Raw genomic sequence first — 72,089 nt, 5'->3', positions numbered from 1 at the left:
GTCCTCAAAACTTTACACAATCCTATCACTTAAGGATTCATAAAACTCTCTTGCTGGCTAGTTAATTATCTGAGGGAATAAAACTCAAAGATACCCTTCAAGATATTATCAGAGGATGTGAAATTTGCCAGAGCAACAATCCCTGCAGCTCTGCCCTGCCTGTCCCTAGGACCCAGAGACGAGGCACATGTCTTGGGGAAGACTGGCAACTTGACTTCACTCACCTGCCAGGAGGCCCAACCTCCAGAATACTCCTGGTCTTGGTAGGTACATTTACTGGATGGGTAGAAGTATTTCCCTGTCTCTCTTCCTTCATATATAATGACCCTTCTTCCTCCTCTAGTTACAGCCATACTTCTTGATAACTCAACTCCAGCCCCTGTAGACCCACCACTGCCCCAATGTCCCTGCACCTCTGCCTATCCTCATGTACCACAAAGATGTTACAGAACAGAGTCCTTTCCTGTTATACAAACCAGAGAAAATATTCAATTGGAAATTTAGCAACTGAAAGCTATTAGGGTTATGCAGATCCAGTTTTCCTTACGGTGATAGGCCCTGTCTGCTGGGTGTCTAATCCAAACAACTGGCTTGAAAGCCTCCCTCAACCCAATAGGACTTAATGACTTAGATCCCCGGATATACAGACTACTTAATTCCATCCATCATCTCCTAAACTATACAAATCCCTCTTTAGGCAAGAACTGCTGGCTATGTCTCTTCCCAAGTCTCTCACAGGTATTGGCTACCCCCATGGACTTACTTGGGACTTTGCCAAGTGAAATATCATGACTTCCCCTAACAAGACCCAACATTGCCAAGGTAAAACTGATCCATCCAGCCCCCCAGTGCCTACATGGGTTGAGGCCACTGGGGAAAATTCCTAAAGAGCTTTGTGTTAAAATAATGCTGTCAACTGATCTAACATTTTGTCCTCAGTGTTTGCCCTTTCTTGGAACTTACTTTGTTTGTGAAACCACAGCCTATGCTTGCCTGCCTCCCGACTGGAGGGCAATTTGCACTCTAGCCCTTCTAACACCACAAATCAATATTATCCCTAACAACCCATCTCTCCCTATTCTTCTAGTGGCCTTGCGCTTGATCAAAGAGAGCCATTCAAGTCATTCCCTTACTAGTAGCCATGGGGATCACTGCTGGAATAGCTGCTGGCACTGGGGACATTGCTTCATCAGTCCATACTTATCAAAAATTATCAAAAGAATTTTCTGTTGACATAGAAAAAGTTACACAGTCCTCAGAGGTTTTACAAGACTAATAGATTCACTTGCATCAGTAGTGCTCCAAAATAGCTGTGCACTCAACCTATTAACTGCTGAAAAGGGTAGAACATGACTCTTCTTAAACGAACAGTGTTGCTTTTATATTAACAAATCTGGGGTGGTCAGAGACATGGCCTGACAATTTAGAGAACACATTACAAAAAGTAGACAGGAATTACCCAATTCATGGTCCTTCTGGGACAGCATGTGGAGCTGGACTCCCTGGGTATTACCTATATCTGGTCCCCTCTTTTTGCTTCTTCTGGGACTCCTATTTTGTTCTTTCCAAGTTTATATCTTGACAGGTGCAAAAGATAAAATTCCAGCTCTTAGTTCAGGAATACTCACTTCTGCTGACACATGACCCCTCTGTCCAGTTCTATTGGAGTCCCCTGGAGACCACATGGGTCAACCCCTGAGAGGAGTTCCCTTGCACGTTGCCTATCTCTTCTGCCCACTGTCAGCAGGAAAAAGCCAGATGAGATGTTGCCCCTTTTTTCCCAACAGCAGTTGGGTGCTTGTCTCAGAAGGGAGACTTGTTGGGTCTGGGGGATCAGAAGACAAAAATGAGCCAGTGCCCCCATTCCCCATGAGAGTACTGTGAACTCTACATCTTGTAAAGGGACAGGTGACTTCACAAGTTATGGCCCCCTGGGGATACCTCCAAATGCCACAAGGCTGATAAACAGGAGGCTTTCACAGGAGTGTGTATATGTTCTTGCAGAGATATGTCAAAAAACCACTCACCCCTGACTCCTGACTCCCCAACAAAAAGAACCAAATAAAAAAAGTCCTATGCAAACAACAGAGAGCTACTGATTTTCCGGGCTCCCTGGCCATCTCTAGGGACAGGTTTTCCTTTCTCTCTAATAAATCCTACATTGTGTGATGACCTTGTTGTCTACCTAGTCAATCTGCTGCCTCACTAGCCAATTCTTTGGTCTATGAAGGCAAGAACTCTCAACACCAGCCTGTAACAAGAAGAACTGCACACATGATATAATGAAAGACACTTCAAAGGTGATGCTTGCCCATCTCAGGATTTAAAAGATGGCTTGGGAAATGCTGAAGTCCTTCAGTATTTTTGTTACAGTGACCCTCTCTACAACTGATCAGGATAAGGCAAGCTGAAGGAAGGAATCTTATAGGAGTAAAGGATCAGTATGTAGTTTTATTAGAAAAATTGGCCAAAGAGCAACCAATTAATCATTTTACATTCATTTCAGTGTAAGTGCATAGTTAAACTAGAATCTGAATTTTCATAACCCTTGTCATTGTTTTCAAAACCTTAAACTATTATTTATAGTGATGTTTTAAAACTTCTTTTAAGTGGATTTACTTTGTGTATTTTTCCTATGGTGCAAAACTTTGAATAAGTCTAATGAGTATTATTCAATTAAAGAAAATGTTAAGTGACATTCTTTCCTTTTAGGAAGCCCTGACAAACAGATTGATAAGAAATTTCTTAGAAAGCCACCTACACATCAAAGTCAACAAATTCACTGAAAAGCTGCAGACACGTGGTAATTGTGAAGTATGCTTGTGTGCAGGCTGGGGTCCATTTGCTCCATGGTTCTGCCTCTTGTGTCATAGTCCTTGGGCCATGAAGTCATTGGATGACATTGCCGCTCTGGGTTTCCGCTTTCTTATCTGTAACCTGAAGGATTTGAACTAAATACATTCCAAAATTTGCTTATACCTGAAGTTTTCAAGATTCAAGTCTTGACTTGTGAAGAATGTAGTTAAAAAGGAAGGCTTCTGATTAGAATGCAAGAACTGTGGGTTACAAAACAAGGTTGCAAAAGAAATTAACAGCAAAATGAAAGCAGCTGCATTGATTTGAAAATGTAGAGATCATATTTTAAAAAGGTATCAATTAACAAATATTTATCATAGCTCTGCTATGATAACACACCCACACATACACATTTGTTTTGTTTTGATTTTTTTTGGAGACAAGACTTTGCTCTGTAGTCCAGGCTGGCCGGGTACTCGTGATCCTCCCACCTCAGCTTCCCTAGTGCTGGTATTACAGACCTGTGCCAACGTTCCTTGATTAACACATATTTACTGAACACACAGGAGAGCCAGTTTCTTGCAAGGATCTCGAGAGGGGTATGATCGAGTCCTGACCAATTACAGAGGGCAGAGAGGAGGATGCCTGGACTGAGAAACAGTGACTCCAAGGAAGACACCGACTATGCCAGAAGCATGCCAGGGTCACACTCAATAGCCTAAATAAACTGGGGGAAGATCTGGAGACGGGGGAAGATCTGGAGACCAGGAAAGGAAGAGTGTCAGAATGCTTAGGTCTCTGGGGTACTGGTACTCTACCTCACATAGGACAGGGCTCAGATATGCCTGATGTATGAGGCAAAGCATTTTATTAGGCTCAGTCCTTCCCTTTTATGAAAAAAAAATTTGTTGAATTTACTACTCTACACAGGTTGCAAATACAGGCTGAGTATCTCTTTTCTGAGTGCTTGGTTCCAGATTTTGGATATTTACATATCCATAATGAGTTAGCTTGGAGATAGAAACCAAATCTACAGACAAAATTGTTTTAAGTTTCACACAGCTTATACATGTAGCTTGAAGATGATTTTATGTGATAATTTTAGTATTTTGTGCACAAAACAAAGTTTTAAAAGTATGGGATTTTTCCACTTCTAACTTCATTTTGGTACTTGAAAAGCTTCAGATTTTGGAGCATTTTAGATTTTAGATGTTCTGACCAGTTTTTGTTTGTGTGTATGTGTGTGTGGTGCTAGGGATCAAACCCAAGGAAATTTCCTGATTAGAGATACTTAATCTGTATTTTAAAATAAATGATATTGTCTTAAATAACTTATTTCAATTGAAACACCTTTTTAAAAAAGTGTTTTGTTGTAGAAAACCAAGGACGGACTTGGATTTGAAAGATTTTTCTGCCCAGGATGCAGACAATCCCATTACTTTGCCTCTACAATGGTGTTGGGTTGATGTAGATGGCTCAGAGTGTGAAACTTACTGGAGCCACATTTGTTCAACGTGCTGTTGAGCAATAACCATCACCACTTTTGGATGGGTCTTCCCATTTGTAAGTTTATGTTATAAAATTAAAGGAAAAAAAAGAGGCAGAGATTCTGATATTTTTCTACAAGTATTTGGGGACCCAGAATGTGGGATTTTGAGATCATGAAGTGAATCTCTTCACCCTGCCTACCCAAATTCGGAGAATGAAGATTCTGATGATAGTTATTTTCTTTTCAACACCACTCAGCCCTTCATGAACAGGGACATTGTGAAGACAGGGTTTGGGTGATGTGGGATTAATAACAGAGACTAGAAGCATATCTCCATTTGTTTTGTTTTATTTTATGTGGTGCTGGGGATCAAATCCAGGGCTGTTTGCATGTTAGGCTAGTGCTTTACCCTCCATGTGTAACACCCTAACTCAAGAATTAACTCACCTTACTCTATGCATTCTTTGAAAATTTATACCCAGGTCATATATACATTTCTTCATCCTATAACTGGTATCTGGACACTGTAGTAAAATGATTATTTAAAGTTATATTGATGCAATCCTTGGGCATGTTTAGCCACTCTGTATGTCATTTTATTCATTATATAACTTTTGAAAATAACTTTTTGCTTATTTCCAAAACAATATATTTCTGTTGTAGAAGCATTAGAAGATACAAATAAGCCTGAAAAAAATTCATGCATCATTTCATCATAGATAGCTATTGTAAAAGCCTTGGAATTCTTTTTCAGATGGACTTGTATGTACTGAAATGAGCATAGACACAGATATTTTCACAAAATGATCATGCTACCATATTGTTTTTTAAATTGTTTGTAAAAAAAATAACTCTGATGCAAACGTTCTTTGTATCCGTAGCTATTGACTCTGTAACTTGGAAAGAGTTCCCTAGTGGAGACCCTCCCCTCCCATTTTCACTCCCTAGAACTAATTGCTTTAAGCTTATATAGCAATTTCTTATGGAAATGATAAGTGATATGCCTATAGTAGCATTTCTTGATTTATTTGTTGGAGAAATTATCCATTGATTTCTGTTAGGAAGATGCAAATTGAGTTCAGCACTATATTATTTCTATGCCTGGTTGCTCCCACTCCAGCTATATGACCATTTTTGTTTTCATAAAACATAATGACTAAATAAATAATGCATTTAAGAGCCAGGCAATGCACGATAATGAAATTCCCTTTTTAAATATTTCCTTTACTTTTTTTTTTTTTTACATGTAACATTTGCTACTCGTTGCCCTTTCCCCAGGTTGCCAGCACATCTTCTTTATGTCCAGTCCCTCTGTCCATGCAGACAGCTGCAGGGCTCCTCCTCATACTCCCTCCACCAACCTGCTGCTACCTGCCTGGAAATCCTCTGCTCCTGTGCATGGGATACCATGATTTCTGGGTTCTATGCCATCACTTTTGTTTCATTACCATGTATTGTGGGTTTGCATTCACAAATACCATCTTGAAGAAGATGGCACAAGATGGAAATTTCCTGAGTAATTTTACCCACTAACATCTTTAAATCTGAAGATTATTTAATTCCTGGCCATTTCAATTTAATATTCTCTTCTGCTCCTCTTCCTTTTTCTGCTCTTTTTCCTCCTCACCCTATTTTCTCACACTCATTTTTATCAATCTTGTCAGAAGCTACCATTCTTACTAATCTTTTCCAAAAAACAATGCACAATATTTATCTTTGTTGCTTCTCTATATTTTCTGTTTATTTTCTATTTCATTAACTTTGGTTCTTTATTGTTTCATCATTTTACTCTCATTGGTCTCCCTTCCTTCCTTCCTCCCATTCTTTCTCTCCCTTCCCTTCCTCCCTTTGTTCCTTCCTTCCTCCCTCCCATCCTTTCTCTCCTTCCTTCCCTCCCTCCCTTCCTTCCTTCCTTCCTTCCTTCCTTCCTTCCTTCCTTCCTTCCTCCCTTCCTTCCTTCCTTTCTTTCTTCCTTCCTTCATCTTTTTGAGATGGATGCTGAGATCATTGGTTTCCAAGTTTTCTTACTTTATAATACACACACACACACACACACACACATGCATGCACGCAGAGTAGACATCTCCCTTTCAGCATTTCCTTAGCTGTATGTCACTCTCTTTATCATTCAATTCCAATATGTTCTCATATCTAGTATAATTTCTTTTCCTTTGAGATTTGGGTTATTTGTAAGACTATAGTTTTGGGTTTTTCTATTTACATTTATGCTACAGGTTTCTACCTTTATTTCACAATGGTCAGAGAATGTTCTCTATCAATATGATTTAATTTGTTGAGATTGGCTTAATGCCCTGCAAATAGTCAATCTTGGTTTCTGCATATGAAGGATCTGGAACTGTGTGTCCTTACTGTTTGCTTGTTTTATCATTGTACTTTAGTTTCCTGTTATGATTGTGGTTTTGTCTATTTCTTTTAATTATGTCAATTTTGGCTTCATGTATTTTGAGGCTGTATTTTATTTTCTGTTGGGAACATTTGTGAGATACTTATGTTTTCCTCTCAGCCTTTACATTCTTTCTTCTTTCCCTCCCTGTCTTCCTTTCCTTCTTTCTTCCCTTTCCTCTCCCTTCCCTTCCCTCTCCGTCTTTCTCTCTCTCCCCTCTCTCTTCTTTCCTCTTCCCTTCTCCCTCCTCATCTGCTCTTCTTTCCCTTTCATGCAATTTCACTGTGACTTATTAGGTGGGATTTCCTTTATGAGAGTCCTGCTTTGATTCTGTAGCACTTCATGAGTCAGTGGCTTACATTTTTGAAAAGTCTTGGCCATTATCTCTTAAAGTACTGCCTCTGACCATTGTCTCTCCCCTCCTCTGAGAATTCAATTAGGAATAAAATTTTTCACATTGTGCCTATACTTTTATATCCTGTTCAATGCTCCCCAACCTTTTATTTTCTCTCTCTGTTTCAATTTGTTAATTTTTCTCTTACCGTTTTAAAAATTTATTGTAACATTATTGCTATACTGGGAGTACAATGTGACATTTACAAAAGTTCTTACAATATATCATAGTTGAATTCACCTCTCTATCATTCCCCTTTATTCCCCCTCCACCATTCTTAGAATAGTTTCAACAGGTCTCATTTTTCCATTTTCATACATGAGTACTTTGTATTTCCACCACATTCATTCTCCTACACCTTTTTCCTTATGTCTTCCCCTACTCTCACTGGTACCAACCACCAGACAGGACCTGTTTTACTTTCTGTCCTCTGTTTTGGAAAAAAAGACATTTTTGTCTGTTTGGGATAGCTATATATGGAGTTTCATTATGACATTTCCCAGTATGTATATATTATATTCTGAATTGGTTCATCCCTTCCATTTTTCTCTTTTCTACCTTAGTCCTCTTCTTATGGTGATTTCAGCAAGTTTAAAAATTCTTTATTTATTCTTGTATAGAAAGTACATCAACCATATTTACCTTCTTAACTTCCTTCTTTTACTCTCCCTCTCCTGTTAGTCCGACCTGTTTTTCATTCTTGTCCCTCATTGTTTAGGTGTCTGTTCATTGTTCAGTGGATTTTTGCCTTGGTATTATAGCTATAATACATTGTGCTTAAGTCAATGTAACCACTCCTCACCCTTTTCCCCTATCCTGTGTTTAACAGTTTTCAGTGTGTTTCGTTTTGTCTTGTTCCTGCACAGGTGTGATGTATTTTATTATTATTGGCTATCTTTCTTTCCTTCTTTCCCCTCCCTTGGTCTTCTCTACCAGTCCCACTTTTTGATACATGCTCTGTATATATTTCTATGTGAATATAATATTGCCTGTATTTGTATTTGGCCTTTATTCCACATATGAAAGAGAATACATGGCCTTTGCCTTTCAGAACCTGGCTAACTTCATTTAAGCTGATGAACTCCAGTTCCATCCATTTACCTGCAAACGATAACATCTCATTGTTTTTATGGCTGAATAAGATTCCATTGTATATGAATACTACATTTTTAATCCACTCATGAGTTGTGGGGCATCTTGACTGTTTCCGTGGCTTAGCTATTATGATTAGTGCTGCAATAAACATGGGTGTGTAGGTGTCTTTGTTGTATCCCAGGTTACATCTCTTTGGACATATCCCTAGGAATATTTTTATTGTACTTGTCTATCTATCCAGATATCTATTTATCTTTTTGGCAGTACTGGGATTTGAACTCAGGGCCTCATGCTTGCTAGGCAGGCACTCTTTCACTTAAGCCACTTAGCCAGCCCTCTCTTACCAGCCCTCTCTAATTTATCAATTCTCTGTTCAACTGGGTATCATTTGCTATTAACATTATCAATGATTTATTTATTTCAGTTACTGTACTTTTCATTTAAATTCTATTCTTTTTTTCTATAGATTTGATTTCTTTATTAAAAGTCCCTTTATTAACATGTAGTTTTTTGGGCATATTTGTCACATTTTTGAACTTCATTTGTTATGCATGATACTTGTGTATTTTGTTGGTATTTTTCTGTAGTGTTTTGTTTTCCTCTTAGTTTTTGTTTATTTTGTCTCACCTCCAGATATTAGGTAGTTTTCATTGAATACCAGACATAATTAATGACAAGTTGTAAAAATAAATTTGAGTCTCCAGATGGTGCTGTCTTCCTCCAGATAATGTCATTTCTCTGCTTCTAGCAGAAAGTTATGTGGAAGCCACATTCTAAGCAGTTTTCAGTTTCCTTCCTCTCCTGAGGAACAGCTCTGCTGAGATGGGAGTGCTCTCATCTGCAAATCTGGTGCTTACTATTGTCCACATCATTGGTAGGCCCTGATGTCCAACCCCCATGGGACTGCAGGAGGATAAGCTTCTCAGTCCTGGTGGCACCAAATACCAGTCATCCTGTGTGTCCCTTCTACCTTGGCTCTCAGACCTTTAAGTCTTTGCAGCTTTGGTTGCCTTTTGAAGTTGTCATAAAGATTTTTTAAAAATCATTAATATTTTCTAGTTGGTCCTCATGGGAAAATTTGTTTGCAAAATGTTGTACTTTATTATTCTAGTTGGAAATTTCTTCAATAAATCCTTTTAATCTGAGGACTATTATCCTTTAATTAAAAGAATATTTCTTGTCATTTTTTTTCTCTGATATTTCCCCTCCATTAAGCATATCATCTTTATCTTTAGGGTCTTGTTTTTACCATTGTAACTAATTTTTGCTATTATCTTATTTTGAGGTCTTTCATGTTGGAAGGTTTCCTAACATCCTGGTTGATAAAGAATGAGGTACTGAAACCTGACTGGAATTTTTTATGTGGGTGAAACTTACTGTGACTTGATTCAAATTAATATTCTCAATAAGGGTGATTTTCCCCTAGAGGAAAATTGGTGATTTCTGGAGATATTTTTGGTTGTCAATGCTGGTGAGGTCTTCCTGACATCTAATACAAAGAGGTCAGGGGCTGTACTAAACATCTTAAATGTGCAGAAGAGCTCACCTCAGCAAGTTATGAGCAAAGGTGTCTGCCATGCCTAGAGTGAATCAAATCCCATGGGGCAGTAGCTGGGAGTCACTTAAAGGAAACAGTTTTTAGGGACAGACACATGAGGTTCTCCAGTCTTCTAGTCTGCTTCAATTATATCTACTTCATGGAAAACAGTTCCCATCATTTATTGTTATGTGCAGCTTGGAACCAAATTATATAGAATTTCATCTTATGTTGTTCTCTGTTCCCCTACATGTGAGTCTTCTCAGTATTCTTGGTGCCCTTACTACTGAAAGCAGCCCATATATCTTTCCCATGCTTCCTCTTCCACCGTCCTTTACACTCACCATTTTTCGCCGCAGGTCATAATGAGATGGAGTGGTTCAGGAAGCTAAGAGAATCTCGAATCCAGTCCTCTCAAAGCCCAATGTCCTGACCTCCAAATTTCATCCTTTCTCCTTAGCAGTGTCTTTTTTGCTTGAAGATACCATGAGTGTGCAAAATATCCAGAGTGATAGAACGAGAAATTAATGCCTAGCCTCATTTTGTCTTATGAGATTAAATGCACTGTGCAGGGAATCATCACTGCTTTCTACTCAGAGGAAGGAGCTTAGACACAAGGGCCTGGGGAGACTGATTGGGCCTTCTAATCTCATTCCTACCCTTACTTGTGTGTGCGCATGTGAGTGTGTGTGCATATGTGTGTGTGTGTGTGTGTGTGTACACTTGTCCCTCCATAACTGTGGGAATTGTTTTCAGGACCTCTTAGAGATACCATATCTGCAGTTGCTTGAGTCCCTTATATAAAGTGGTATCATATTTACATATAATCAAGGTGCATCTTCTTATATGTGTTATATCATCTCTGGATTACTTCTAATATCTAATGCAATGTATAATGCAAAATAAATAGTTTTTATACTGTATTTTTGAGAGAATAATGAGGAGGAAAAAGTCTGTGTATGTGCAATACAGACATAACTAAAACATTTTGATCTGGGGTTGGTTGTGTCAATGGATAGAGAATCTGTGGATACAAACCCATAATACAGAAGGCTGATTATACCCACAAATGTTTGTGTCCATGAGTCTGTGTGTGTCTGTGAGTCTGTGAGTCTGTGTGTGTGTGTGTGTGTGTGTGTGTGTGTGTGTGTGTGTGTGTGATGTCTACTGCCTCTGTATTTGTGTTTCCTAATTATATACATGACTCAGCTTCTTAAGGTCTTTTTAAAAAGCAGCTTTGATTCTTCCCATGGAAGATAGTTAATGCTACATTATAATGGGTCAAGTTACTCTTCATTGTATTGAACATCTGGAAATATATGCAACTAAATTGTTTAATCAAGCTTACTAGGGCAAGAATATAGAGCAGCATATCCATGACAAATGGTCAGCACATCAAAATGCAATACAAAAACAGCCCCAATTTGCCATGCCATGTAAAAGTAAGCATTCTCCATACAAACAACACCCCCACAGTGGACAATGTACTTTCTAATCTTTTGTTTTCTAGATGTTCTGCTTAGTTCCATGCAGAGAAATAAAAGAAACATAACTGACTGGAGCCTAGATATTGTCTTTAGCAACTAGGAATATAATACAGTTATTATTCACTAACACAGTAACATCAGGTGTGTGTGTGTGGGTGTGAGTGTGTGGGTGTAAACTTTAATATCTACAACAACCCCATGGGTAGTTTTGCTTTCTCCGTGCTACAAATGAGGCATCTGAAACTTATATGGATGAAAGAACTTTTCTATGGCAGACAAGGAATAAGTAGCAAAACTGCAACACAAGCAAAGCTGTGTCTTGTCAGCTCTGCAGCACTCATAGGTCTGGCTTTTTGATGGCTCCCAGCACTGTCATTGCAATAAGAACATCCAAGCTTAGTGGCACACCCATACTATTTAGAAAACAATAGTATCTCCAAGGGAGTTTTCACTCAGTCACAGACTAACCCATAAATACCAGCCCTAGCTATAATTTCACAGCAAAAATGATGTCTCAGGAGCCTGATTCATGGAAACTCTAGCAGATGCCAGGCAGAGTATCAGGGCCAAGGAAAGCCATGGAGGGAACATGGTGATTGTCCAAAGGCATCACTTTTGCTTCAACATTTTGGGGAAAACATGACATAATATAATATAATATAATATAATATAATATAATATAATATAATACAATATACAAATTTCATACATAAACATAAGTCACCTGGTAATGATTCATCCAGGATCCTTGTCTTCTTGCATACTCCATTTCCATCTTCACTATTCCTCTTCCACTAGTGATTTCAGTAGACACACTGGAGAAGCAATGTGACACAGAACAGGTCAGTACTGCCTGCTTGCCTGCTGGGGTCATCAGCAGTTTCAGACATGTGGTGCCATCTTGGAGAAGGGCATCGATAGGGAAAACAAATTTAAAAATATTGAAAACCACTGCTGTCAGCTTTGCCCTGCATCAGCCAATCTAGAACAGGTATATGTCTGCAACAGATCAATTGGGGCACCATACTTTTCATCTTGGTTGGGGTGGGTGTTGGTTTGGAAGTCTGAAAAATCTACCTGGCACATAGAACAGTGTTTTGATCCTGTTCTGTTAGCTGAGCTGATATCTGAATATCAAAGCAAGGCAAAGGCCATGTGTTTAATTGGCCCCTCTATTAGAACTCCATTTTATATCCTATATTAATAACTCTAATACTATGAAATACTGATTGAGACCAGTCTTGTTATATGCTTTATTTCCTTTATCTTTAGAAGATTATTACAGAGCAGATTATTATCATTTTCATTTTATAAGCAGGATGAGGTTTAGACATCCACAGATGCCCACTAAGGAGTGCTGAGTGGGTGTTTCATTCCATCTGAACCTTGGGCCACAAGGCCCAGTTGACAGCAAAGATCTTGTGTGTCCATCTCCTGCCCAAAGGGGCTCTGCACTCTGAGAAGCTCTTGAAATCAAACATACCATGCCCTCTTGTTGAGTGAGGAGGGTCTGGCTCCAGTGGGGCTTGTGTGGAGGCCAGGCCAGAGCACTGACCATCCCCTCAAACCTTTCAGGTCAATATCAAGGACATGTCTTTGACTCTGAGACTCAGAACCTATCTGAGGAACATGGAAATACTCTGTAGTGGTCACCCCAAGATCCTGCACAGTGGGAAACACCTTCCCAGCTGTGGGGACTCAGGGTATACTAACATGGAAGACTGACTCTTGGGACTTTTCTAGCTCTATCATTTGAACAGCCACAGATCTCTTCCTGCCTTTAAGGTTTAGAAATTGCACAGTATGAAACTGGCCAGAAAAGAACTCTGCTTGTTAATTATGTGTTTCCACTACTGACACTATTTGTGGATTTTGGCTGGAGCTGTTTGCTTTTCCTGAGGGCAAGTTGCAACCTAGCTCTTTATATGAGTCCTTTTGGAAAGGAGGTTGTACCTGAAACTGATATTCCATATATGCTTGAGACCAAAATAAATGGGCCTGATGGACAAGAGGGTGAACACTGGTAACTAACAGCTGTACCGTGCTGCGATATTGTCTACAGAGTTTTCAATTTGCTGCGTGATTCTGTGCATGTTGTGGATATGTATACACATGTTGATATGTTTGTACATGTGTTCAGTTCTTCTCAATTCCTTTCTTCATAAAATCCTGACAGGGGGAAAAAGACTATCACTTGATCTCATTAATAGATCACGATCCTAGAATAGGTAGAAACTCCTCTGTTGTGAGTACCACTACAACCAGGGCAGGGCAGAGAAGGGCCACTTTGCTTCCCCTCTTCCTCTCCCCTAGGGACTGTGTGGCCTGGGGCTGCAATGGTGACTCTTGCTGGCAGGCCTTCTTCATAGTGCATAGCAAACTTGGGAGCCTCAGGTCCTATCCCACCCCGATAGCGTCTGTGATCTCTCAAGTCCATTCTGGCTGTGTTCTAGGTGTTCTTCCCCACCACCTTCTCTAGTTCCTTCCTGAAACCACCCTAAAAATACCAAGGCATCTTCAGTATCTTTACCTGAGAAATGTTTGAAACAATGTGTTTGTTCCCAGTATTAGTCAATTTCTGTGTTTCCATTTCTAATACACAAATTTGAGACAGAGACTTGTAGACCTCTCCATAATTATATTTGCAAAATTTCATGTCATAAAACGATTTCCATAAGACACCCACTACTTCAGTGAGGACATGTGTTTTAGAATTCCTGAATCCAGACTGGAACATTCACTTTTTCTTAGTCTTTTAAAGGTTCTTCCCTACTACTCATAGACTTTTTTCCCTCTGTTTTTTATTCTGCCTTATTCTCTGTCAAGTTGCCTTGGGATGCAATCTCATACTAGTGTGTTAACTGCTACTGCTGCTTTTTTTTTTTTTTTTCCATTTAGATGTGAGTATCAGCATGACAGAGAACATATATTAAAATTGGAGAATTTTCACTGGGTTAATGAGTAGCAAATTTTGCATATGAACAAAATTGACTCTTTCAAGCAATTTTTAATGAAGGAATGTATATTCATTTTCAAATTCAGTTGCATAATCTCCACTCTATCTCCTCAGTAAGCATTGAGATGAAAGAGAAGTTAATGTGTCCTAATTTGTTTACTTTCCTCAGAAGGAACGCTGGGCAAGATGTTTAACCCTTCAGGGGCTGGGTACTTCTGGTTCTCGGGCAGCATCTTGATCAGTCGTTCTTCTTGCATGGCATTGGACCACTTCTAGGCTATGGAGTCTGTCTGAATCCTGGAGACTACTATGTCCACATAGGCACCAGCTCCAATAGGTTGTCATTTCTGCATCTGTCTCCCTAAGGGTGTTTTATGTTAGCTCAGATAAAAAAGAAGCCTTTTCCAGATAAAACATAAGGTAAAGCAGAAATATACACATTCAATTAGTGATACAATGTGCCTCATACTATGAATAATAGCACTTCCTCCAACCTAAGGACAATGCTACTTGCTGCATCTGTTTTCATTATTTTTGACATTATTTATGGTGAACTCTCACATACTTTTCCTGACTAAAGTCACCCTCTAATTTCCTAATTTTTATCAGAGTATCTTAATGTCCTAGGGAAGGGAAGACAAAATATAGAGGCCAATTGGTTTTCATTTTTTAACTGTACTTATTCAAGGTAAATACATTTTATATCCTTTTTGAATAAATATTTAATCAACGTTATTATTTTGGTCCTGGAGATTGAACCTAGAGCCTGTGCAAGCTATGCATGCACTCTACCACTAAGCCACACCCATGCTCCCATTTAATTATTTTTATTAAGGTATTGTATCGGTTTTCTGGTCCACCATAACAAAGTATTACAGCTTGAATGCTTTAAATAACAGAACTTTGTTGTCTTATAGCTCAGGAAGCTGGAAATTCAAGATCAAGGCATCCATTGGCTTTTCTGAAGGTTGTGAAGAAAAGATCTAAGGAACACAATTTAGCTCAAAATAGGCTATGAATGACACATAACCCCAAAGACATGATTCTGGGCACCCAGTTATGGGCAACTTGAGGGAAGTAATACCTGATTATTTGAGTGGCCTCATATAATTTTTCAAGGCTTACTAAAATGCAAAACAAGTAACATCTTTGTGTTGACGATACCACAATACAGTTTTATTAAAATTAAAAGGAGCACTAGACTGGGAATTGGAAGGTCTTGGTTCAAGCCTACCACCAATTACCTGAGGCATTGCACATCAGTTTGACCTTGGAGGAGGAGTAGGGGGCTGTGGAGAATCCTGGAACCCCACTGGCTTTCTAGTCTGATCAGTGCTGGCCACATATGCCCCTCACTAAGTTGTGATGTTGCTTTCTTTTCACTGATACCGTACTTTAGGTGTCATTTTCAACAATTCCTTAGTCAGCAGGCACATCAGGTCAGCATCTCTCAAATTGCCATCGTATGTTGTGAGGGGAGCAAATGTGAGGGGGAATAAATGGCAGAAATGGCTCTGAGAATGTAAAGGAAATAAATGGCAAAAGTAACTTTGTCTTAGATAAAGGCAAAAGGAAGGCATCCTTAAAAGCAAACATCTAAGGAGACATGAGGAGTGGGTTTCTCACCCAAAAAATAAAGTACAATGTCTTTCCCCTAGATAAGGGAGACAGAAGCATTCTTAAAGACAAACATCTACAGAGATGAAATACAGACTCCTTAAGGAAGATAGCACAGCAAACTTTCCCAAGATAAACAAAAATATTGTGTCACCAAAATAATGAGCAGTAGTCATAAAACGTGTATGGCAGGTCTCAAGGACAGGATGGACAAGGTCCTCCTGGAATGCCCAGTCTGATAAGGATAGGGTCAACAAGAAGTTAATTAGACAGCCAATTATAGATGCAACTTCAAAGTAAAGTAGGGGGTGCCAAAGTCAGGCTCCATGTATTTATCTCTTAAATTTCAGCCATTCTATGGCTTAGTTCTTTCACTGAGACCCATCTGTCAGGGTGCTTTGTTATCCTTTCAATAAATTTTGTACTTGCTTTAACTCTTAACTTCTCATCCAGCATCTTCAATCATCAACTATGCCAAGACATGCATTTGGGAACAACACACCAGTATCAATGTCACATACACAGTTAGGACCAGTATCTTACACAGCATGAAAACAGATGTGGTTTAAAAAAAAGAAATAAAAAAATCCTATCTTGGAGGTTCCATCTTCAGAGTCTATCAGCTGATGGGTTCAAATAGACCACATCTTTGTCCCACTGCAAGACATGATTGAAAGGGCTGCACACTGGGCAGGAAGCCCTGGAGCCAACTACAAAGATGCAGGCAACCCCTTATCCATGCCACAACAGTGACCTGTGAGTAGCCATGGTCAGCCAAGCTTTCCTCTACTGTCCACCTGCAGGGAGAGAAGCTTTGTGTCTGGATAACAGAGTAGAGAAAAGATTTTTGAGCGTTTCTATAGACATCCCAAAGAGCATTAAAAATCCTTTCTTCCTTTTGATGTCTTAATGTTCTTTTTTATATATTTGGACTAGTCAGGTAGAAATATAAGGGTTGAGATACAGTTAACACTGCATCCATGGGCTCTGTATCCACAGATTCAACCAACTGGAGACTGAAACTCTTTGAAAATTCCAGAGAGCTCTCCAAAGCAAAACTTGAATTAACCATGTGCCGTGCACTATGCTGAATCAATGTGAATGAAGTGAAATATATATAGGCTTTTTGTTAGGTATAACAAGGAATGTAGCAATGATTTAAAGATCACAGGAGGATCTTTATAGGCAAATAATGAACTATATTATATATGAGACTTGAGTTGAGTGTCTGTGGATTCTGGTATGAGCAGAGGGTCCAGGAATCAATTCCCTGCAGAAACAGATGACTTAATGTGATCAAGTGGCATTTTAAATTTGATGCCAGGATTAAATTTGAAATCAATGTTAAATTTGATAACTTTAAGTCCCTTTAGAATGAATTTGATGAACAATATTCTCTTGTGCTATGTGTGCCTGGCTCCAAACTCTACCCCCCTACCCTTGGGGAAATAGGGGAAAATAGGCCATGAGCTGCATGCTATGCAGAGTGGTGAGGGATTCCATAAGGGTCTAGGTTGGTGGCTTAGGTGTGTGGGAAGTAATTTGAGAACTTTTGGAAGTGTGTGATTTGTCTGGAGATATCCATAGTAGCAGAGAGAACAGGAAGTTCCATTTAAAGACTAAAACAGCTGGATGACATGACTTGGAGAAGGTGGGTGGTATTATCACAAGACCAGGAGCCAGTGCTTCCAAACTGGAGTGGATGCTGTGGTCAGCTGGTGCTCTCTGAACTCTAGGATGAGCTTGAACTGAGTGCATTCAGACCCTAAAAGAATTTTCAAGTGTGTCAAAGGGGGTTAGCCATATTGTTCCAGGCTGCTGGACTCAGCCTAGATTCCTTCCTTTCCCCAGGATGTATGCTGTTCTCATGGTATCCTTCTCCCACACCTGGCCCTGGGTAACTCAGGCTGTGGGTCATTTGCTGTCCCTGCAGATTGACTCTGATCGTACCACTTTCATACACTCTCTTGAAAGCATAGTGGAAAGCGAGTGACTGAATGTGAGGTTATTAAAGAGACAACTTGAGTGTGATGTTAGCTATGAGAACGGGACCAGGCACTTTTCCTTCAGTGAGCTGCTGCAGGTTTCAATTTATGCACATTCCACCTGACTGGAGTAGAGCAGTGAGTCATCATGAAGAATTTAAGACTTCTTGTGCAGTGATCTGGCCTCTTTGTAAGGTTGGTGACTTGATGTCTTACCCCAACCCCCATTCCTGTCTAGCAATATGCCTCATTCGAAATAGTTCATTAGTACCTTGTTGATGAAGCTTACAGGAAGTATGTCTCATGGTGGTCAGCTAAAAGGCTTGAGAGGATAGGATGACCACCTAATGTTGTCTGTCTTGGGTATCCTGGTGAGGTGGAGAGAACATGGGATCAGGAAGAAAGAGGCCAGCGTTATTTTGACTCAAGGACTGCCTTATTAGGCACATCATTGGTGAGACTAATAAAGTCTTTCCTTGTAAAATGAAAGGTTTTCTTTCTTTCCAAAGAAGCATTATTTTTGACTTTGAGTATTTTCAACATTGGGAAAATGTTCCCAAAGCATTTTGCAAAAAGCAAGAAAACTGGTGTTGCTGGCTGGGTGTCATACACAGATGCTTCCTTCCCTCTTAAATACCTAAGAAACCTGAGAAATAATTACTCTGTTAGATGGTTGGAGAAGTCAGTACTTTATGATGGTATTTTTTAAAGATGAATCCCATTTCACAGTCTCCTTCCATCTCTAAGGTTTGGTACACATTACGGGGTAGAGAGGATTTCAATTGTATGGGTGAGAAGATGCAAATTTCCTCAAGTCTGGTTCTCAGGAGGAGGGCAGAGGGGGGCAAGGTAGGGGTTACTCTATCTCCTTTGTCACAGGATATTCCCTGAAAGGACTATAGTCACTCCAACAGATGTGTTGATGGAAAGCTGGAGGTGGCCTGACAACTTCCCATTCCTCCTGATCACAGTGCTTGGTTGTCAGGCATCACGAGAGGATGACAAAGGAGGCTCTGAGTGAGACAGATGAAGACAGGACTTTTCACCTCTGGAAGACCAATTCCTGTGTATGACACACATCCAGCTAGAAAGCCTGAGTGAGTGGAATGTCCAGGTGTGATCTGATACCATGAAATTATTTCTCTTCACCTGTTCACTGAGACACCACAACATAACTCCTCAGAAGTATTCATTTTCCTTATTTCAGTTCTCTGAAAGATTTAAATTCAGAGCTGCCTGTTTGTTTTCTAGTTTTCCTTTACATCTTGCTTTTAAGTGTCTGCATTGCTGAAGGCTTAGTGTGCCTGTAATGAGTGAGAGTCTGAGATCATTCCAGAATTCATCCACTTAAATAAAAATTCTAAAGCATGGTATGGACTGTAGGCCACACTTGTTCTGTTTTTGTTAGTGGCTTCCTACAGCTTATTGAACAAGCTACATATTCATTAATGTACTAAGTACTCAGTGACATTTATGTGCTATTTGTCAGTCTCTGGGTTTGGGAGATGAAGCAATGAATGGGACAGGTGAAAGTCCCTGCTCGAGAGTCACTTACAGTTGGGGAAGTCTATGTGCAGTAGGGAATAAAATTGCACTGGACTTGAAAGGAAGTAAGTGCTATGTGGTTGAGGAAATGTATGATCTGTGGGGAGAGTCAGGAGCATGAAGCAGGGAGCTGGATTTCTTAATGTGGTTGGGCTGTACCCTCCCAGGAAGGTAATGTTAGAGGGGAAGGTACAGAAACACAAAGGAAAGAGTGTTCCAGGTCAGAGGACCAGCCAGTGCAAAGTCTCTCAGGAGTTTTGTTATAAACGAGAAATGGGCAGTGGAGAGAGGGGATTAGGGCAGAAAATGTTTCCTTTTTAAGTAGGATGCTAATGGGAATAATCTAGTAAGATTGGGGAATTGGGGAACACTGTGTTCTTGAAGGAGAAAAGACCTCATCAAGTGGAGAAATTAAATCCAGGTAGGAGCATGGCAACTCATCCATGGCAACAAAGCCTGTTTGAGTTTACTGAACAGATTTTCCAGTCTTCCTTGAACACAGATCTCTCTCTCTCTCTCTCTCTCTCTCTCTTCTCTCTCTCTGTCTCAATCTCTCTCTCTCTCTCTCACCCTCTTCCTCTCCTTCTCCATGTACTATCTCCCAGCAGCCCATGGAGCCAATGTTTGAGAGGCATTAGGAAATATTACTTTGGGACTGAAGACGTGAACACAGACTAGGACTTGATGAAATTGAATGTTTCCATCAGCCCCATGACTCATAGGCAGCTATCACAAGACATTTATCTTTAAAAATATCAGCACATAATAATTGACATGGAAAATTTCATGATTGGAACTACAGTACATTTCATGAATACAAAGGAGTTCAAATATTAGTGTAATGGTTTGAAGAATAAGCCAACTTACTTGTTTTCCAAAACCACAAAAACCACAATAATACTCTAGACTTTCCTGATATAAAAAATAAATTTCTTTGAAAGGGTGCCTGTCAATTCCTTTACTGCTTTTCACCTCCTTCAATCCACAGCATCCTTGAGTTGGGTCCAAAAGAAGGAGAAATTGAGCCTGTTGGGTTTGGTTGAGCAGTGGTTCCCAGAAGATGTTGCAGTTGGATCTTGACATGTCTTGGGAGGAGTAGAGACTGAAGGGTTGATAGAGAATCAGGCTTGAAATGTCAAATTCCTGCTTTAAAAAAGATCAGCTCAATCCAACAGACCTGTCATTTATACATTTTGACTGTTTCTTTTCCTTGGGCTTTACATCGGTTAACCTTAGTAAATACCTTTCTTCTATTTAGTTAGTAGTTATTGTACTCAACATAAATTCACATGCCTGATACTCCCAGAGCCTAGAGTTGTTGGAAGTCCCTGTCAGCTGCTCCCAGCCTTCCCTGACCACTGAGTGGGACCGGACATAGGTAGATGGTTGATGACATGAACTGTGAAGGGAAATGGAAGAAATACACTCCTTAAACTCTCTAACTCTACCCTTTTGCATACCCCACATGTCTGCTACAGTCTCTTCTCCCTGCTGGAGAAGGATGGAATCATCCATCTTCTCCATGTTCTTTCTCTCAACATCAGTAGTAATAATGCTTCTCTTAAAATTCTTTCCTACTTCCTAACACATGAGGTCATTTATCTTCAAAGAAACTTAGAAGTACAGCTAAAGCAGTTGACTCAGCTCAGTTAGCTCCCCAAAGGTCTCATGGCATCTTCATGACCCTCATTCCACTCCCCCAATGAACCATTGATTACCACTATCATTGTTAAGCATTTGTGTGGAAACTTTGTCACTCATGCATTCCACTCCTTTATATTGGGGTGTCTGGCATGTTTCATTGTCTCATGAGTCATGCTCAGATTTCACTAGCGCTTCTTAACTTGAGATGTATGGAAGTTTGGACATCTGTGATGAGTTTTGATGACCACAAAAGGGACAAGTATGTGCTTAGTGCCTAGGGTCAGAGATGCGAATTTTAACAAAAGACACAGTTCTGTGCAATGAAGAATTAAGTCTAGCCAAATTCACAAACAAAGAGTAAGTGACATTTATTCTTCCATTTATGAGAAATATGCTCACCTGTCCAAATTCAAAGAATGAACTCAGAAACACATGAAGGACAGTGAAAGTGAGACTTTAAAGACGTTCTTGCAAAATGAAGTGTCTGGTGATCTAGGCATATCCAGAGCGGTTACAATAAGCATTTTTATCTCTAGCATGCAGATTCCTCTCCCCAGTTCCTCATTGGCTGAGTGCTACAGGGTGTACAGGTGTTGCCTAAGTTTATTATTTCCTATTAGATTATTTAAAAATATGCCTCTCTTGGGATTGATCAAATTCTAGAAGTAGACTTAAGTCTCCCCTTCTCTTTTTATCTTTATTATGGGAAGACCTCCCTGTGATACATGTTTTCTGGCCAACTACATGGTTTTTACCCATTTCCTCATTGCAGTTTACCCCCCTCAGTTTAAGTTCCCTTGTCAGTTGACTCTAACATCTGCAAGTTGATACACAAGCAAGTGGCCAGTAATCATTCACTCAGGGTTAAATGCCTTGCCTTGAAAATGCACCACCACTGACTTTTTCTACTACATTCACTTGTTCAGAAAAGATTTTTTTCATGCCCACTGAAGCCATATGTTTTTCTAAGTTCTGGGCGGGATGTGCAGATGAATAATGTGCAGCTCTTAAACTTAACAAACCCACTGCTTAATGTAGCAGGTAATGTACACCCATGGTTCTAATAAGAACAGGAAAGGGAGAAAGACTGGGAGACACCAAGGCTCTGGAAGTGGCAGGAGTGACTGATCCCAGTTGTCATCACATCTTCACCCAACAACCAAAATCTAGGAGAAATCCTTTAGAAGGAGAATTCTGCGTGTGATCAGAATTCTGAATTGCAGACCTCAAAAGCTGCCTCTTCAAAGTACTGGACCTGGGCATGAGTCTTGTCTTCTCTCTATGGAGTTCCTGAGATCCCTTTAGATTCTCAGACTGAATAATGAGAGAACTTTGTCACTTGCTTGTCACAGGACCTTGAGACAGTGATTTGAAGACTTGGAAAGTTACGTTTCCTCTCTTGGAATAGAATACTAATTGTCTATCTTCCTACCTCACTAGTTGTAGTACATAGTGACTCATCCTGCTTGACTTGAGCAGACTGGATACTCTGAGTGGCAGGCTACTCTGTTCAGGGGCAGCTCTAACTGCCAGACAATTCTTCCAACTACTGATGCTGAAGGTCAGGAAGGATTTGATGTTTTTGAATGGTGTTATATTTGGAGAGGTGTTGATACATGTGGGCATCCTCTCTTCTCCCTGACCTCCCCTACCAATGAGTTACACAAAGTAGGATCAGTAAGATGAAGAAAGAGGATTCACGTTTCCCTTTGCTCAGGTCTGGAGGAGCATGTGTGCTTCTGATCATTCACACAGCCTAAATGTAAACGTTGGTGTCCCTCAAATTACTCCTTCCCCAGCCTCCCCTCCACACCTAAGTCATAAATCATAACATACTCCATCCATGGGTGGTTGAGGAAGGCCGTGAAAAGCACAGCTGATGAGCAACAGAAACAGCGATCATCTCTCCTTGTATTCTGAAGGGGACAAGGAAGGAAAGGGAGAGGGCAAGATAGCAGAAGGCCAAAGGCACTGGTCCTTCCTTTTCTAGCTGCCCTCACCACATTCTGGGCTTTCTTAGGTTGATGAGGACTGCTCCTGGGTGGTGGTGTTCATGGGACTCAGGGAGAGAAGCAGGGATGGGGAGAATGAGTAGAGGTCAGGGCTATGTTTGAATCTGGAAATAGAAAGTTGCCACCACCCCACATTTGAATCACAGTTCTGCACTCTGAGGGACAAAGACAACAGCCAGTTTCTCTGTGTAGCTCTTCCTGTAGTGTGACTTTGATTTAACATACTCATCACTTTCCTGTCTTCGAACTCACTGGATGGTGTTAATGGAGACAAGCAGCAGATAAAATGTGATTAACAAGAGGTTACTAAAGTGTAAATCAAGGAGGTGCCACCTGCAGAAAATATATGGTGACAATTAAATGCTCACAAGATCAGAGGATCCTTTTAGAAAGACTTAAATACATAAGAGAGGTAAATTTTAATTGTGCAGTTTATTTGTATTGCTTTTCTGGGGTTTCCAGAATAGAGATGATTACAGAGACGATTCTGGAATATATTAGTTGGATTCATGCCCTCTTGATAATACGTTAAATCTCTTTCTGAGATCACTTAGACATCCCTAACTTTATTATATTCCCTTTTTATTGTTACTGTTACAAGTGAATGGTTATCTAGTGTGGAGAAAATAGAGGAAAAAATACTTAATATTGCATCAGTCCATTTTGTGTTGCTATAGCAATACCCAACATAATATTATTCAGAGAGGCTTATTTAGCTCACAGTGTTGAAGGGTGAAAGTCCAAGATCTGGTATCCCCTCTGCTGAGAGCCCTGTGGCTGTGTTTCAGCATAATGGGGCCTCCACTGGGTCAAGAATCCAAGGACCTCTTCAGAATCTGTTAGTGTAGAAGTTGGTGGAGGCACACAACACCTCAACCTTAAATATGAACCCCTTTTAATTATTAAGACCCTAGAGAGGAAATGAAGTAAAAAATGAAATGGTACCCCCTGCCCCTATTCTCCTACCTTGCCCTCTTTACTTCCTCTCTTTCTGAGTTATTCTTTCACATCTCCTTCCTTGATAGTTGAGGTTCATTATGTACACAAATTGTTCATACCTTTCTTGTCTAACATTTTTTTCCAACAACTTTATTTGGATTTTGTCAATCTCTTTTTTAAAATCCTTTCTAACTTATTTGTTATTTCTGCTATTATTTTTATTCTTTTATGTATTTTCAATATGCTATGTTGTTTCTGTTACAAATTGAGACTAACAGTTAATTATTTATCTTTTAAGTACTTTTTTCCCCATTAAATTGATATACATCCTTAGATGATAACTCTTTTTTTAAAAACCAGAACTTTGACCATAGCTTATAGAGCTGATATGCAGCTAAAAATATATTGTTTTCTAGATACTTGCAGTGTTTCTATTTTCTCTTTTATCTAAATGATGGCTAGGTTAATTTTTTAATTCCTAGGAAGAAATTCTCAGGAATTTTTAAACATAAAGTTACTCAGCTTACTTATAGTAAGAAAAATTAAAACTACTGGTAGCATAGTTTTACCTATCATGTGGACAGAATTCAACAACTGCATGGTATCCTTGCCACATTCTATGGCTAAATCTTAAATTTTGCGTTGCAGTAAAAATTATCTTGATTATTTTCATTTTTGGATTTATGGCATTTTCTGTATCAATTAGTAACTAATTTGTTTTTGTGATTGATTTATGGGTACTGGAAAAGAATTTCTAATCCCTTATTTTTAAGGGGAAAAAATTCAGCTTGTGATAATTTTCTTAGTTTAAGATTTTTCCAACCTTAGTTTGTGTCTTTTTGATCTGGCTTAGGGTAAGAAAGGTGTACAGTAGCCCTGCAATATTTGGATGTCCTTGTCTATTTTTGCTGTGGTATTTGTTTTTTGAATATTTGTGCTATTACTTTATGCACTGGTCTGCAAACTTGTGTTCTGGGTCTTATTTAATGTTTTATGGACATAAGTCTACCTTGTACAGTTTAAAGATGGAGAAACCTTTTTCTTTATTTTTCTTCTTTCCTCCCCATCTTCCTTCCTTCCCTCCCTTCCTTTCTTTTTTTTTTTAGTATTTCCATTTGTTTGCTATTCTTTATCCACAATCTCATTAAAGTTTTCTGAAGTATTTTGTTTCACATCTTTTTCTGTTTTTTTACATACACACACAAACATACAATCTTATGTATATATATAGTCTTTAGTCTTCTGTTTTTGGTGTATTTATAATTTTTCTCTCAAACTAATATTTAGTAATGTTTTATTATTTCCCTAGTGGTTACCTTATAACTTTATGTGAAGAATATCAACTTAAAGTGTCTTCTCTTATTTCATTCTATACTTTCTTTCCTCTATTATACAAACTTAGTTGACATAATTAGCTTAACATTATCTTTTATACAGTTAAAGACACTTACAGTCTACATTTGTCAATATGAAATATGATTTTAAAAATGAAAACTTGACTTGGGTATGCTCTAACTTATTTTTCCTCTCTTCTCCATTTCCCTTATCCTTCCCTTAGTTGTAATATTATTTTCTCACATTTCAGGGAATGTAACATTTCCAATCTGCCTTGTCACCTTAATTTCCATTTTTATTTTATTCTTACATTTACTGGAAAATGTATTCACTGCTTACCATTATCTCTTTTACTCTAATTCTCTAGTTATCATTTTGTGGGCTGATGTTTGTCTTCCAGTAATTTTCTTAAGAAGATCTTATAAGATAATACAACTGGAGTCCTTACATACTTCAAATTCTTTGTAGCATTTGTATTTAAAGATATTTTGCTTGGTGTGAAATCATTGGTTTTTAGTTTCCTTAAATATATTGTAAAAATAGCTCTATTATTTTTGGTATTTAGTCTTACTATTTTATCTTTTATGTGTCTTGGTACTTTTGGCCAGCTGCCAATAACCTGAAAATTCAACATATCTATTACACTGCATTTCATCATTGACCATGCTAGAACAATGTTCCATGACACAGATGTATTCTTTGAATGAGCAGATTTAGGCTTTCTTCTATGGAATCCCCTAACATAGTCTAGCTTTACAGACTTACTATTCTTTACTATTTTGTCGTACTTCTTCAGGGAGTACAATTACATGAATCTCTTCTTATGCCCCTAGTCCATAAAATTTCCCTAATTCTTTAAACTCTTTATTTCTCTTTCTTTGTTGCATTTCTTCTATGTACATTCTATGTCCTTACTGTGTTTTATGCATAATCAACTGCACTATTTTCCTTCCATTTTTGTCATCATTTGTCTGTTGGCTATGTTTTTTTGCATCTATTTCTTTCTAAATTTGTTCAGTTCACATTTCATACTTTTTTGTTATCTTGTCATCTTATCACTCAAATTTAATAATTTTTCTGTTGAGCATTTCTTACAGAAGGGCTTAGCTTATTAAATATTTTGAAATAGATAAAATATTTTTACTTGCTCCATGCAGCCATCTTTTTTAGCATTCATTCTTCATTTGTTAATAATTATGAAACTCTCAACCTCCTTTTATTTCTTTTGTACATGCTGTTCTCAATTTTTGTTGTGATTATTACTCATCTGGAATAAATTGGTATTTCTGACCAGGTATCTCCCAGAGGTCCTATTGGTGGGAGGACCAGGTGACATTAGTGGTCACACACCTCAAAGTCTTTCTTTCCATTGTTCCAAAGATGAGTTCTTCCTACAGATATGTGGATCTCTCACCAAGCCCACCCTCTTCTTTTTCTGGGAAATAGTGTCTGGGGCTGCATGGCTTCTCACAGTACCTGACATAACACGCAACTGGACAACCACTTACCACATGCTGTTGTGTGTATTTTCCCTTAAGAATGTGCCACTAAGTTTTAAGAGGTGTATTTTCAAAGGTGCATTCAAAGATCTACAGAAAATTAGTTTTGCTATGGAAATCTCTCCTACTTACGTTTTTATGGGACTCTTACATGAACATGGTTGTTTTCAGCAGACTTTTCAAATTCTTGAAGGTCTTTTTTAAGCATTTAAGAAAGTTCAAATATACATTTCCCCCTCCTTTTGGTGATTTTGGGATAATTTCTAGGAACACATTAAAAAGCCTGCATTCACTGGTGGAATGCAGGCAGTAGAGTGCTTGCCTAGCAAACATGAGTCCCTGAGTTTAAATCCTCAGTACTGCCAAAAAGAAAAAAAAAAATAGATCAGTCCAAGGTTTTTCATTTGGGATACATTGAAATTAATAGGCATAGGCAATGACTGCTTAAATAGAACTCAAATGGCTCAGCAAGTAAGAGAAAGGATTGACAAATGGAACTACATGAAATTAAAAAGCTCCTTTACAACAAAAAAAATGGTCTCTAAATTGAAGAGGCTTCTAACAGAATGGGAAAAAATCTTTGTTAGTTATACATCTAACCAGAAGATACAAGGAGCTCAAAAAATTAAACTCCCCCAAAATCAATGACCTAATGAAGAAATGGGCAAATGAACTGAACAGAGCTTTTTCAAAGTAAAAAGCCCAAATGTTTAAAGAACATATGAAGAAATGCTCACCATCCCTGGCCATAAAGGAAATGCAAATCAAAACCACATTAAGGTTCTACATCACTCCTGTTAACATGACTACCATCAAGAGCACAAACAACACAAATGTTGGTGAAGATGTGGGAAAAAAGGAACCCTCATACACTGTTGGTGGGTATGTAAGCTAGTACAACCACTATGGAAAACAGTATGGAGGTTCCTCAAAAAACTACAAATAGAACTTCCATATTATCCAGCAATACCACTACTAGGGATATACCTGAAGGAATGTAAATCAGGTTACAATAAAGACACCTGCACACCCATGTTTATTGCAGCATTATTCACAATAGCTAAGCAACAGAAATAGCCAAGATTCTCCACAAACGATGAATGGATTAAGAAAATGTGGTATTTATACGCAATGAAATTTTATTCAGCCACAAAGAAGAATGACAGTGTTGTTGGCAAGTAAATGGATGGAACTGGAGAACATCATCTTAAGTGAAGTTAGCCAGGTTCAGAAGGTCAAAAGCCACATGTTTTCTCTTATATGTGGAATATAGACCTGAAACAAATTCCCCAATATTATGAAAAACAGGGCACACTAAGGGGAGGTCACATATGACAGGGAGAAGGTAAAAGAAGGAAGTTAAGATTAATATGATCGATGTATTCTCTGTAAAAGAATGAATACAGAATTTTTAAACCTGTTGAAGCCACCGTAGAAAGGGGACTTAGGTAGAAAGAAGAAAAATAGAGGAGATGAACCAATTCTGGTTATAATATATATTTACATGGAAATGTCACAAGGAAACTCCCTGTGTAGCTATCATAAACAAACAAAAATGTCATTTTTTTCATTTACAAAATCAGAGAACAGGAAGGTGGAACAGGTCCTGCCTGGGGGTGGGGAGTGGTACCAGTGGGAGGGGGAGGAAGTGGGGACAGGGTGTAGGAAGGTAACTATACTGCAAGTACTGTGTGCACATGTGTGTAAATGGAAAAATGAGACCTATTGAAACTGTTCCAGGAATTGGGGGAAGAAGGATAGAAGAGAATGATGGAGGGGGTGAACTCAACTATTTGATGTATTATAAGAACATTTATAAATACCATAATGTACCCCCACTCAGCACAACAATAAAAAGATAAAAATAAAAAAGTCTGCATTAGGTAGCTATGTCTTATAATCTCTCATCTCCATTTTTTTTGTCATACTTCCTTTCTCATAAGTGCCCTCAGCCAGACCCCTGTGTAGAGGAGAAGCTGCTAGAGGAGCTGAGGGAGTTGCTCCAAGACCAGGTTCAGATTTGTCCTGGTCTAGGTCGCTCATGGCTTTCTCCTTGACAAAGATACAGGGGCCCATAGGACACACACAGCACAGACTTCTGACCAATGTGACTTCTGCAGCAACAGCTTAAGGAATAAGAAATGTTTGGGCACGATACTCACAGACTCTTTTGAAATTTTCCATTTGCTGTGAAAATAGAGCTTAATAACCCTCAGTGTCACTGCTTTTAAGTAAAAAAAGAAACTCATGAACAAACTTTTTCCATCTCCAGATAAACTCAATTATTAGTTAGATTCAACATTGCAGGTTCTGTAAGCTTCATCTTTGTGGCAAATCGTGCTACTCTTGGAGAATGGATGACATTTTTTGGGTGTAAAAGTGGACACATTTATAGCACTTGCTTTTCAGAGATTTCTGCTGGCTCTGAATACTATGGAAAATGATTTTAAAATCCAAGAAAATCACTAAACTGAATATCTAAAGCACTGTACCCCTGTACACAGTCACTGTATAGAGTACAAGTTATCTGTATTTAACTTTAAAATGTGATTCACCAAGTCAATAGCTCACAACAGTTGCCTTAAACAGAGAATTGAACAAAACAAAGAGCGTATTATCTTTTCTGTTCATTAGCCGATTTTTGGCTTTCACTCTACAGCAGGCCTTTGTTAAAAGAGGAGGTAGGGAGGCTGGAGGCCATCTCTTAAGGTATCAGACTCTAGCATGAGAGGCAGACATCAAGAGCCCTGAGCGTCCACACTATTGTTACTGAAGTCTGAGTGGCGCTCTGAAGGCCATCATGACAGGGACTTGTCTGGACATGTCCATCTCTAGGACCAACATTAGCCAGGCACCATTGCCTCTTGTCCAAAGTCCCTTGACTCATCTCTCCACAAGCCTCCCACCCGCACTCCGTTGTCTACACTGCACTCAGTGGTCTTTAAAAATAGTACAACTGATTATATTACCTCTTTCTTTCCTTCACCCTCGCCCTTTTTAAAAATTATGTTGTGCTTTTCCTCTTCATCAGTTGAAGTCCAAAACTTACCTTGATGTACAAAAATCCCTGCATAGTCTGGCCGATCACACGGTCTGCCCCATCTTCTGCCTGTACCTGTCCAGGCTTTGCCTGTTCTCACCTCTGACCCTGGCATGTTCTCCTTGCCTGGAACAGTCTTCTTGAAGACACCTACATGATTCATTTCCATACTTTATCTGTTCTCTGCTCAAATACTTCCACAGCCACCTTACCTAACTGTCTGTTTAAAAGAGCATTCCTTCCTTCTCATGGTTCTTCTAACAACGGCTTTCCCTCTCCCAGTGCTGATCACTACCTGACACCATGTTATATATATCTGTTGATTGGTTCATTTTATCTCTGTTGCCCCATTAGGATGGGGGTTCTTAATGGTAGGACTTTCTTTGGTTCATTCGGGTATCATAGGCCCAATTATATGGCTTGCACATTAGGTTGGTCTCGGTGATAAATAAGAAAGTTGACTTGTGGATTTAAAGCTCACTTACAGATGAGAAGGTCTAAGTTCTCATTGAAGAAAACATAAAGGGGAAGTTGTTAGTGAAGGAGACTAAGTGTCCTGGCACTGTTTGGAAGACCAGAGTTGTTCTGGAAGGTGAGAGCAGAGAAAGGAGGAGTATTATCAAACATGGCTGAGAAGTGAGAAAGGGAAATGACTGAAACCTTACTGGATTTTAGGGACATGGTTATTATTGGTATCCCAATTATGTATTATCAATGGAACCCAGTTAGAGTGGGCTGAAAAGTGAGTAGTGGAGGAATAGAAAGGGAGACATTCATTTGCCAGTTTTTACCTGTTTTACAAATGATCATCTAGGATCAATTAGTATCATTGCCTGAAGATAGTGGTCTCACGTAAGTGAGAGAAATTGTAGTCATGGATTAATGGCCTGTCTATAGTAGGTATGGGAGGACTAGGGTCAGGCTATGACTACCTGAGGGACCTTGAATCAGTCTCTTTCTTGGATCTCTATTGTGTTTGTATACCTTTGAAACCAGGGCACCAACCACAACTGAAGTGCTAGGTCACAGGCCTACTGAGACATTGCTCCTGGAAGTGCTTGGTAACTTGAAAGGAAAATGTTCAAAAACTTACACCAATGCATTACTTACATGTGCACAACTATGAGTGGAATCACTTTGCTTGCCCTTGGATTCTGACTGAATTATACTGTTACAGATTCCTGAACAACGTCAGCTTCCTTTTTCCACAGATAATCATGTTGACTTAGATGGTGTCTATGGGCAGTATGGTCTGGAAGCTGGTTTATGAGTGGGAAACCAGCTTTGGCCTTGCTTTGGGGACAGGCAGAGGCTGGCTGCAGATTTTTAAAATGAGCCCTGTCTCATAAACATCCCAGGCCTCTCTGTTTTGCCTCCCAACTTTCTCCTGGGGCTCCTGTGCACACACTAGCTGAGTCCCTTTTCCAAGAACAATCTTTTTTTTTCATGAATAGTCTGGTGCTTCTTCCCTTCCTCCCTCTCTCTTTCTCTCTCTCTGTCTCTCTCTTTCTTCAGTAAAGAAAACCAACACAAACAAAATGAAAACAAAAATAACAAATCCATGATAAACAAACAAAAACACCCCACAATGACACTGCAGTTGACTGCATCTGATGTTTAAAACACTTGCTCCCACCCCTTTCTACTAACAGGTTTGTACTGGTGAGGTTGTCTTCATACATCTCAGTCTCAATTTCCTCTCTTCCAAAGTGGTGAACAGCTTATGTTTGTTAGGTGCTCATAAAAATCACATACTGACCTGTGAGAAGGAATGACCTTCTCAATAACCTTCACAGGGTTCTATTTGCAACCCATGCAGGGCCACCTTTTCACCAGTGCCCCTTCTCTCACCCATGATCTGACCGGTTCTTTCTCAAGTGTCTATTTTTGCGATAACTCTCAGTTTTCCCTCTTTTGACTGCACATGTGGACAATGGGAATGCATGCAACGATCCACTTCCTGGTTCCAGGAATCAGGCCAGGAAGTGCTGATTCTGAGTAGTGTCAATCTGGCCATCATTCTGAAAACAAGTGGTATCTTCACACACAGCAATGCCTTCATAATTTGCCTCTTTCTCCTAGATTTTGGGGTATCTGTTATCATGCTGAGTTACTTCTTGAGTACGTTTTTCAGTCAAGCTAATACAGCATCCCTTTGTCTCAGCCTGGTGTATATGATCAGTTTCCTGCCCTACATAGTCACGTTGGGTCTATATAACCAATTAAGTTTCATCATTCAGACCCTTCTGGTAAGTGGATTATTTTGTAAAAAATGAAAAATAAAACTATATTGTCATACACCCAACAAAATGAAAGCACCACCCTCAACCTGCCATGTTCTGGTCTATATGGGATGTTTGATACCTATTCTCTTCATTCTATCCACGGATGCAAAATTTGCAGTGGTACCCATTGAAATTACAGTTTTCACTGATGCAGTGGGAGCCCCTTAAGAACTACCATGTTTCATGGAATGGGTTCTCTCTGAAGACCCTGGGAAAAGAGCAGCAGCAGCCTCCAGGAAAACTTTAGTTTCTTTTTGTTGCATGCATAGAAAGAAATAGATTTCTGAAGCTATTTGAAAAGTAAAAAATCAGCATTTTTCTTGAAGCACCATGAATTACATCACATTAAGTGGAAAGATCTGTCTGTTAGTTATATCAAAAGCACTCATCTATTTAAAACACACCTCCTGAAAGAGAATGAGAATGTTTTCAGGTTTGCAATATAGAGTACATAGAAGATAAGAACTTATTTTTTTATGATTATTGTCTGGCAGGCACTGTGTAGTAGGAACTGACATGCAGTAGGAACTCAACCGGACGGTGTGGAAGGAGTAAACAAATCAATACTAACTCAGTCTCTTTCACAGAGTTGGTGTCATATCTGTACCCATTTGCATCATGTTCAAATTTTTACTTCCTCCAGCAGGTCAGGTGACATCTTTGATTTAAAGAGTGTTGAGAAGTATGACTGGAGTCACTTTGAGGAGGTGTTTGGGAGATGCAGAATCCCAGGACTGCTAAGGAGGATTTATAGGCTTTTAAAAGTTCTTTGGTCGTCTACTAAATCCTTGACAGCCCAGTGTATCACACAACCATGGGAAGAAAGTCACCTTTCATATTCATTTAAAACCTTAAAGTATAATTATGACAGCCTCATTACTTTTCTCCAACTTCAGTAAATTATTCAATGGTTTCTACCAGTTGTATGCATACACAAAGATACACATGACAAAAAGTGGGTACATTCAATTAGGGTTTGGTCCATTGATAAGTGTTCATCCATTTGATTATGCATGTATGTCCCACTTGCAACAAATCATAAACAATAATTTTATGTTAGTATTGACTAGGTGTTCTTAGAATAACACAAATAAGACCATTTAGTGTCTTTCTCCCACAAACTCCTTTCAAAGAAAAAGACATTGATAAACTGAGCTAAATTTCAAATGTTCTTGTATTTCACTTTATATTTAAGGGTTCTAAGCATACAGCATTTCATTTCCTTTTTGCACAACCAAATATTTTCTAGTCTTTAACAATAACTCTGTCACATTATGTGTTTTAAATATAAGATACTTTTCCAACAGACAGACTTTCTTTCCTGACATTGGACCTCTTCACTGAAGATAAGACAACACTTTCCTTCAATACACTCTCTTTCTAATGTAGAATTGTGTGTAGATAATCCATTGCATTGCTTGCTCTTAGGCAATCACTTAGTAATAAAAAATAGTAAATTGCTCTTTTTTATTTCCCACTGATTCATGTTACACATTTCTGTATACAGTGCATTGGATTTATGACACTTTCAAGCATTGCATTAAAGAGAAATAATTCCTTTAAACGTTAAAAACTAGCTTGTTAGCATGTTTTCCAGAGTGGGATGACATTCTGCTAAGCTTCTCAGGCTCAGGTATTTAAATTATTGCCTTGAGCAATGGCTTGGCGTGCTTAGAATTGGAAGGTGTCCTGCAAGGCAACTCACTTTGAATTTGGTATTGTGGATTTTCTGTGGTCTCAATCAAACACTAATGGGCTGTTCTTCTTCCTATTTCATCAATCTGTGGGCAGTGCTTCCTCTCAACAACTGCTTTTGGACAAGGAGTATTTTTCATTAAGTCCCTGGAAGGACAAGAGATAGGTAAGAGGATGCATTTTTAGAAAGTGACACTCTTTGATTCAGGTTTTTGGAAATTTGTAGTTATACTACAAGTCATAGAGCAGAAAGTCTTTGTAACCAAGTAAAATATTTGGAAGCAGATCCTGATATTTGGTTTCCTTGATACAAACACTTCCCACCATGTAGTTGACAAGGTATTGAAAACAATTGAAAATAATCATGGCACCTCTTCCTGCCTTGACACCATTCATATCAACCACCCAGCTAGTGCTTGAATCATACTTAGCACAACCCCAATTTATGGTCAACTTAGTGACTTTCTAGATTCTTTCAAGAAAGAGTGTACACATGCATTCTGTCTGCTAGACTATTGCTGAACTAGGATTGGTCTTTAAGTATCCTCTACCCACTTTTTTTCATTCACTCTTCTACATGACAGCCATTCATACATTTGTCTGTTCTCATTTTTACTATTATCTGGATCCTCAGTCTAACCGGCACAGAATGGAGCACAGCTATGTCCTCCACTTTTCTGTACATTTTATTCCTATTGTGCAGCATAAAATGATTTTAAAAAGTGATTGACAGCATTTTTCACTTACATTGAGGTTTTTCACAGCTAAACTAAGTAAATAAGAACAGGCATATGTTCTTAGATGTTTATATGGTTTTGGGGTGTGTTTTGAAAACAAAGGCAAAATATATGCCATAAATAAAACATAACTGTAGCTATTATTGCACTAGACACTTAATTTTGCACCATTCTTAGATTTTGGACTTTTTCAGTAAAACAGTAAAATGTGCATGTGTCCTAAGCAGACAGGAGGTGATTTCTTTTTCTCTCAACACCCCCCACCATAGACAGAGACACATATATCCGCATCTGTCTCCCTCTTTTCTTTCCTTTTTGATTCCTTAACATAAGATCTACCACCTCAGCATATTTTTAAGGGCACAATGCAGGACTGTATACTATAGATACAATTTTGTACAATAGATATCTAGATCTTATTCATCTTGCCTAGTTGAAACTTTGTATCCTTTGGTTAATACCTCCTCATTTCTCCTTCCAGTTAGCCACTTGGCAACAGTCATTTCACTCTATTCCTGAGAGTCTATTTTGGAGTTCTCTTATAAGTGGTATCCATGTGGTACTTGTCTTTGTGTGTCTGGTTTCACTTAATATGTCTTCCAGGTAATTCCTGTTGTCAGAAAAGATGGGATGGGAATCATCCTTTTTAAGGCTGAAAAATAGCAATTTTATTATATATATATATATATATATATAAAATGCTTTCTCAACTTCTTTATCCATTCAGCCATCATCAGGGAACACTAAGGTTGACTCTATTTGTTGACTATTGTGTATAGAGCTGCAACAAACATTGGAATATAGATGTCTCTTCAACCTACTGATTTCAGTTCCTTCAAATATATACCCATATGTGAAGTTTCTGGATCATACAGTATTTCTATTTTTAATTTTTGATGAATTTCCATATTGTTTTCTGTCAAGGTAGTATCATTTTTACATCTCCATCAACAGTACGGAGGGTTACCTTTTGTCTATATTCTTGCAAATAGTTGTTACCTTTTTTTCTTTTTGTCTTTTTAGTAACAGCTACCCAAACATATGTGAAGGGATATCACATTGTGGTTTTAATTTGTCTTTCCCTGATTAGTGATATCGAGAAGCTTTTCATGAACTTATTGATCATTTGCATATCCCCTTTAAGCAATGTCTATTAAGGTTTTTGCTCTTTGAAAAATTGGATTCCTTTCTGGGTGATTGTACCAGTGGGAAGGGGAAGGAGTTGGGGAAAGGGTGTAAGAGGGTTAATATGCTGCAAATACTGTGTACACCTGCATGTAAATGGAAAAATGATACCTGTTGAAACTATTCCAGTAATTGGGGAGGGATAAAGGGGAATAATGGACAGGTCAATTCAAATACAATACGTTTGATATATTGTAAGAACTGTTGTAAATGCCACAGTGTACCCCAAACCAACATAATAAAGTAAATAAATAAATAAAAATTGGTTTATTTGTTGTCTGACTATTGAGTTGCAGGAGTTTCTTATATATTTGGACATTATCCATTTATCAGATATATGATTTGCAAATGTTTTCTCCCATTTTAGAGGTTTCCTTGTCTTTCCACTGATTATTTCCTTTGCTGTGCAGAAGATTTTTAGAATGATGTAATCCCAAGTAGGAAGTTTCTTTAAAAAATAACAATTGCCCTGCTGGTGAAATGGATTGTAGTTGAGGGACAGGGTGATGAAATTCACCAGAAATGGGACCCCCATTCCAGAGTCTGAAAGTGCCTCCTCTGATATCTGTAGTGTCTACTCAGCTCTCCAACGAAGCAAGGAAGAGGAGTTTCAGACTCCCGATGCTCTGGTAGTCTTCTCTTTTCTCCTCCTGCCTTTGGCCCATGTCCATTCTTCTGTTTCTCAGACTGCTAGGTCCTGGTATTTTTTTCCATTTCTGATGATGAGTTTGCAGCTTGAGCTTGGAGATGGATGTGGCTCCTCTTATTTGGCCCTGGGGTCTCATAGGATGGAGTTTTCATTAATTTTCTGCTTCTGGGAACTCTGGACACCAGTTATTAATCACCTGGACACAGGCTGTGCAAAGCTTCACAGAAGTAGTGCTCTGCAAAACAAAAGGTTCTACAAATGTGGTGGTAGATAAAGAGGTGAGCATGGTCACAGGCTTTCTAAAAGTTTCTGGAGAATGAGATCTAATTGGTACTATGGAGGCTGGACAGAACTTCTGAGGGAAGAAAAAAGAGAAATGATTCTATCAGAAGAGTCTCCTTGCAAGAGCATAAAGCACTCAAATATCTGAACCCCAAAAGTATGGAAAGCAAGATCTAAGAGAGATATCTGTGCACCAACATTCATGGCAGCATTATTCACAAGAGCCAAAGAGTGGAAGCAGCCCAAGTATCTACCAATGAATGAATAGATGTAAAACCTGTGGTACATTCCTGCTGTCAGGCAGTGCAGTCTCTGATCAGAAAGTTTTCAAATTCTTTGCATCCCACGTGGAAGCATCCAGATAAGACACATGGGGCAGTAAGGGAGGTAATGGAGTTTATTAAAGGTTAGAGAAGAAGTCTACAAAAGGCCATGGTGGGCCAGGTGAAGCTGGAAGCAGAGAGAGCCTTTCTCTTCTCAGATGTTTTTTAGAACCTATGTTAACCTATGGGAAGGGAAGAAACTGGTGATTCCTAGCCACCAACAATCTATGAGTGGGGAGGGGAATGGGGGATCCCTGGGCTGCAGTGGGGCTTGAATTGCCCCCAGACCAGGGTGTAAATAACCTATGCATATTTGCAATTGAGAAGAAGGCTCAGAGGAGAAGAATGTTTAACCTGAAAATATAATATTAATTCATGTATGTTTTAAGAGCCCCGAACTTTTCCTAAGTCTAGCCTGCCTCATTCATACAAGGGAATATTATGCAGTCCTAGAAAGGAATGAAATTCTGAGACCTGCATCCAACATGGATGCACCTCAAGGACATCCATGAGCTACATCAAGTAGCTGAATTAAGCTACTTACAAAAGGAAACAGATATAGTTCCACTTATATGAAACTCCTAAAACAGGAAAATTCACAGAGATAGAAAGAAGAAAGGTGGCTTCCAGGAGACGTGAAGAGGAAGAAGTGGAGAGTTGTGTAATGGAGACAGAACTTGTGTTTGAGAAGATGAAATAGTTCTGGAGAGCATGGTGGTGATGGTGATATCATGAAGTGAATGTGCTTAACACAACTGAGCTGCGCATGCAACAGTGATTAGGGCAGCACATTTGACTATGTGCATTTTACTACAATTTTTAAAAAGGCTGAGCCCTGAGTTAAGTGTCTGGGGTGCAAAAGTGCTCATTCTCAAGGTCACTTTAAAAATGTGTTAGCATATAATAGTTGTACAGGAAGATACAGTGAGATATTTATATATGTGCTTACAATAGATCTTAGTTAGATTTACCCTCCATCACTCTCCCTCTTCCCTACTTTGTGGAACAATTTCAATAGGTTTCATTTTTCTATTTTCATATATGAATAGAAAATACATCCACCATATGCATCCTCATTCCCCCTTTCCTTATGCCCACTCCCTTTCCTCTGGTACCCACACCTGGAAAAGACTTATTTCACCCCCTTGCCCTTCATTTTTTAAAGTGTATATTGATAGTCAGGTGGTTTCGCCTTGGCACTTCAAGCCTCTATATATCGTGCTTTGATCAAATTAACCCCCCCATTACTTACTCTTTCTTTATCACCATCCTCTCCTAATAGTCAACAACTCACAGTGCATTACATTATATTATATTCATATACCAATGAGTTGTGTCAATATTTTTCATTCTCTAACATTTCCTTTCCCTCTCCTGCTTCCCGACATCCCCTCAGGCAGAGTAACTAATACAGTCTTGTTCTCTCTCTCTCTCCCTACATATATGTAAATATGATTGCTCTCTTACTCTGTATATACACAAATATGATTATAGATGTATCTCTCCATGTATTTAACTTATAGGTCTAGCTTCCACATATGAGGGAAAATATACATCAATGTCACTTTTGAAGGGAAGGAAAGAGAATTGTGGCTGAGTTCATGGAGGGAAGCCACTGGGCTTAGCAAGACTGCATGGTGACATGGTGATTGCAATGCCCCCAAGGGAGACAGCTGGAGTTATCTTTAGTCATGGAATGAGAAAGCTAGGGAAATATCTGCCAGGTTGGTAACTTTGCACTAGAACTTAGTTCCCCCTTAAAGTTAAATGAGGTCAACTTGGGGTTCAGTGAATAAAGAAAGACTGTCTTCTTTGCAGGAATGGGAAATTGAATAACCAAATTTGGTTGTCTTTTGGTAAGACCTTGGCCTGTGATATAGTACCCAAGGTTTGGAACTGACTTATATTCAGTTGGGGGACCCACCATCTCCTGCTCTTCCTTTCATTGCCTTCTGTTTCAGGCTCCTCCTTCCGTGCCTTCTCATTAAGGAATATTAAAACATCAGCCCATATCTCCTCGCATGCTCTCCTGCAACCCCACGATAGGCCTCATTAAATCCTACCCAACATACTAACAGAGCTATCTCAGAGTCGGCTCTCACCCTACCCACACTTTGCCAGAGACAAATATCCGCAATTTTTACTTTCTAAGTTTTTTTTAGACCCACCTAGATGTATCTTGTTAGAAATATCAGGGTGCTACTATAATCACAAATCAGGCACCTGCTCAAAAATTGATGGGCAAGGCAAAATTTACTTCTGCAGAAGGGTGTATGTGTGCCTCTGACCTAAGTCAGGCAAGCCACCACACTGGGCAGAAGAACTGCCTTAATTTTTATTCCTGACACAGGACTGCCCCATTGCCATAATGGAGGTAGCTCTGGTTCACAATCTTCACAGCTGACTAAGGTTGAGGTTTAGGGGAGGGAATAGGGGAAGAGCAGACATGATTGGAGAGCATAGACATGAGACTTAATTTGATTGGTAAACCCAAAGACAAAGAGGTGACCCATAAGGTGGGAATTCTTGGATTCCAGGGAAATTGAGGCCTGAAATGACTGTTTGATCTGAAATGGCAGTACCAAGTATATAATTAACCCCTGGCCCAGGGGACCTTAAAGCAGAGATTCCTTTGGACAATGATTATCTTAAAACTAGCAGTTTGAGTTTTAGGACATGATGACAAACAATTCTCTGCTTAAAGGCTGAAACTTTACAGCCAGGTGACATGCCACCCAGCACACAGACAACTGGGGAAATTAGCTAATATCCACACAATGACAGACATATTCCATAGTGTGATACTGGGGTGGGGGGTTTCAAACCCAGGACCCTGAGATAAAGAGTATTATGCTGTAATGGCTAGCAAGCTCTTTGACAGAAAAGACCCAATTTAGTTGATTCTCACAACCTCTTCAAGGAAATGTCTTCACATTTCTTTCATCAGGACATACAACATGTTCCATGACCTTGAATAAGTTATGATTCCCAGATAGACTGGATTCTATACCTGAAAAAAGGAAGCAAAGGCAAGAGGACCTGCAAGACACCTTTGAATTTCAAGCTCCCTTCTTTGTACTGTTTAGATAATTAAAATGGTGGGTTTCTGCAGTTTCTGTTTGTGATTATATCACCAATATTATATCTACTGAGTATGAAGGAGGAAAAGAGTCTATTCTAGAATAAAATTACCAAAGCATCAAAATCTTTATAACACAAACTTAAAAATAAAAGACAAAGAGATAGCCAAAGATTTCAATGAATTTTTCCTTTATTTGCTACGAAACTGATGATTCTCCAATTTCAAAATTAAAAGAAAAATTAGAAGTTTGCAACTTACATATTCTTAAATTATTTAAAGTACTTATTTTTAACTTTGACAAAGTCTGTCAGTAAAAATAAAACGTAAAATTGCTATAAAGTACAGAGGGATGTTCAGATCTACAGGTAGGGTTCTGATTTCTAGGAGTGCTCAAATATAGTAATTTGTTTTCAAGAGAAATATTTTGTATTACCCCCTTTTCTCCCTTGAAATGAAATCAACAGATAATAAAACCAACCCACACACTTAACTCAAAAATTAATGTTATATCTTAATTGCAACATAAATGAGAAATCATAATTTATGATGCACTGTCAGTGCTTAGGCCTGACTTCAGAATGAGGTTCTCAGACACTTCCACTTACTTACAAAGGGTAAGTCCGGATTGAGGTGAAGGAGCATGAACAGAAACCATTTTGTACTGAAAGTAAAGGAAATGCATAAGGTAAGGATGAATGTAGATACTAGGCTGAAACTTCATCTGGAAGTAATAACAGGTCAGGCTTTATTCGCAAAAAAGATGGAAATTAGTTCTGTTAAAGTAGGAAAAATGGGGAGGGAAAAGTTATACACAAATGAACTGGCTAAAAAGACATTTTTGTAAAATCAATTCAAATGGGTCACAGACCTTAATGTAAGACCTGAAACCTTGAAACACAGGCTTTCAAGATATAAGAATAGACCATGACTTTCTGAATTGGACTCCAATAGCTCAGGAAATAGTAGCAAGAATTTATGAATGAGATTGCATCAAATTAAAAAGCTTCTAGGGAATTCCAATATGGTGGTTAGAGGGAGGAAGCAGAAAGCGACCCTCCTATAGTGAAAGCTTGGAGAGACGCTGGAGACACACTTTGCAGGCATAATCACCGAGAAAAGGCATAACTTTGACCCCTCCACACCTCCAGCCAGCACAGAGAATCTCCACTTCACGTTAAATGGAGAACCGAGGAGGGCCCCCGGGGCCGCCAGTGGCCGGCGCCCATACAGCTTGGGAAGACGCGGACCAGGTGAGCTTCGCGGTACCGCGGTAGCCCCACAGACAAGCCTGGGCCAGAGCAGCATAGCCCCCTGGACAGACTGACCTCCACCCGGGAAAAAAAGAGAAACTGAGTACTAAGCAATAAGAACAGTTAAGACACACTGGAAAGAGGGTGGGGCGCCCTGAGCGCTGAAGATTGGGGGAAGGGAATCCTTCCCGGGACTGTAAATAAACAAGCCGGGCGGGCCGGAGAGGCTCTGGTGGGAGCGGGGCACGCCCAGCAACCAGGAGCGGGGACGCTTGTGAGAGGGGGGAAGACCCACTTCCCACGTGAACTGTAAATGAACACGCAGGCCTGACAACGCGGGGCAGTGTCACCTTTCCCAGTGCTTGGAAAGGGGAAAGCCTGTAGCAGAGGCTCCTGCACAGGAGAACTCTGAGCAAACAAAGCCTGTGGGACCAGGTGAGTGCTAAGTTCACCCCAGAGATCTGCATAAATAATGCCGCCAGCTACAGGCTGAGAGCAGCAGGCAGGCAAGCCACAGTTGCAGATACCACTCTCAGAACTGTCTCCAGACGCTTTTTTTTCTTTTTCTCCCTACCTTTGATGAGAGAACAACCGAATTACACCTGCAAGCCAAAAAACTTACTGAAACTGTATTGCATTTGAACTGGGGACACCTGGTGGGGCTTTTTGTGTGTGTGTGTGTGTGTGTGTGTGTGTGTGTGTGTGTGTAGTTTTGTTCTACTTTATGCATCCCCTTTGATGAGACAACTACAGAACAACATCTGAGGCACCAACTCCAGGACTGGAGACTGAGACGGACACCCAAATTATTAAGACTGAAACTGCATTGCATATAAACTTGGAAGTTTTTTGGTTTTTTTTTTTTTTAATTTTCTATTTTCCATTTTATTTTAATTCATTTTTATATATAGATATTACTTTCATTTACTTATTTTTTATTTTTTTATCTTTGATTTTCAATCCTCTCTCTGTCTCTCTAATGTCTGTTCAGCTTACTGTCGATTAGTACACTAACACTCCCTGTTTATACCTTTGAAACTCTCTTGTCTGATACCTTGTTCTGCTTTCTCCCTCTTGTCTGTATATTTGTTTTCCCCTTTTCTTTAACTTCTTGCTTTCCATCTCAGCTCACTCTTCCATTCTAAATATTACCATTGTTATTATTACAAGCTAGAAAATACTTAATTACACACAGTACAGGGACAGTAACAACACCAAGGACAATGATGGGAAGACAGAAAAAACAGGGAAACCAGTTTCCCCACAGCAAAAAATTAGTACAGGAACCAGAGGGGAATGAAGAGAACAGAAATTCAGATCCAGACTCCAACAAAATGAAGATAAACTATGCCAAAGGACCCAATGAAGCCCACAAGAATAATTTAAAAGAAGACATACTACAAGTACTCAATGAGAATTTTATAGAGATGATACTGGATAGGGTCAACCAAAATGTACAGGAGACACTCGAGCAATTCCAAGACAATAAAATAGAGAATTTGAAAAAGCAAAAGAAGAAATAAAGGAAACCATAGAAGCACTGTATAAACACCAAAGTGAAAAAGAGAACACAATGAATAAATGGATAAATGAACTCAGGACAAAAATAGACAACAATAAAGAAGAAAACTGCCAGGATATGGAAAACCTCAGAAAAAAGAACGAAACAGAACTGCAAAACAAAACGGAAGGCCAATTCAGCAGAATAGAACAAACAGAAGACAGAATCTCAGAACTTGAAGATGAAATGGTAATTAAAGGAAAAACCAAAGAACTATTAATTAAACAACTCAAGACCTGTGAAAAGAAAATGCAAGAACTCACTGACTCCATCAAAAGACCAAACTTGAGAATCATGGGCATTGAAGAAGGAGAAGAGGTGCAAGCGAAGGGAATGCGTAATATATTCAAGAAAATAATAACGGAAAATTTCCCAAATCTAGAGAAAGATATTCCCATACAGAGGCAAGAGGCCTCCAGGACACCAAACAGACCAGATCAAAATAGAACTACTCCACGACATATCATCATTAAAACAACAAGTTCAGAAACTAAGGAAAGAATATTGAAGGCTGTAAGAGAGAAAAAACAAATAACATACAAAGGTAAACCCATCAAAATCACAGCAGACTTCTCAACAGAAACATTAAAAGCAAGAAGAGCATGGGGTGAGATCTTCCGGGCACTGAATGAAAATAACTTCAACCCCAGGATACTCTACCCAGCAAAGCTATCATTCAAAATAGATGGAGCAATAAAAGTCTTCCATGATAAGCAGAAACTAAAACAATATGTGACCACAAAGCCACCATTACAAAAGATTCTGCAAGGGATCCTGCACACAGAAAGTGACACCCAACTTAACCATGAAAAGGCAGGCAGCACCAAACCACAGGATAAGAAAAAGCAAGACAGTAGAGAGTAACATCAAGTTAGGTACACACAATCAAACCTTCAAACAACTAAGACAACTAAATGGCAGGAATCACCACATACCTATCAGTACTAATGCTTGATGTTGATGGACTTAATTCACCCATCAAAAGACACCATTTGACAAAATGGATTAAAAAAGAAGATCCAACAATTTGTTGCTTACAGGAGACTCATCTCACTGACAGAAATAAGCATATGCTTAGGATGAAAGGCTGGAAGAAGATTTACCAAGCCAATGGCCCCCGAAAACAAGCAGGAGTAGCAATACTTATCTCTGACAAAGTAGACTTCAAACCTACATTGATCAAACGAGATAAAAAAGGACATTCCATACTAATAAAAGGGGAAATAGACCAAAAGGAAATAATAATCATCAATCTGTACGCACCCAATGTCAACGCACCCAATTTCATCAAACATACCCTGAAAGACCTAAAAGCATATATAAACGCCAACACAGTGGTTGTGCGAGACTTTAACACTCCATTATCATCAATAGATAGGTCATCCAAACAAAAACTCAATAAAGAAATCCAAGATCTAAAATATGCAATAGATCAAGTGGACCTAGTAGATGTTTACAGAACATTTCATCCAACCTCTACACAATATACATTCTTCTCAGCAGCCCATGGAACCTTCTCCAAAATAGATCATATCCTAGGGCACAAAGCAAGCCTCAGCAAATATGAGAAAATAGAAATAATACCGTGCATACTATCTGACCACAATGCAGTAAAAGTAGAACTCAACAACAAAAGTAAAGACAAAAAACATGCAAACAGCTGGAAACTAAATAACTCATTACTTAATGAAGAATGGATCATTGATGAAATAAAAGAGGAAATTAAAAAGTTCCTGGAAGTCAATGAAAATGAAAACACAACCTACTGGAACCTATGGGACACAGCTAAGGCAGTCTTGAGAGGAAAGTTTATAGCCATGAGTGCATATATTAAAAAGATTGAAAGATCCCAAATCAATGACCTAATGATACATCTCAAACTCCTAGAAAAACAAGAACAAGCAAATCCCAAAACAAATAGAAGGAGAGAAATAATAAAAATAAGAGCTGAAATCAACGAAATAGAAACCAAAAAAACCATACAAAGAATTAATGAAACAAAAAGTTGGTTCTTTGAAAAAATAAACAAGATCAATAGACCCCTGGCAAATCTGACTAAAATGAGGAGAGAAAAAACCCAAATTAGTAGAATTAGGAATGCAAAAAGGGAGATAACAACAAACACCATGGAAGTCCAGGAAATCATCAGAGACTACTTTGAGAACCTATATTCAAATAAATTTGAAAATCTTAAAGAAATGGACAGATTTCTAGATACATATGATCACCCAAAACTGAACCAAGAGGAAATTAAACACCTAAATAGATCTATAACACAAAATGAAATTGAAGCAGCAATCAAGAGTCTCCCCAAAAAGAAAAGTCCAGGACCTGATGGATTCTCTGCTGAATTCTATCAGTCCTTTAAAGAAGAACTGATACCAACCCTCCTTAAACTGTTCCACGAAATAGAAAGGGAATTAAAACTGCCAAACACATTTCATGAAGCCAGTATTACACTTATCCCAAAACCAGGCAAAGACACCTCCAAAAAGGAGAACTATAGGCCAATCTCCTTAATGAACATTGGTGCAAAAATCCTCAACAAAATAATGGCAAACCGAATTCAACAACACATCAAAAAGATTATTCACCACGACCAAGTAGGCTTCATCCTAGGGATGCAGGGGTGGTTCAACATATGAAAATCAATAAATGTAATAAACCACATTAACAGAAGCAAAGACAAAAACTACTTGATCATCTCAATAGATGCAGAAAAAGTCTTTGATAAGATCCAACACCATTTCATGATAAAAGCTCTAAGAAAACCAGGAATAGAAGGAAAGTACCTCAACATTATAAAAGGTATATATGACAAACCTACAGCCAGCATTATACTTAACGGAGAAAAACTGAAACTGTTCCCTCTAAAATCAGGAACCAGACAAGGATGCCCACTATCTCCACTCCTATTCAACATAGTACTGGAATTCCTAGCCAGAGCAATTAGGCAAGAAGAAGGAATAAAAGGAATACAAATAGGTAAAGAAACTGTCAAAATATCCCTATTTGCAGACAACATGATCCTATACCTTAAAGACCCAAAAAACTCTATTCAGAAGCTTCTAGACATCATCAATAGCTATAGCAAGGTAGCAGGATATAAAATCAACATAGAAAAATCATTAGCATTTCTATACACTAACAATGAGCAAACGGAGAAAGAATGTATGAAAACAATTCCATTTACAATAGCCTCAAACAAAATCAAATACCTAGGTGTAAACCTAACAAAAGATGTGAAAGACCTCTACAAGGAAAACTATTCACTTCTGAAGAAAGAGATTGAGGAAGACTATAGAAAGTGGAGAGATCTCCCATGTTCATGGATTGGTAGAATCAACATAGTAAAAATGTCTATACTCCCCAAAGTAATCTACATGTTTAATGCAATTCCCATCAAAATTCCAATGACATTCATTAAAGAGATTGAAAAATCTACTGTTAAATTTATATGGAAACACAAGAGGCCACGAATAGCCAAGGCAATACTCAGTCAAAAGAACAATGCAGGAGGTATCACAATACCTGACTTCAAACTATATTACAAAGCAATAACAATAAAAACAGCATGGTACTGGCACAAAAACAGACATGAAGACCAGTGGAACAGAATAGAGGATCCAGATATGAAGCCACACAACTATAAGCAACTTATCTTTGACAAAGGAGCTAAAAATATACGATGGAGAAATAGCAGCCTCTTCAACAAAAACTGCTGGGAAAACTGGTTAGCAGTCTGCAAAAAACTGAAACTAGATCCATGTATATCACCATATACCAAGATTAACTCAAAATGGATCAAGGAGCTTAATATCAGACCCCAAACTCTTAAGTTGATACAAGAAAGAGTAGGAAATACTCTGGAATTAGTAGGTATAGGTAAGAACTTTCTCAATGAAACCCCAGCAACACAGCAACTAAGAGATAGCATAGATAAATGGGACCTGATAAAACTAAAAAACTTCTGTTCATCAAAAGAAATGGTCTCTAAACTGAAGAGAACACCCACAGAGTGGGAGAAAATATTTGGCAACTATACATCAGACAAAGGACTGATAACCAGAATATATAGGGAACTTAAAAAACTAAATTCTCCCAAAACTAATGAACCAATAAAGAAATGGGCACGTGAACTAAACAGAACTTTCTCAAAAGAAGAAATTCAAATGGCCAGAAAACACATGAAAAAATGCTCACCATCTCTAGCAATAAAGGAAATGCAAATTAAAACCACACTAAGATTCCACCTCACCCCTGTTAGAATAGCCATCATCAGCACCACCACCAACAACAGGTGTTGGCGAGGATGCGGGGAAAAAGGAACCCTCTTACACTGTTGGTGGGAATATAGACTAGTACAACCACTCTGGAAAAAAATTTGGAGGCTACTTAAAAAGCTGGACATCGATCTACCATTTGATCCAGCAATACCACTCTTGGGGATATACCCAAAAGACTGTTACTCCAGAGGCACCTGCACATCCATGTATATTGCGGCACTATTCACAATAGCCAAGTTATGGAAACAGGCAAGATGCCCCACCACTGACAAATGGATTAAGAAAATGTGGTATCTATACACAATGGAATTTTATGCAGCCATGAAGAAGAACGAAATGTTATCATTGGCTGGTAAATGGATGGAATTGGAGAACATCATTCTGAGTGAGGTTAGCGTGGCTCAAAAAACCAAAAATCGTATGTTCTCCCTCATATGTGGACATTAGATCAAGGGCAAACACAACAAGGGGATTGGACTATGAGCACATGATAAAAGCGAGAGCACACAAGGGAGGGGTGAGGATAGGTAAGACACCTAAAAAACTAGTTAGCATTTGTTTCCCTTAACGCAGAGAAACTAAAGCAGATACCTTAAAGCAACTGAGGCCAATAGGAAAAGGGGAACAGGTACTAGAGAAAAGGTTAGATCAAAAAGAATTAACCTAGAAGGTAACACCCACGCACAGGAAATCAATGTGAGTCAATGCCCTGTATAGCTATCCTTATCTCAACCAGCAAAAACCCTTGTTCCTTCCTATTATTGCTTATACTCTCTCTACAACAAAATTAGAAATAAGGGCAAAATAGTTTCTGCTGGGTATTGAGTGGGGGGAGAGGGAGGGGGCGGAGTGGGTGGTAAGGGAGGGGGTGGGGGCAGGGGGGAGAAATGAACCAAGCCTTATATGCACATATGAATAATAAAAGAAAAATGAAAAAAAAATAAATAAATTCCTCATACGATAGAAAAATAAATAAATAAATAAATAAAAAGCTTCTGCACAGCAAAGGAAACAATCGCCCGAGTGAAGAGGCAGTGTACACAATGGGAGAAAATCTTTGTCAGTTATTCATCTGACAAGGGATTAATATCCAGGATATACAAAGAACTCAAAAAGTTAAATACCAAAAGAACAAATAATTCAGTCAGTAAATGGCCAAATGAATTGAACAGACAGTTCTCAAAAGAAGAAGTGGAACTGGCCAAAAAATAAATAAATGCATGACACAATGCTCAACATTCTCAGCCATTGGGGAAATACAAATCAAAGCTTGATCAATGTTTCATCTCAGCCTAGTCAGAATGCCTGTCATCAAGAAAACTAACAGCCACAAATGTGGTGAAGATGCGGGGAAAAAGGAACACATATACATTGTTGGTGGAAAAGTAAATTAATGCAGCCACTATGGAAATCAGTATGGTGGTTCCTTAAAAAACTAGAACTAACATATGATCCTGCTGTATCACTATTAGTATTGCAAAGAATGTAAGTCAGCATACCCTCATTTATTCAGCCAAGCCATGGAATACTCATTAACAGATGAGTATAAAAAAAAAAATCACACACACACACACACACATACACACACACACAGACTCTGGAATATTTTTCAGCGATGAAGAATGAGATTATGTCATTTGCAGGAGAATGGACGGAACAGGAGATCATCATGCTAAGTAAAGTCAAATAGACAAATATTGCATGTTTTCTCTCATGTGTGGAAACTAGGTCTAACAAAAAAAGATGTGAAAATAAAAGGATAACTTTTTGCTGAGGGAGGGGCAAATAGTGAAAGGGCAGGGGAATAAGAGAGGGTGATGGGGTATGTATGATCAAAGTACATTATATGCATATATGGAGATGTCATAATGAAACCCATTATTCTGTAAAATCAGTAAAAAAGGAAACAAAAAGTTATTACTTTTGTAAATAACCACCTCTTCTTCTTTTCTTTCTTTGATGGTGCTGGAGATCAAAGCCAAATCCTTACACATGTGAGATGAGCACTCCCCCACTCCCCAGCCCTTTAACCTGGGTCTCATTTAAAATCATCTTATCAGAAAATGCTGTGCTTTCACATGCTGCAGCTAATGATGGCAGGAAACAAGAAATACACTTCTTATCTTGGAATTCCACCTCATGTCAGTGGCTCCAGGAAGAGTCTGGATTTTTTAAAAATAATTTTATTAGCATATAATAGTTGTATAGGGTGATATGTTGTGATATTTACATATGACCTCACAGTGTATCTTGGTTAGATTCACTCCCTCCATCGTTCTCCCTCTTCCCTTCCCCCTTTCTTAGAACAATTTCAATAGATTTCATTCTTTCATTTTCATATATGAATACAAAATACATCCACCATATTCACCCTCATTCCCCCTTTCCTTGTGCCCTCCCACCTCCCACTGGTACCCAGCCCTGGAAAAGACCTATTTTACCCTCCTGACCTGCATGTTTTTAAAGTGTACATTAATAGTCCAAGGAGGTTTCCTCCTTGGTACATTAGTCAAATTAACGCCACCCCTCCTGTTACTCTTTCTCTGCCACCAGGCTCCCCTAATAGTCAATTACTTACATTATATTACATTTAATTTAGTGCATTATATTACATTTATAGAGAGATGGGCTGTTTAAATACTTTCCATTCCCTAACATTTTATTTGCCTCTCCCACGTCCTGTCATCCCCTCGGAGAGACTCACTAACACAATTTTATTCTCTCTCACTGTATATATGTATGTGTGTGTGTGTGTGTTTCTATATACATATTTAACTTATAGGTCTAATTCCCACATATTAGAGAAAGCATGCAAGCTTTGAATGTCTGGATTTGTAAGGACTTTGGAGATTTATTTTTTAATATGTAACAGGAAATAGAGGATGAACTAGACTGGACAAATAAATATGATAGGGTTGTAGAGAAGCCAGTGGTGTAGGTATCTGGGAACAGTATCAGACTAAGATCGAAAATATAAGAAGGGGCCTCTCTCTTAGTCATTTTGATGTGTGATCTTTATAAAATGAATTTCTTATTGTGACATGTATTTTTTAAAAAACATAGACTAGCAATAATATAAAATATTTCTCAACCTTTATTAATAAACTAGTGCATTTCAAGAATTTCTTCTAGCTTAAAAATATTTAGTTCTGACTGAATGGAGTCTCAAGTCTTCTGTCATGCATTTGCATGCAATAGGTCAAATGAAAACCAATAAAACTGTGCTGCATTGTAAACTCAAAAACAGTGAGTGACATTACTGTTGATGGCATGGGTTTCTGAAATGAACAGCTTCCAGCAAACAGTAGTCTTCCACTGGTTTGCACAGTGCTTTCATTCCTGGGAAATTTAGGCTCTTGTTCTTTAAAACTACTCAGAAACATTGTGTTTATGCATCCTAGGGCTGAATAACTGCAAAGGGTCTTACCACTTTTATGAGTGTGAGTAATGATTTCAGAGTTGCAAGTCAAGAACAATTCTTTGATGGGAAGATCTGTTTTGTAGTTTGTTGGATACCTACTGTCCCTAGCTTCTGCTCAGAAAAAGACAGGTAATGCCAAATAATACCATCTCCCTTGTATTACTCATGCCTTTCATTTCTGATGAGTGACTTCTCAGGGCCTTAATGACTCTTTAGGGACTGCCCCTCCCAGGGCTCAGAATTCCTAGAGATGGTAAAGTACTGACCTGTGAGTGTGCCTTTCATTGTAACTCAACAAATCCATAGTCCCCCTCCCCACTACCTCCTCTGCAGGCTTTTATACTCTGTCCCATTATCCCCTGCCATTAGCACCCAGAAACAGATACCAGACAACCACAAGAGACTGTGGTTCATGAGAACCACAGCTCTCATGAAATTTCACAGCTGGTGAAATTACACAAGCTCATTGATTCTAAACCTACCTGCCCTTCCTCACCTGTTCCTTCCCTTGGAACAGGTCAAGTTCACATTTCCCCTTATTTCCCCCTATCTCTTCACTCACCCATTGCTGCTCTGCCAAGTGGTCTTGTGTGGTATGCTTTCTTGCTCCTCTGAGGATCTGTGAACAGCAAACTATCTTCTCAGTGGAAGCTGTACCTGGTTTGTTGGCCTCTCTCTATAAGAATAATAAATACGCACATTAAAAAATACCCATTCTCATGCTCTACCTTCATTTTTTTCTCTTTCCCCAGACTTGACCTCCCTACTTCCATCTCTGGCCTCCTGTTGGCTGCTGTCCACTGGGAGTGGTCATAGGCCCCTTTGTTCCCACCCTGGCTCCTCCTCTCTCCCACAAACTCCCTCCCTCACCACCTACCCTCTTCTCATTCTGGTGAACTTTCTAGACTACCTGCAGGTCCCCACTGGATTTCATGAGATTTCTCCAGAGGAGTCAGCCAGGACTGGTGCTTAGTCAACATGTGATTCTCTCTGCATTGTCACCTGATGAGGTATATGGTGTGGGAGGAAAGGATTCCTTTCAGAGCAGATTCAGCAGGATCAGCATGTATGACCCACCAAGATTCATGCAGCTGGCCCTGCAGAGCCTAGTGAAGGATGAGGCATTGGCCATCGCTGCTCTAGAGGAAATGCCCATGGAGCTCTTCCCACCTCTGTTCTGGGACACCTATGCTGGGAGACAAAAGGAGATTCTGAAGGTAATGGTGCAGGCCTGGCTCTTCACCTGTCTCTCTCTGGGACCTGAAGAAGGAATGGCAGCCTCACCAGGAGACCTTGTATTCTATGTGCTCATTGAGCTGGATGCACTGCAGGCTGGAGGAAGAAATGTCAAGGGCTGGATTTACACAGCAGAACACATCAGGACTTCTGGATGCATGGTCTGGAGTCAGAGCTAGTCTGTGCTCGTTAATGGAGTCAGAGGCCACCCAGCCCATGAAGAAAAAGGGAAAAGTAAATGGTTCCAGGACAAATGGGGACAAAGTGCTTTTAGCTCCCGTGGAGGTGCTGATAGTCTTGATGAGTTGATCACTTACTTCATCGAGGTCAAGCAGATGAACAGTTTACTACACCTGTGCTGTAAGGCACTAAGAATGTTTCCAACGCCCATGCAAAACATTGACATGATCTGAAGTCAGTCCAGCAGGACCATTTGGAAGGATTTGGAAGTAAACAGTACCTGGAGACTGTTCACCCCGGGAAACTTCGCTCCTTACACAGGCCAGATGTCTTACCTGCATCAGATTTCTCCTCAACTATACCCATACCTCTTCTGAAACTTACCTGGAGAAGGAGGAGCAATGTGTCAGGCAGTTCAGCTCTCAGTTCCTCATCAGCATCACCTCTAGCAGCTGCATTTGGACTCTGTCTCCTGACTTAAAGGCCATCTGCACCACAGACATGGGTACCTGAACAGCCCCTTAAAGACCCTCTCTATCATCAACTGCCTGCTTTGGGAGTCCTACTTGAAATATCTGTCCCAGTGCCCTAACATCAGTCAGCTAAAGGACCTGGAACTAAATGGTTACACGTTGATCAACGTGACCAATGTAAGTCTTGAGCCCCTCCAAGTTCTGCAAGAAAGAGCCTCCACAATCATCTGGGACCTGGTCTTCAGTGAGTGTGGGATAATAGGCCCCCACATCACACTGCCTGCACTGAGCCACTGCTCCCAGCTCACAACCTTCAACTTTTGTTGTATCACACCATCTAGCTGATCAAGCTAAGTCACATGGTGTATCCTGCCCCACTGGAGAGTTACAAGGATGTCTGAGGTACCCTCAACCTGGTAAAACTTGCCCACCTGCACACCAAGCTCATGCAGGTGTTGCACCACGTCGGACTATCCATCATGATCAGGTCCAGTTCCATCCCTGTCCTCACTGTGGTACCATGACCTACTAAGACCTAGAGCCCATCCTGTGCCTCTGATACTTTCCTGCTTACCTGGGTGCATGTATTTACAACTTTATTCTGTACATGTGGACAATGAAGCTCAGCATGCATGTGTTTCTAGAAAGAACACAGAAGCCATGGTTTCAAACAACTGCTCAAGGTAAGCAAGAAAAAGAAAGCTAACCAGGAGTTGGGGGTTGATGTTGGCTTGGGTAGTTGTTGGGATCTTTGGGCAGATGCATCCAATAAAGTTAGAAATATGAATCTGAAATTTCTAGAGGGACATTTGGGCTTGGGAGGTACATGTGGGAATTGTTCCTTCATGGATGATTGTAAAGAAATGGCCAGACATAAAAGGAAATTTAATGTTAAAAAAAAGAAATACATATTCACTGCTCACATGTCTATAAAACCCTGGAGAGTCCTCTCAACAATTGAGATTCACTGTTTGACAATGTCCTGTGGGTAGGATGACCTCCTCATCCTCTCTTCTCTCTCTCTCTCTCTCTCTCTCTCACACACACACACACACACACACATGCAAGCCCCCTACAAATGCTTTTTTCTCCATTTTCTTCTTTCTTTCTTTGCTACAAAGCGATTTCATAGGTTTCATCCTAACATTTCTCAATCCCATATAGATGTGGTATCAGGTAATTTCCTGAGTTGCAGAGTTCAGTGGCAGTGGCAGTTTTCCCTGGTCTATTGAGGAGCTCACAAACAAACCTCTGGTCCCCTCAAAGAATTTTCGGTTTCATAAACTCTTTTTTATATGCTTCCAATTAAATTTGATTCTGCCCGATCTGTCCAATTTCATTGATTTCTTCCTTTATCACTGTCAGGTTTTTTGGGTGAGGGAGGGGCTAAAAATGGGTGGCATGCTAATTAGTTTCCCCGGCTTCCATAATCCAGCAGGCAGCTCCCCTGGAGGAGTAAATCTCAGTGTAAATCCAGAGCCTTTGCACATATTTATGTGCCTGGTAACATTTAATCATTTGAGCACCGCATATGTGCTTCTAGTGTGCACACAAAGCACATTGGGCTTATAAGCAAAATCATAGATGAACCAAGGAACCTCCACATTCATGAATTTGGCATCTTCTTCCTTTAGCTAGATTAATAGAGGATTTAAAAGTCTGGACAGATCTGGCATGACATTTGTTGATTAGCAAGTCAACCTTTAACATTCAATTTGTTCTAACTTCTTTTTTTCTAGCTCTGAAAAGTCTCTCTGATTTTGCCTCTCCTTTCTGTCCTTGACACCACCACCCTAGCTGAGGCTTCATAGTTCTTGCTTTGGATCATTCAGGACCCTCGTAACTCCTTCCCTTGCTTCGAGGTCCCTCCACTGCCACCCTTCTGAAATCTGCCCTCCATGTAGACACCAAGTTGCAGTTCTTTTTAAATTTTTTCTTTTTTTAAAACTATTGTTGTCCATCATTCTCCTTTATCCCCCACACCCCATTCCTGGAATAGTTTCAATGGGTCTCATTTTTCCATTTTCATACATGAGTACATAATATTCCACCATATTCACCTCCTCACCCTTTCCTCATAACTTCTCCCCTCCCGCTGGTACCCCCTTCCCTCAAATAGGACCTGTTTTACCTTCTTTTTCTCTGTTTTTGAAAAAAAAAAGACATTTTTGTTTGTTTAAGATAGCTACACAGGGAGTTTCCTTGTGACATTTCCATGTATATATGGATTATAACCCAAATTGGTTATTCTCTTCTATTTTTCACCTTTTTACCTTTGTCCCCTTCTTATGGTGATTTCAACAGGTTTAAAAATTAATTCTGTATTCATTCTTGTATAGAGAGTACATCAACTGCATTCACTTTCTTAATTTCCTTCTTTTACTGCCTGCCCCCCCTTATATGTGCCTCCTTTTAGTGTGACCTGTTTTTCATAATATTGCTGTATTTGTATTAAGTCTGTTTTCCACATACGAGAGAAAACATGTGGCCTTAGGCTTTCTGAACCTGGCTAACTTCCAAGTTATAATTCTTAAAACCCAGCCAGGTGGACCCTATCTACGCCATAGCCCGTGTTTTTCCCTAATACCAAAGTGCTTACAAGATAAAGTCCCATGTCTAGAGTGGTTCGCAATGCTCCCTGACATCCTCATGTTCACTCATGCCTCTCTGTTCTAGTAACACTGGGAAGTGGAGCAATGCCTGATGTTCCTGGCATCCCTATGGAGAGTGACTGGATAAACAAAGGCACCTAGGGAAATTTTCAGTTCAGGTAAAGTACAAGTTGCTTGGGGAGGGGGTATATACTCATAAGCAACACATTGTGTTTGTCTGAAATTCGAACTTAATTGGGCATCCTGTGCTTGCATTTGCTGAACCTAGCAAGCCTTCCCTACCCCTCTCTGCCTTTTCTTTCTCGAATCTTTATTCCTCTGCTTTCTGTCCTGCTTCAGTGGAGCATCTTTGGTCACAGTGTTGCTTGTACATTCACTTGTGTTGCCTTGATGTGTATATGAATGTGTGTGCATTCATCTGTGCAGCTGTGTGCTCAGGCAATGTGTGCATTCATCTGTGGGCCTTTGTTTGTGTATATGTATGGTGATCATCTCTAAGTCAGAGCCAAACATTTGAAAGACATCAAATGAAATGATCTTTATCTTTGTATAATTCCACTTAAATAGAAGTGGAGCAGAGCCAAGGTTTGCTTTTAGTATTTCCTTGTGCTACCCTCAATATATAATGTTGTTCAGTTGCTTCCTGTGCAATAGGCAAATTGCACTTAGTTTGACCTTTTCAATCTGCACTTAGGAACTATTGTTTTCTTCCTGCTGATTCTCAAAACTTGAGCAGTAATTGATTAAAATGATCTATGTTTATGATAAAGTGTTTGAAAGGTACTTGTTTTCATGAAGTAAATCAAGAAAAAAAATCCAATTTTCTCCAATCTCACTAACCAGAACTAATAATACTATTTTCCCCATTTTCTTTTTTTAGATGCTTTTCTGTGTATAACTAGGATCATATACATATGTATACATATATATATATATTTGATTTCAAAATAACTTTCATCAGAAGCATTTACCCACATGTTTGAAAATACTGTTAAGGGCTATCCAGCATCTCAAATGTAAGTAATACCTTCTTGCACCTTCCTCCTACTTTGAAAGTTGAAATAATTTTTGCCTTTCATATGTTTGTACTAGATGTATGTACATCACTTGTTACCATTTTTCTATCTGGATTCCGTAACTTGAATCACTAATTTATGCTTTATGAACCTTCTAAAGCATCTGAATCCTCTCACTGACTTACTCTCACCAAGGTGATGCCCACTCACACTGGCCCCAGGTGACTGAGTCTGCCTGCCTGGGAGCCCCTTGTCAGGAAAACTGCTTCACTAACAGTAGGAGATCAAAGGCAGCCACCAACATTTGCAGGATCATTTTTCTGACGTATTTGTTTATTATATTCTTTTGTTCACAAATGCACTGTTCATGCATGTATGCGAATATGACTTATTGTGTAATTGGAAATGCTCTTTCTCTTAGCTAGAATTCCATGTAAACATCAAGATAGTAAAAAGAAGAACAGTAGCAAAATAGTGGGATCTGCCTGTAACTCTACTCTGGGGAATATTCACCTATTATTCAAAACGGGTTTATGGAGCACTTCTCAAATAGTCTTGGAGATGTTGATGCGATGGGTCTTAGCAGACAGCATCAGTTCAAGTCAAAAAAGGAAAGAAAGGGCTTCCTTCTAGGTTGACATGGTGTTACCAGAACCTTACTGGTTTGTGCACAGAATGCATATTGAAAATATTGTCACAAAATAGCATTTCCCATTAATTAGCTAAGACATCCTATTACAGAATTCTCATCTACATAGAAAAATAATTATATTTATTTTAATTGTATCTTTAAAAAAAAACTTCTAGTGTAAGGCAACCATGGTATTTTCCCTTTACTGCATCATATTGGAGAAATGTGTGTGGCTTCTTGGGAGTTTGTCGGGAGTTGAGTTATTGGATGCATTTCTTGTCGGTTTTCAGTTTTGATCTCCATTTCTGGATGAGTCTTTATAACTTTGAACTAATTCCTAGAGACTCACTGTCCAGTTATCTTGAGCCTAGAAACAGTTACAGGGCCAAGCTGTCAGGCATTACTTCCTGGTAATATTTAGTCTTTATAAGCCCAGGAACCCCACACTGTCACGGGGACTATTAATTAGAGTATTGTTTCATTTGTACTTATATTATAGTTTAGTAAAATTGAAGTGAGTGCTAGTCCAAAGATGAATATGTGTATGAAAAAATGCTCACCATGCTGGCCAAAAGGAAATGAAAATCAAAACCACCTTACTCCTATTGGAGTAGCAATCATCAAGAACACAAACAATGACAAATGTTGAGGATGAGGGGAAAAAGGAGCCCTTATACACTGCTGGTGGGAATGTAAATTAGTACAACCACTATGGAAAACCTAAAAATAGACCTGCCATTCAATCCAGCAATTCCATTCCTAGCAATATGCCCAAAGGAATGTAAGGTTACAAAAGAGACACCTGCACACCCATGTTTATTCTAACACTATTCACAAAAGATAAGCTATGGAAACAGCCAAGATGCCCCACTAGTGATGAATGGATTAAGAAAATGTGGTATTTTATATACAATGTGAAATTTTATTCAGCCACAAAAAAGAAATGAAATTTTGTCATTTGCAGGCAAAAGGATGGAACTGGAGAACATCATGTTAAGTGAAGTTAGCCTACGTGTTCTCTGTCACATGTGGAATATAGACCTAAAACAAATGCAGCAATATCATGAAACACTGGTCACACTAACAGGGTTCATGCTCAAAAGAGTTAGGGAAACTAAGAAGGTGAATATACAAGAATGAATATAGAAATCTTAAGCCTACTGAAACCACTGTAAGAAAGGGACTAAGGTAGAATGAAGAAAATTAGAGGAGATAAACCAATTGTAGTTATAATACATACATACATGGAAGCATCACAAGGAAACTCCTTATGTAGCTGCCTTTATCTCAAACAAGTTAAAATGTCATGTTTTTCATTTTCTCTTTTCTCTTTTTCTTCTACAAATCAGAGAACAGGAGGGCAGAATAAGTCCTGCCCAGGGCAGAGAGCTGGCACCAGTGGGAGGGGGAGGAGGTAGAGAAAGTGTGTAGGAGGGTAAATAGGGTGCAAAAAATGTGCACACGTATATGTAAATGCAAAAATGATACCTGTTGAAACTGTTCCAGGAATGCAGGGGCAGCGGGGGAAGAGTGGAGGATGAAGGACAGTGGTGGAGGAGGTGAATTCATGTATAATATATTTGATACATTGTAAGAATATAAGTAAATGCCACAATGTACCCCCACCCATCATAACAATAAAGGGAACAAATTCCAAGAAATTGTTTGGAAATTTAAAAAATGAGTATATGTAAAAAAGAAAAGCAAAGGGCACTAGCCACTAGGTGAACTATGAACTTTTGAAAGCATTTTCACTCATATTGCCTTATGCAGTACTGCTGTGAGAGAGAATCTCACTTTTGCTTACATACAAGGAACATTCTCAGGAAGCTAGAATGTGCTCAGGAGGTGAGGGCAGTGCCATCGTCCACCCTCGCATTCCAGTCATGTCTGTTTCTGTGGGGCAGACAACAGGCACTTGGATGAAAGGACCACTCAGAGGGGGTCTACATGTAAATCTAGATGCCCCACCCATGAGCTAGCAAGGTTCTGTGATGGTGGTTTTATAGCATGAGTCACTAGTGAAAGACATGTTTTTCTGATGTTTAAACAAGTATGAATTTTTTTAGGAAACTTGGAATACACCAATTCTCATCTCAGGAGAGTATTTCTTATAGATATTTTGGTGTGTAACTTGCCTGCTGTTTTCTGTCTGCATATACATGAATACATGCTTGTGTCTTAAATTTTATTACTTCACACAATGGTTCTCTCTCATAAGAGTTCAAAGCTTTGCTGTTAGTGGTCTAACATTATACACATGTTGCTTTTGTTTTTGGTAAAGAAAGATGTTTGAAGTGTTTGTCATGTTTCACAGAGCTAGAATACTATCCCAAAGGAAAAAAAATGAATTGATAAGTGTGAATATTACTTTCCAGGTGTTTGAAATCTTTTCATGGTGAATTTGCATCTTCCTTACAAGGTCATCACAGAGATACAGGGCAGGAGAACTTGAAGGAGGGCCCCCAGGAGTCTCCCTGGTGTCTGTGAACAAGAAGCATGAGGGGCACAAGGTGGCTGTGGAAGACCTCACCCTTACCTTCCACAGAGGCCAGGTCACCTCACTGCTAGGGACTAATGGTGCTGGGGAAACCACCATCATGTATGTCCCATTACCTTCCCTTGATTCTTTTCTCAATATATATTTTTGGATGAGTATGCATTGCTAATATGAGGGGACTTCATTGTCATAATTCCATACATGCATAAAGTGTAACTTGAGCAAGTTCACCCCCCCTCCATTATATTCCCACTCCCTCTTTCTCTTCCCACCTCTTTCAAACAGTGTTTGGTGGGTTTCATAATGCTGACTTCATATGTATTTATGTAGTGTACTTCCATCCTCTTCACCCTCAGTATTTTTCCTTTCCCTTCCTCCTCTCATTGATTCCCCTCAGACCATCCCCCTTTAACATTCATGTCCCCTCATCACCATTATCAATAATTTAGATCTAGGACCCACAAATGAGAGAGAACATGTAAAATTTGTCTTTTTTGAACTTATCTCACTTAACATCATCTTCAAGTCTACCCATTTTTCTACAAATAACATCACACACAAACACACACACATACAGGTACACCATATTTTCCTTATCCATTCACTGTTGGCACCACAGCTGATTCTACAGTTTACCTATTGTGAACAGAGTTGCAATAAATATGGATATGCAGGATGTAGGTATCTCTCTTGGAGATTATTTTATACTCCTTCAGATACATGCCCAAGAGTAGCATGGCATGGTCATAAGATAGGTGCCCTTTTGAGTTTTTGAGTTGTCTTCATCCTGATTTCTATAGTGATTGCCTAGTTTACATTCCTACCAAAAGTTATCAGTTTACCTGTGGCATGCAAGTCTTAGTTTCTTTTTTCTTTTCCATCTGTCCCTGCCTTCTTCCCTCCCTCCTTTCCTTCCCTTCATCATTCTCCTCTTCTTTTGTTTTTTCTTTTGAGTATCAGTACAGAGTTTATTGACATAGGAGGAAATCAGAGTCCTCTTCCCAGAGTCGCCCTTGTCCTTACTCACACAATCACATTTTAGGCCTGGAGTAGAGTCAAGGGGAGTGGGTGGATTTAAAAAAAATTTCCCCCAAATAATTCATCATGGTTCACTTTAGTCTTTGAATGTTCTTTGACAGTTTTAATTTTTTTCCTACTGAGTATAATTTTACCTGCATAGTTATAGGAAGATGAATAGCAGAAGGGTATTTGTAAATTTTAAACCCCTATGTTTTTCATGTCCTCCTTTTGGTTTGGTTGTTTTGTTGTTAAGTCTTGGTTTTGGTTCAGGATCCAATAGCTCTAGATTTGATTAAATAATCCACTCATGTGACGCCAGAGAGCCTTGAGCTGGTTGTAGAACCAGTACTTTGTTTAAGGCTAACCCACCAAAATTATGGAGTGTCTATTTTGAGAAAATCACTTTTTTCTTGTTCTTTTTCTCTCCAAATACACAAGGCTAAAGTATGATTAGTGAAAGCAATGCAAAAGGTGTTGCTTCAACTTTACTAAGAAGGGTAGAAAGATATTATAAACACAGCTTCAGTAATCTCATATTGAGAACAAGTTGAAGGAAAAAATGAAATGTTTTTCTTTGTTCCTTGGATGCTGAAAATAGAACTAAAACACTCCCTGAATTTTTAGTGTTTGCAAACTGGGAATGTTCAGCTTACACAAATAATTCAATCAGCACTTCCATATCCTGCTTTTACTAACACACATTTCTTACAGGGAAAGCTTATAGTACTTGTTTATCAGAGTGATGAGAATTAAATTTGAAGTTTCCTGATGTTTCAAGGTTCACTGACCATGGATTTCTTTTAGTGTACATTTACAGTGTATTTTGAGTCACCCTAAGTGCTGGTCTTTTATTGCCAATGCAGATTTTGAGAGGTCTGCTAATGAACTGGGTCTTCAGTATTATAAACAAAAACCTTTGAGACTAATCCAGATCATGTACAGCCAGCCCTCCATGTTCAAGGCTCCACATCCAGACTCACCCAATGCTGACTGAAAATATTTGAAGAATACAATGCATCTGTTCTGAATATGCAAAGACTTTTTCTTGTCATTATTCCTTAAACAGTACAGCATGGCAACTATCTACACAAAATTTACATTATATTCATTATTATAAGTCATCTATACATAATTTAAAGTATATGGAACATCTGGCTGTAGGTCATATGCAAATACTATGCCTTATTGTATTATATAAGGTAATTGTCCATCTAAGGATTTTTGTATTGATGCGGTGTCCTGGAATCAACCCCAAAGAAACGTGGGAAAACCATATAGACTATTTTACAATGTTCCACAAATAGGTTTGAAAATAGTATAGTAAGTAGTAGATAATCAAGTTTATTGAGGTATAGTTCATGTGCAGTAAAGAGTAACTGTTTATGTGTGCAGTTCAGTGAGTGTTGACATGTTAATGCTGGAACAAACACCATAGTGAAGACAGGAACATTTCTTTCCCTTACAAGATTTCTTGTGTCCTTCTTTGGCCTGTGTCCCTGAATGATCACTCATCTACTCTTTGTCAGTATAAATTGGTTTACTTATTCTAGCATTTCATATAAATGGAATTGTGTCTGGCTGTTTTCACTCAGCCCCTTCATCCATGGTTGTGGTCTAGCAGCAAGTTGGTCCTTTAATGAGTGACACTCCATTAAACAGAGGTTCTGTAGTTTGGTCATATTTTCATCTCTTGGTAGCAATTGAGGCTACTCCAAGTTTTCAATGATTGTGAGCAAAACTGCTATGAACATTAATGTACATAACTTTGCATTGTTTTAATTTTTATTATATAAATATTTAAGAGTTAACTTTCTAGATTTTATGGTAGATGTATGTTTACATATTAGAAGGAAGAAAACAGTTTAAATCCTACATAATAAACTTTATAATAAACCTTTATAATAAACTCTCAGGCTTCTTTAGGTGAAGTCAGATAAGTGACTTTCTGGTGACTGGTCACTGATCTCTTATGGTTTTGGCAGGGATAGATAGCATGAGTAGCAGAGTCTGGGAAAGCAGAAAAAAGACTGGCCACAGGTTGGAAGTCTAGGTTGGCATTTCAGTTTTTGTATTTCCAATTATGAGAATTTTGTTAGATGTGCCAGTGCTTTAGACTGCTTCCTCCTTTATAAACACAAAGTTGGATATTTATTTGAAAGTCTGACACAACTGTAATGGACTATGGTAATAGTATATCCTGTGAGCATATGGACATTATCATAAGCCCACGTATTCAAGATTTACTAACCCACATCCTTATAAGAACCTCAAAGTATTAACTGATTGTGTAGAAAACAGGCCAGCAGGAGGAATGTGTTTTCACAGGATGTACATACCAGCCTACAGCTACCCAAGTTCCCTGACATTCAGAGACTCAGCAGTAGGCATCCTCTGTGTTGATCTATTTTCTCTGGCAGATCCATGTTGACTCTGCCCTCCCACTTCTGGAACCATCATCATCCATGGCAAGAATCTACAAACAGACTTGTCTGGGGTTAGAGTGAAGCTAGGGATGTGTCCACAGCAAGATGTCCTGCTGGAAAACCTTACTGTCTGAGAACATCTACTGCTCTTTGCTTCCATAAGGATGCCATGGCGGACCAAGAAAGAGCTACAGCAACAAGTCAACAAGTTAGTAAACAGTTATCTGTTCATTTTTCTTGACTTTGCCTGTTGTGTAAGTAAAGATCATAGAAACACTTACAAGTCATCTCTGTCTATATTTATGAGAAGAAAAAGCAAATGCTTCCCAACCAGGGATTTATGACATAGCCAGCAGCACTGGGATATCAGAAGATTTTCAGAAGAGACTTTGGGTTTGATTTGATTTGTCTTTGAAGTAGGGAAGAGCTGAGCCAACATGGGAAAGTGTGCAGCAGCTGCTGGTGGAAGGTTTGTGTGTTGGGAGCAAAGGGTCCCATAGATCTGAAATGAAAATAATGCAGTCAGGCGGGAAAATTGGTTGTAAAGAGTCTTACTAGTTATGCCAAGGAGTTGGAACTTTATCACACAGGTAGGTGTTAATGAATGAGGGACCATGCTTGATCTAAGATATGGTAGGTAGATGTTTTCACACCACAGCAGGTGGCCTAGCCATGTGGAGACTAAGCACAAAAGGCCATAGCCCTCATTCTTTGTTTCCTGATCACCACCAGAGCTGGGGGAAGGACCACTAAAAATAAATCTGGGATAACTGGCACAATAACAGAAGTCACACTCTCATTGTCTGTTACAGGGTGTGGAAAATAATTTGGGTTGTATCATCACAAAATTGTGGTATGTGGGGGCAGAGAAAAGGGTCACATAAGATGCTACAGCAATGATTCAGGGACTGGACTGCAGGTGATGGGTTGGGTTGGTGGGGAAGATTAGCTCTGCAGCAGTGAGTGGAAAGGATTTGAGGAAAGAGGAGTCCAGTGGCAGTCCCTAGCACATCTGGGAAAGGAGATGCTGAAGGGGTGACCATGCTGGTCATGACCACATATGTGACCTCATTTGAGTTTCTCTCCCCTAGGAGACAGGAGGCTGTAGTTGAGGCAGCTGATGCTAAGGTAGATGGGATCATGTAGCTCACATGTGGGAGTGAGGATCTGATCTCTGGCTCTCAGATGTTAAGTGTACATGGTTCCTTTCCTTTGGCCTAGTGGTTCTGTTATAACGTGGGCGAGGCTACAGGGAAGAGACATGCTGGACAAAGAAGGGAAATTCCCTAGGACATTTCCAATATTATGGCCATGACTACAGAGCAGACATCACTCATGGGATTCCAATGGTCTGAGACATGCTCTTCTTGGGTCTACTAAATGTAGGTGACAGTAGCTTAAAAATGTACTCCTGTGGCCATGGCAGGCACGTCACGTGGCCCCCACTGCACTCCACAGGGGATTGTGTGAGATGAGAGAGTCCAGCCTCCTCATGAAAATGGCTTTTGCAGTAATCAGTCTCTGGAGGAGTTACACCTGAATAAAGTCACTTTCAGGTGGAGTCCATCTGGGAACCTAGGGAGACAGAGCTTGGCAGTATTATGGAAGTTCTTTTGTTAGAAATAAACAAGACAAAAACTCCGCATATTCCTTGGGGGTCAGGATGTGAAGGCAGAGCATCAGGTACAAACCACGTGCAGGTCCCCCTGACAATCTCTTGGTGGGTGGAGAACAGCATTGAAAATAACAAACCACTTCTCCAGAAATGCTCCACTGCACCATGGTTTTATTTTTCCACACTTGGAAGAGATCAGTATTTGGATGATCTCAAGTTGAAATAGGTGGCTGGGTTTAGACACCAGCTATGACAAGTGCATATGTAGCACAAATGTCTTCCTGGACAGATGCACACGCCATCAGGGCCAAATGCATATTAAATCTGGACTCAGAAACATAAAATCCTCAAGGGACAGGGGCTATTGAGGAAAGTGGTATATGATACTACAACATTTATTTAAATAGTCCTTTCCTCATTTTCTTCTCCCTCAAAGTTTACCTTGTTGGCATGGTAAGAGGGCACCTGTTCTGCAAGGTAGATTGGTTCATCTCATGATGTCTTTGGAAAGTGACTGGTAATGGTGATAATGTAAGTGACAGTGGACTAGTAGTGAATGTACAGGGACAATGCTTATTTTGTACCCTTTAAACCTATCTTAAATTTGAGTATGTACTTGATATGTAAAGGCTGGGTGTTATATGGACTACATATTACTAGGCAGCAAACTAGCCATGTATAACTTAATTCTTTCTATTAAAAAGTCATAGGTCACCTATTTTAGTTTAAATTATTGTGTCTACCTTGGGTCACAGTAAAGTATTTTATAGTTGTGTTTGGGGGCTTAAATCAAGCACCTGATAGTGCTAACATGGACTTCATCTTCTTACTTGGGTGCCAGGCAACCTTAATGGTTATCAGTTCATAATGTGTTACCTAGCAACAAAGCCAATTTGCACAAAAGCAATCAGAATGAGATCATGTTTTAAGACAGTAGTTCTCAATTAGAAAGAGAGAAAACTGCAAACATCTGATTTGGAGCCAACATGCTTCTGATTAGTGTTCAGAGGCAGTGCTTGTTCCCCTTAATGTCTGGCTTCATTAAAATGTGAGTTTAAAGGAGGCAGCAGCTGCTATAATCTTTAGAGTGAGCATTTGTCAAGAGACAGGGCATCACTGTTTTGCCCTTACTTACTCCTAGAGAAGACAAAAGTAGTCGGGGGAGGAATCTCCCTGGGCTTTGGAGTCAATGAGATGTTATTATGTACATAATGTTACCATGTTGAATTCTGGCGTACACTATGGAACTTAGGTTAGGGTGGGTGCAGACTGTCATGGTAGTAATGAGATCAATATATGCAGATATGGTGGAGAGAGAATAATGGATTGAGTCTTGAACACACTAGCATGATGATGGGGAGACAAGGAGGAACCAGCCAAGGAAGCAAGAAAGACCAGCAGGGAAGGAGAAAGACCAGGTGCACTAAGGCTGGAGACATCAGAGTGACTTTACTGTTGAGTGTAAAATGAGGTGAAGCCTGAGAACTGACCTTTGTGTTTAGTACGTGGAGGCCATTAGTGACCTCCAGCAGACTAATTGTATTAGTCTGATGGGGTTGCAGGTCTTAATGGAATCAGTTAAGAAGTGATGGGAAGGAGAAAAATTGGCAACCGCATATTAACCTAAGAGTTTTTATGCAAAAGCGAGCAAAGTAATGGGATGATATCATAATGCAAAAGAGAAGTCAAGAGCAGGATGGTACATGGAAAGGAAAGGAAAATAGAGATTAGGTGATGGTTTCAAGATTGTGAAGAGGCCTTTAAGAAATATAGAACATGATATTTCAGAAAAAGGGTTTAGCACAAAATTTTAGATGAATTACCTGAGATCCAAAAGTTATGATTCTGATGCATGGTACCTCAGCTACAAACTTTGTGTTAGGTTCTCCAAATACAAATGATCTTACTTTCTTATGGAATTGTTAAAAGTAAAAGTCATAGAAGTAGAATGGTGGTCACCAGAGAGTAGAGTGGTAGAGGGGAGACAGGAAAATGGTGGTCAAAGAGTACAAAGTTTCAGTTACATGGGAGGAATAAGTTTTAATAAATTTTTGTAATTTATTGGAGATTGTTGTTAATAAGAATGTAATATGTATATCAAAGTTGTTGGAGTACATTTTAATATTCATATCACCAAAAATAAGTATGACAGGTGATAGACATGTTCATTTGCTTGATTTAATCATTTTATAATGTGTACATATATAAAGAATATACACTCTACCCCATTAATATGTGCAATTATTATTTGTCAATTAAGGATAAATTTAAAGAACTAAAAGCAGGACAATTGGAAAAAAAAAGAAGGATGGTGCAAAGATGAACCAAAGCATCACATGTGCATATTGCTGAGAGTGGTCCAAGAGAGAATGGATGATGGGGGTGAGCTAGAGAAAAGGGGCTTTCTGGAATTCTGCATGTACAAGATGGTGTAGAATCCTAGGAGAAAATCTGAGGATCATCTCTCCTGAAAGCACGACTGGTTCACATAAGACTTCAGGAGGCAAGACAGAATGTGCGGGAGCTTCTGCATAGCTTCAGTGATTTTCAGAGTTAAATGTGCAAGCAAAGAAGTGATTATAAACAATGGTGACCATGGACTTAAAATGTAAAGGTGAAGGGAGCAAGGAATTCAAGGAAATGAGGGCAATGAAAATTGATTTTTGTGGCATTAAGTGATTTCTGTATGCAGAGTGGCTAAAAAACTAGATGTACTCAGAAGAAGGTGCAGAGAATTGAGACCCCAGAGGGAGGAGCTGTGTTTGCTGGAAATGACAAGATCTGGGATTGGGAGTAAATGGGATCAATGGAGATGAAAAGTGGATGTGTTATACTGTGTACTAAAATGCTTAATAGACATAAACATTGAACTGGAGAGAAGGACAGTGTCCAATGGCAGGCTCAGGGATAAGTAGGTGGCAGCAACAATAAGGGTAGTGGGTGGTAGTCTATGAGGACCTGAGATTCAAGGCTGGGACTTTTAAAGCAGATGGAGAAAGATGTACTGAAGGTGATAGTGAGGTAAAGGAGTCCTCTGCTCCATATCTAGATCCAGGGAAAGAAAGAATCAGCAGTCAGATAAGAAGATTTATGATGGGTGTGTGTTCTGGCTGAAACCTAATCTAAGGTCATTGTATGGTTTTGCTTTTATTTCAAGACAGATTCTCTTTGTTCCTTGCATATGCCATTCTTGTCCTCAAAGTCCTGGCAAATTTTTTTCATCTTTTCTGGGATACACTGTTCTAACCCCTCCTACTTCAACAAATCTCACCATCTCTCTACAGACTTTTTATGTTATTTTCTCTGAAGTCAGAGGAAATTCCCATAACACCTGGGACTTCACAGTTAACTTCCTTATATTTTATTATAATTTCTTATATGACTTCCCCCACCTGACTCCGAGTTTCTTGAATTATAGATAAGATTTGATTTATTTCTCTGGTCCTAACAGATGGCAAGTGCTATGCATTTTAGAGGTCCATAAACATTTGTCGAATAAATGAATGATTAAAGAGAATCATCTAAAACATTCTGTATACATAATTGTGATATAACAAGAGGAAAGTCTCCCCCTCCCCCCTTACCTACTGCCTAGCAATGTCCTCAATTAGAGAGTTTTCCTGTCTCTTTTAGAAGGAATCTAGAAATTTAAATTGTCATAAATTATTTGCTTCTATTTTGGGTGTTACAGATCAATAATTAGAAAAATACCAGTCCCTTATATAGCCTTGGACTTTAAAGAAAAATCAAAGTCATTTGGCCAATATTTGCGAATTGTCTTCTTTCATCTTTAAGTCCTATCTAAGCAGGTGAACAATGCCCAGAAACAAGCAGAGGGAAATGGCTGGACTTTAATAACAGAGTTGCTTCCTGCCCAAGAGTAGATCTTCAGACATTGTTTTTCTATCCCTAGACAACACCTCAGGTGCTCAGAGTCCAGCAATGCATCCCTCCCTGGAGAATGATTCAAGTCTTTTGGATCCATTGACTTTTGTAGGTATTATATATATTATTAAAATGTCTATTGATTAAATGAGTACAATGTATAGTAGCATCTGGATCCATACTTGGATGTCTATTAGGTAAAGGCCTTGAGTTGTATCAATAAAAGAAACAGAGAAGAGATGAGGTGTTTTGGGTTAATTGATAAACATAACCAGAATGTGGAAGTTTGAGTAAATTTGATAACTTACTGATTTGGGATTTTTTAATAAATTTTTATTAGGATATATTTATTATACGGGGGGGATTCATAGTGACCATTCCGATTAGACTTATATTATACATTAGTTACATTGCACCTGTCACCTCTCCCCCTCAACTCCCTCCTCACCCCCACTTAAAGCAATTGCAAGAGGTTTTTTAGTTCTGTTTTGTATAGGTATATGAAGTCCATCAACCATGCACTGTCACCTTAATGACCTTAATTCACCCTCCCCACTTCCATTAGTATCCCTCCCCACACACTGTACCTATTTTACAGTCCTGTTTTTCATTATTAATATTAAGTTGATGTTTAAAGAGGTTTCAATATGTATGTCCACTATGGGTATACTTTACTTTAGTCAGTTCAACCCCTTCCATTACTCTCCCTGACCCCTTTACCTCCCAACCCCCCTATTTTTCAGCAGCTTTCAATAAACATCCTTATATCTTCTACTTTCACATCTTATGTTTTATGATATTACTGATACTCTGTCATTCTCTTTTTCTTTTCTCTCCTTCCCTGAGTTCCATAGAGCAGTTCCACTGTTACAAACATGTCTTACATATGAGTTTGTATATGATCATGCTTGTTTTTGTGTATATATTTATCTTTTGGATGTATCTTCCATGTCTGAGAGAAAACATGCAGCTTTTGTCTTTCTGAGACTGGCTTACTTCACTCAACACGATGTCCTCCAATTGCATCCGTTTACCTTCAAACCACATGTCATTCTTTGTTGTGGCTGAGTGATATTCCATTGTGTATATATATCACATTTTCTTGATCCATTCATACTGGTTTGTTTTATTATTTGCTTATCTTCTGTACCGACTGATCTCTGGTTAATGTGTTTAAGTTGGACTTAATAGATTGTTATATTAAAATTATCCAAGTGAGAAGATGTTGGTTGGTTGTAGGGTCACCATAGTTACCTGCTGAAACTGAGCCATCTCTCCTTGCATTTCTCCTTTCAGCTGGGATGTTATTAGCAGTGGACACACCTAAAAGGCAAGGGCTTAGATTATTGCTATGAGTTTCAGTTGAGATTTAACCAGCAAGAAGTGCACTGTGAGACATGGAGCAAATATAAATGCTTAGGCTGATTAATTTTTATAAAAAGAAAGAACAGAAAGCCAAAACAGGCCATGTCTGGGGGCTGGGGACCAGTGAGGGGGGGAGGATCTAAGGAAAGGGGTGTGGATATGGTGGAAATGTTATGTACTCATGTATGAAAATGGAAAATGAGACCTGTTGAAACTATTCCAGGAATGGGGGGAAGGGGGTAAAATAGAATGATGGAGTGGTGAATTCAACTATGATATACTGTAAGAACTTTTGTAAATATCACATGTACCCCCAGTATAACAATAATAAAAAATAAAATAACATGCATAAGCTAAAACTAGACACTAAGAAGCAGGCCTCAGTTCTTTCTGGGTCAGAATTGTAAGTGCAAAGATATAAAACAGACATAGAAAATTTGTTTATTCATTAGGCAAGGAAGGTCATTTTTTCCTTAAGATTCTAGAAATGTTTCAGGACTCAAGTGTTCTTGGAACTCAACTGGGATTGTCCTGTGCCCATCTAGCCTCCTTCTCCCTGACTGCAGATTGTCTGTTTAATTGTTGGCTGTGGAAGTAACAAGCTGGCCTGTAGCTGAGGGAGGGTGTGGGAATCCACTTGGGTTGAGTGGTCAGGAGAAGGTTTCCGGGAGGCATTGTTTTAACAATGAGTCAGACTTAAAGTATGTGCTATTTGGAGTAAGTACTCATGTGGTTGTTGACAGGTAAAGTGATGCTAAGGAGTGAAAATTATTTGTGAGAAAAGAGGATAGACTCATCAAAGGAAGGTGAAGCTTCATACAGTAACTCTTTGTGCTTGCTAGGTATCTAAATTTCCTGTGAGAGTAAGAGGCTTATTCTATCCTAATGGCAGTTGGTGCTCTGTACTTTGTGTGTGGTGTCATTGGAATTCCTGATTCCTTAGATGGGAAGTGGGACAACACAGATTTATGCACAGTGGGACAGAAGAGTTAAAGGCCTCTGCTGAGTGCTGGGGTTTTGCTTCTTCTGACCACACTAGTGCCTCCATCATCACACCAATCTACTGTCATGCCCAGGGCTCTTCATAGCAGGAGGTATGAATGAGAAGAAGAGACATGCTCCTCCAGAGAGGAGATGAGCAATGGACCTTCCCTAAACATGGTACTTTGCAGATACCATGGCCAGCACCATGCTTAATCTGTCGGATGGTCAACTGTCCATTAAGAAGGGCAACACTGCTCTAGCAAGGCTCATGTGTATACACAATGTCTAAGTCCCTTTGATGTAGTTATGGTTTCTAAGAATCTTAGGCATGATAAGTCATTAGACAAGGAGTGAAACTCAGAGCAGTGCTTTCTAGTATTCAGAGAAAAGAATGAGGACTTTCTTGTTTCAGAACTCTTGATGATGCTTCCACAATGGAGCACAACATGGAAAAGACTATTTCAACTGAAATCATCTATGATATGTTCATGGACGGTGTCATTGCTAACACTAAGATCAAACACAAAGTAGGCATTATTAGCACTATTAGGTACATTATCTAGCAAGTCTATCTTAGAAATCTTATGATGATATTTTAGACGAAGGCATTTGGAGATCATCTAGCACAAACACTCCCAGGTTAGTCAGCTTTCTGTTGTTTTGACAAAATACTTGAGAAAATCAACTTATAAGGAGGAAAGTTTTATTTGTGCTCATGGTTTCAGTCCGTGGTTGGTTGGCTCTGTTGCTTTGGGCCTATGGGGGCAAGTGGTAAAGCAAGATGCTCACCTCATGATTGCTGGCAAACAGCCCTAGACAGGGCTCCAAAATCCCCTTCAAGAGAATGCCCCAGTGACCTAACTTTCTTCCACTGGGTTCTACATCCTCACACACCACAGGCTGGCCACCAAACATATGGGCCTTTGGGGGGACATTTAAGGTCCAAACCATAATACTGCTTTTCTCAGATGAGAAAATGAGGTGTGAAGAGTTGTCCGTGTGATTGTTCACACTTTAGAGAAAGTGCAAGAAATGGAGTCTCTGCTTGGAGGCTCATATTCCTCCTCTTCATTATTGTCATTTTTGTTGAGAACACTGGATGGGTAGTTACTATCTTCCAACTTCTGATGGTTTCCACAGTCTAGACAGCTAGGAAGCATTACTACAGGGTTTTTGTATAAAAATATTTTTGTTTGGAAAGAAAACATGGTAAGAGTAACACATATCTTAGTGCTGATAAACAGGAGTAGAAGCTTCCAGAGGCAGGATTAATAAAGAATCTTATAAAATGTTGCTTTCCTTTTTTTTTTTTTTTTTTTTTTTTAGCTTTTGGAGCATGAGACTTTCTTCTAACTTGACCTCCACTCCCCTGGAAGTAGATCATGATTTGATACTGAAGAAAACCAAAGAGAAACAATAAGAACATTTCTCTTTCTTCAGCATACAGAGAGGGCTGCGCCCAGAAAGCTTAGATCATCAAATTCTCTCTTAGAGTAGAAAAGATGCTCCAGTCTGTCACTTAAAGCCCAACCACAGGCTAAAGTGAGAAAAGAAAAGGAAAATATAAATAGGGCACAAAGGATCAATTCTGCTTTTCCTCCTACAATTTTAGAGGAATT

The 72,089-nt window shown here is 39.1% G+C and overlaps 2 pseudogenes; both read left to right on the top strand.

The window, feature by feature from the left end:
* The first annotated feature begins 13,203 nt into the window (after window positions 1–13,203).
* LOC141418107 (ATP-binding cassette sub-family A member 13-like) lies at window positions 13,204–51,503 on the top strand (annotated as a pseudogene).
* A 1,576-nt stretch (window positions 51,504–53,079) lies between these two features.
* Window positions 53,080–63,767, top strand: LOC141418106 (ATP-binding cassette sub-family A member 13-like; annotated as a pseudogene).
* The last annotated feature ends 8,322 nt before the right edge of the window (window positions 63,768–72,089 follow it).

The sequence above is a fragment of the Castor canadensis genome, chromosome 2 (assembly GCF_047511655.1).
Source record: "Castor canadensis chromosome 2, mCasCan1.hap1v2, whole genome shotgun sequence".
Taxonomy (NCBI): domain Eukaryota; kingdom Metazoa; phylum Chordata; class Mammalia; order Rodentia; family Castoridae; genus Castor; species Castor canadensis.
This window is presented reverse-complemented; position numbering and strand designations above follow the sequence as displayed.